General features: G+C 42.5%; 4 protein-coding genes across 10 annotated transcripts in view; 1 reads left to right on the top strand and 3 right to left on the bottom strand.

Annotated features, from left to right (window-relative positions):
* Positions 1-17126: 17126 nt before the first annotated feature.
* Positions 17127-37842, bottom strand: rxrba (retinoid x receptor, beta a). Of its 5 annotated transcripts, XM_069168882.1 has the most exons (13): positions 37770-37842; positions 36890-37037; positions 35278-35510; positions 34674-34827; positions 34385-34564; positions 31963-31983; positions 29990-30150; positions 29599-29728; positions 28904-29036; positions 26161-26196; positions 23750-23841; positions 23539-23644; positions 17127-23057 (listed from the first exon to the last, which is right to left on the bottom strand). In XM_069168882.1, exons 2-13 carry the CDS (start codon positions 36903-36905, stop codon positions 22910-22912), a joined length of 1410 nt encoding a protein of 469 aa, XP_069024983.1. In that variant the 5' UTR covers positions 36906-37037; positions 37770-37842; the 3' UTR covers positions 17127-22909. The 5 variants fall into 5 exon arrangements, with proteins under 5 accessions (XP_069024983.1, XP_069024986.1, XP_069024985.1 ...); XM_069168885.1 differs by lacking the exon at positions 26161-26196; XM_069168884.1 differs by lacking the exon at positions 31963-31983.
* Positions 37843-53063: 15221 nt separating this feature from the next.
* LOC138209932 (major histocompatibility complex class I-related gene protein-like) lies at positions 53064-56740 on the bottom strand. Its single transcript, XM_069168740.1, has 9 exons — positions 56634-56740; positions 56193-56462; positions 55800-56078; positions 55388-55696; positions 54887-55003; positions 54658-54690; positions 53922-54017; positions 53642-53665; positions 53064-53545 (listed from the first exon to the last, which is right to left on the bottom strand). Exons 1-9 carry the CDS (start codon positions 56725-56727, stop codon positions 53484-53486), a joined length of 1284 nt encoding a protein of 427 aa, XP_069024841.1. The 5' UTR covers positions 56728-56740; the 3' UTR covers positions 53064-53483.
* Positions 56741-59197: 2457 nt separating this feature from the next.
* slc39a7 (solute carrier family 39 member 7) lies at positions 59198-65080 on the top strand. 3 transcript variants are annotated; one of them, XR_011179209.1, is made up of 9 exons: positions 59198-59345; positions 59975-60432; positions 61606-61774; positions 62165-62245; positions 62384-62500; positions 62684-62788; positions 63132-63328; positions 63861-64191; positions 64853-65080. XR_011179209.1 is itself a non-coding variant. In XM_069168744.1 (8 exons), the coding sequence occupies exons 1-8, from the start codon at positions 59213-59215 to the stop codon at positions 64113-64115; spliced, it is 1491 nt and encodes a 496-aa protein (XP_069024845.1). In that variant the 5' UTR covers positions 59198-59212; the 3' UTR covers positions 64116-65080. The 3 variants fall into 3 exon arrangements, 2 of the variants coding, with proteins under 2 accessions (XP_069024845.1, XP_069024844.1); XM_069168744.1 differs by having other exon boundaries at positions 59198-59321; positions 63861-65080; XM_069168743.1 differs by having other exon boundaries at positions 63861-65080.
* A 946-nt stretch (positions 65081-66026) lies between these two features.
* Positions 66027-70994, bottom strand: part of LOC138209951 (fMet-Leu-Phe receptor-like) — a 5488-nt gene continuing 520 nt past the window's right edge. The window contains exons 2-3 of the mRNA XM_069168780.1: positions 69169-69355; positions 66027-68399 (exon numbers count right to left, since the gene is read on the bottom strand). Coding sequence (XP_069024881.1) covers positions 67503-68399; positions 69169-69348 — 1077 coding nt within the window. The 5' untranslated portion in view covers positions 69349-69355 and the 3' untranslated portion in view covers positions 66027-67502. The remainder of the gene's footprint in view (positions 68400-69168; positions 69356-70994) is intronic.

Below are 70994 nucleotides of genomic sequence, written 5' to 3'. Positions count from 1 at the left end.
AAGCCCCCTTGGTGCGTGAGCTGCAGCAACTGTCCCCACAAGCTGTCCAAAAGAGGAATAAAGACGCGCTGATCCCATCTGTCCACCAGAACGTCAAAAGAAAATACATTTACTAGAAGTGGGTAAAGTAAACCTGCTTTGGTGTTTCTGCGTAAAATGTGCAGGATGTGTCTCCTACTAGATGTCATTTGCACTTTTTTCCAAATAATACAATCTATTGTCATGGAACTAAAATAACAAGTTCATCATTTAAAGGGTTAATGGTTGTATAACTGTACTTTTTAATAAATCATTTAATCATTGGGTTTCTTTCTTTCCATGGCTTGTCGCGTGACATTGCGCATCAGACGTGTCCAGTTAGATCTGAACTGATCTGGATTCAGGTGAATCAATAGATTCTCTGTGTCAAAAATAACTTAAGACAACTAGCGGTCAGTCAGGGAACTGCAGCGCATACGGATCATTCCTTTACAGCCAACTAATCTCTAACTGTGGGGAGTGAGAGGTGGGAGGGGGTGGTGTGGGGGGGGGGGGGAGGGGAAGGGGGGGACTTAACAAAAACCCAAAGTTTTAGATTTTATCAAATCTATTTTCGAACCGAAGAATTGTCCAAAATCTTCTGGGCTGAAACTTGTCACCTCCTATCACCTAAACCGTTTAATATTGAGACAAACAGGTGTTGTTTTACACTGAGAAAAGCTTTAAATCAACTTTTCACAGGCTTATTGAAATCCCTCCTTCTTGGACCAGACGCAGTGATGGATGGACTGGTGCACAGGCTGAACTGGTAAACACCCAGCCTCCCAGCTGGCAGCCTGCATCCATCCACGGCCCAGTAAGCACAGACCAAAAAAAATGCAGGTGCAGTACAGAAACAATACTACAAAATCTCAAACGAGACGTTTACGCAAAAAACCCCTCCTGAGGCGACTGAGCAGGTCTTCGCACCGTCCTACCCCATGGCCCCCTGCGGATGAGGAGGGCGCACTGGTGCGTAAAATGAGCGCCATTCTGTTGAAACCAACTGGAAGTCTTAAGTAAAGTTGATAAGAAAATAAGTATGAAAAGTCAACCCCAACACAAACTGTGGAAAATAACAACAACAACAAAAAAACATCCGAATGCCTGAAATGTTTGAGCTTGGTGAGATGACACCTGTCAGCAGGCTGCACGCACACTCAGAGACAAACAGCCAAGGAAACGATGTCCCCCGAGACGACAAAATCTGTCCTTGGAAAAGTTTTTATTTTCCATCAGCAAAAAGGTCTCTTTAACCCCTCTTCTCTGTCACCTTTGGTTAATACGTAGCGTGCGTAATATCCATTGTCGGGCAGAGTATATTGAGGCTGAAGATATTACAGTTTCCCGATAAGAAAACAACTGTCAAAATAATCATAAATAGCAAACAGAAAGCAGCATTAGTCTATTTTTTTTTTTGCGTGTTTTAGGGGAAAGGATCAAACTACTGACGCAGCGCCAAAACCCTCCTACGTTTGCCTGGGTCCATTATCGGACACAGAGCTTTTCCCCGCATTACTTCTTCATATTTCTCAACTAACTCCTTTATAAACGACCAAGTGTTAGATGGCACGGCCCAGTCACATCTTAGGCTTTTATGGAGCAGGGAGAAATCCAAGTCACCCAGGGACGTTTTGGGGAAATGTGGCTGAAGTTCACAACTCATAATCCTCTAAATGTGCAAGCCTCTGTGCAAAAAAAAAAAAAAAAATACCAAACAAGTTTATATATTTGGATACTGTCTGGCCACCTGTTGATGGCGCCATGTTGGCCACTCTTTACTGGGGAAATGTGAAGAAGCATGTCAGGTGCACAAGTATCCGATAATGGATGAGGTGCACATATATTACGCAGAGTCAAACCAAATAATAATGCACACTTATACACACCAGGTGTAGCTAAACAACATGTATAAGTCTCGTTTATAAAGCACAATGAACATCACCAGTATTAATAAGATAATCTGTCTTACCTGCCCGAACCACGGTCGTTTGGCACACGGCGAGCGCGACGGTTACCAGGGCGAAGGATGAGAAGTCCACGCGCCACGGTCTCCGTTTCTTCCGGAACGGACAAGCTCCAATATCCATAGTGTTGCAGTAGTTTGCCGGCCTGGTTGGAGCTGAAAAGTTTAGGATATGGGGGGGGGAAGTTATCCTCTCACGAAAAGCCAGCCGATGGAGAGGAACCCGACTGAACCTTCTGTGAGGCGACAGACAAAAAGGCACGCCTCTGGAGACGTCTCTAACTCTCTCCCGGAGACTTCCCTCAGTGAGTTACCTATGTCTGTGGTAATGCACAAAACCTAAACACTAAAAAGGGCTTTTGGGGTGAATAAATATCTTTTATTTGAACGTGGAGCCCCTTGGTACTAAAGCCCCATTGAGTCGGATGGGGACGAGTACCCAAAGTGGAGAGAGCAGCAGAGAGAGACCTGGAATCACGCTCTCTCTCCCTTCTCTCTTTCCCCTCTCTCCTTCTTTACTTTCTCCCACGAAGAGTGAGAGCGCGTGTGTGTGTATGTGTGTGTGGAGAGAGAGAGTGAGCGAGAGAGAGTGTGACTGGCACAGGAGAGATAGGGAGGGACGGAGGGAGAGGGCGTGCGTAAAATGACCACTGTGCGCACGTTGATGTACGTGTACGGAGGAGAGTCTGAGAGACGTTTTTAATGACAGGCCTATGCAAATATTCCATCTGACACGCACAACAATGGCGTCTTTCTTTTCAACTGTGAACGCGACCCTTTTCTGTCCGTCTCTCTCAACAACCCTGATTTTCTGAGAAAGGGCTGCCAGATTATTTCTCCCTCCTGCTGTCTGTACCTGTAGAGTCTGACTTCATACACCGAGCAGAGCTGTCCAGGTGAGTTGCAGATGAGACGGCAGAACCGCGCTGTGCTGCAGAAATGAGTGAGCGTTGTGGCAGCCAATCAGAGTCCTGTCCGCACCACTCACCACGCCCCTTTCTTTCAAGCCTCGGAGCTGTCCTCTCGCTCTGATTGGTCAGTCCCACGTGGCCTTGTTTTGTCAGCATCAGCTCAGGTGTGGAGAGAGAGATGAAAGATTCTTAGATCAGACAAGAATATGATTTGTAAATCATTTTATAGTCAACTTTTATCCAGTTTGACATTCAGAAATACAATATTCATAGCTGAAAGAGCAATACAGTGAAGCATTTGTAATTATTAAGTTAAAAGAAAAAGTTTACACTGACACATGGTATTGTTTAAACAAATATTTTGTTCCATTGGCATTTTCTAACCTTAAAAACATGTTTAAAATGAAATGAAATACTGGCAGAATGTTTATTTTTGTTATACCTTCAGCAGACTCAGAGGGACTTGGGGAATCTATGCGAAAGACCTTTTTTTTCCAGTCAAATAATGCCAAAAAAAAAAGGTCTTGTGAATCCAAGCACCAGCATACCAAGTACCCACCTCCACCTGCTGCCCTCTACATCTTTCAAGTGATGGTACCTCAATGAAGGCCAGTTCTACAAGTCCAGGAAGCATTAAGTCTCCTGCGAGATCCTTGCTTCTTCTGTACCAGGTGAAGTTGCAAGAAGTAATGATATATTTCAAACCTAATAGCTGTAAATATATCAGATCATACAAGGTGTTCTGACCTTGATAAAGTATACGGCTGGTGTTACTTCATATTCATCTCGAGGTAAATAAATCAAGACCAAAACTAATAATGTCTTTTGGTCAGTCTCCCAGTGATTTCTCACCTGTCAGTCTGTGGCTCTTAACTACAGGCCAATTGTTCTTACTATAGACACAAATCCTTAAAAACAGCAAACAAATGGGCCTCTATTGTAGGAACGTCAATTAAGGCAAAAAAAAAAATTCCAAAAATGGCTGATGATTGCAGTTTTATTTTTACAAACAGGAGTAAACTGCACTATTTTCAGCCACAGATTAACTCTCATTACATTCACTAACCAGCAGCCAGACAGCCGATGCAGAATTGACTCAAAATAAGCTTTAATAGCCTGGTTGTACAAAGGTAGGCAATACTTATCAGTCAGACTAATTCAGTACTAGTTTTGGACATTTAGAGGGATTTAATGACAAATAATAAAATATAGAAAACAAGCAGGCATCCTAAGTGGCTATAGGAAATGCTACTTTACAACATAATGAACTCTTCTCCAACCGAGTATCTCTGAAATGACCACAGTCTACAACAACTAAGCATATAGCTTCATAGGAAAAAACAGTATCTACTGTATGTTTATGATACTCCTCATAGTGTGTGTGTGTACGAACTGTATGTGCACTCATCATATCTGGAGGTGACTATAAAGAATATATAGACACCACATATATATATATATATATATATATATATATATACATTTATTTTTTCAAAGAAAGCGTTTCAAGTCACTGATTGTATTTGTGAAGGAGGATAAACTGCTGGGACATAAACCAAGACATTAAAAAGAGACATTCCTTTCATAATTTCAAAGTGGTTTTCATATCCGTACCTGTCGTAAACAGCGTGTTGTGTGTACATTTCAAAGAACATCCCGTGTGCCCAGCCGTCTGCCTTGTAAGCGTCTCAGCCCGTGGGTAATACTCACTTTCTTTGAATGCAGACTCCACGTGCAGAAAGCAGTAATCAAGCGTAATTATCCCTCGATGCTCGATACCACTCACTCTTTGTCACCACCTTTCATTTCTTCTCACATTTTTGTGTGTGATTCTCTGAAGGGTTGAAAGGAGGCGTGTGTGTGAGTGTGTGTGTGTGTGTGTGTGTGTGTGTGTGTGTGTGTGTGTGTGTTTGAGATAACTCCTCATACCATCACTCCTTCGAAGGGCAAAAGACAAAAAAAAAAATAGTCAAATATAAAAAAAACAAATAAAAAGGAGTTACTTCAGCGAACAACACCAACATAACTCATGGAAATAGACTTTGTATTTCATGAGAAGTCTAATGGGAGTCTGGCATCAGAGCCCTTTTGGAGCCAACCCCTAGTGGCCGCCGGTGGTATTGCAGTTTATGGCATTTTTCAGAGTCAGAAGCCATGTCCACTTTTATATAGGTCTGTGGATGTGACGTTTTTTTTTAATTTTTTTTTTTACACTATGCACGTTTAAATGCACAACATATTCCAGGGGTTCCCCAATATTTATTACAGAGCTGCTAACTATAAAAGAGTTAAATTAGTTTACACTTTTTTACCCAGACTAGAAGGGAATTTTGGGACAAACTTTGGAAATGATCTTGCCCTCTGGATGTTTAAAAACAGTACTACATATAGCATAACCCTCCGCATGGATACTGTCTTGGCTTCTGCTTTTATTTTGATATATTGTGTGATTTTTTTTTGTGACTCAGGCTCCATCATCCGTCTCCGAGTTACTAAATGGCAGATGAAGAGAAAAGGGACACGCTTAAAGTACAATGGCCATGTTTAAGCTTCTTCTCTGCGGTACTGTCCCGTCTATAAGTCTGCGTACGACGATGCCAACAGAAGGAGCTGTACCGCCCTCTCATGAGGAACTGCAGGGCCGAGCTTTGATGTACACAGAATGAGAAGGAGCGGCCGTCGTGTGATCGTCCAGTCAAACCGTCGACTGACCTGCTGCGTCCATCAATTATCCGTCAGAATCATAAGGAAAGCGGGCGAGCGCAGTTCTATATATGGACCTATATATTACTGTATGGAGACCGAAAGGAACATGTAGGACTTTATGTTCTCCGACGTACAAGAAAAAAACATGAACGTTTTTTATTTTGGAGTTAAAAAAAAGAAAAGGAGGTCAGAGAATCACGACCGAACAGATGGAAAACTGGGAAATCAGAAATCATTTATTGTGTATTTAATGTAATAAAAAGGAGTATAACAAAAATATACATCCAGAATTTATCAGTTACCTGAATAACTGGGACATATTTTCATATTTGTACACAGTGTGTATTTCACTGAGTTGTTATTTTTCTCTGCAGGGACATTTGTACTAAATCAGAGCGTCCAGGAAACGCTCCCTCAGTGTGGCATCGCTGGCTTTTTATTTTGGCTGTCTGCATACAGTAGATCAAGTGTTGGGTTTTTTGTGTGTGGAGGGCCTGTTTGGTTCTGGCCTCCTCGAGCTCTGAAAGTAGATGCCACAGGCCGTAAAAAGAGACACCCCAAGAGACATCTGTGGTATGTGTTTGTACGAGACTTTGCACGTCAGAGTATGTATGATTTTTATCCACTTCACCTAAATAAGACAAGTGAAGGACTTTTGTTGTTTCCAGGGTTTAATTAAGGAAATTTCTTGCCTGAGTCAGGAATTAATATTCAGTGATTAGTCTTTTATCTATAACATAATCATTTATTGCTTTACATGTGGATGGGGAAGGGAGGGGGGGGAGGGAGTGTGTGTTTGTGGGGGGTATTGTTTTTAAGTTTGATTGATTAATTGATTGATGATCCCTCCTGTCAAGACAGTCACTGTCACTGAGTGTAACCATCTGTTTTGTAGATTATTTATTGGACTTTTATTAGGTATATTTTATTTCAATGGGGTATTTAAAAAAAAAAAATGAAAAAAATGAAAATCATATCACTTCAATTTGATTATTCAGCCAGTTCAGGTGTTTAGTCATTCTGGTTTAAAGTTAAAATAATTTATTTTGTCAATCATGACCCTGTATTAGATAAAGATGGTATAAATAATGGATGAATGGATGATATCTGAACTTTATTCTGTTTTATGTGTGGATGGTAACTGGCCCAGTCACTATAATATTGTAAAAGCAGTAAACACAGTCTCCTCCAAGTTTAAAGGTCACAAATTTTGACCCTAAAGATCCTCAAATCAGGTACTGACGCTAGACCATGACTCAGCAGCTTTTTCAACTACTCCATGTGTGTAAAACATAAAAGATTAATACCTGTATATCAGTGTTGCTTCTCATTTCCTCTTCATCCGAACCAAAGGTGGGAAGTAACAGTAAGTTGACGACAGGTGGTTGAGCAGGTGTCTTCATCGTGACCACCTCATCCGATGGCGTGTTTTAATTAGCTATGATGCGTCCCTGCAGTTGAAGTGTTTCGATGTGAAGTCCCGTCAGGAGCTCGTCGTTTGGATTCGAAGAGAAAAAACTAGAGGAAACATAAAAACACAAAAAGCAGGAACAAAAAATACAAACAGTGACGCTCTTATTGACTTATTATACTATTTTGCAGGAATCAATATGATTTGGTTATTTTTGCAACGATTACATTTTTGGTTTTTGTCCCAGTACAGTCTGAACTGTGGGGGAGGAAACGTGTCTGTCGACCACTTCAAACACGGGTTATCTCGACCACAGAGTTGAGTAGTATAAAATTGCCGAGTAGTGTCATGTGAACTACGGGGTGACGAAAGACCTGTCGCCTCAGACGTTCGCTCATCCAAGAGCGGCACTTCAGGAGAGTCATATGTTGCTTAAGTCTTGTTATTTTCCTCTTCTGGTGCAGGAGTTTGTTTCTTCATGTATCTGTGTATACGGTGGCCCTGAGGCTCAAACGCAAGAACATTTAACAGAAAACACAAACCTTTCAGAAAACGCAAAAACATTTTACAAAACACGACATTTCAGAAAACACAAAAACATTTCAGAAAACAAGAAAATGTAAGAATACAAAAACATTTCAGAAAACTCAAAAACATTTTACACTCAAAAACATTTTACAAAACGCAAAAACATTTCAGAAAACTCAAAAACATTTTACACTCAAAAACATTTTACAAAACGCAAAAACATTTCAAAAAACACGACAACATTTCACTAACATTTTGTATTCTGTCAAATGTTTTTGCGTTTGACCTTCAGGGCCACCGTACATGTAGCTGACAATTTGGTCAAATTAAAAGTAATTGTGTTGTGGAGCTAGAAAACCTGAAATTATTAACAATTAACAATACAGCCATATTCTTAAGCGGACCTTTGATTTGTCACTTTATTAGATTAAAAAAAATATTCACTGCCAAAGAGTGAGCACATTACATCATTTGGTTTAATGTGCTGACTCTATAACATCTCATTAATTTTCTGCTGCAGCATGTAAAAATGAAAGAATGTGGCTTTAAACTCCTGCCTGGTTCAGTTTGAGTATTCAGCGTTTGATCCTGAGTGCCAACACCCTTTTACCAAACGCAACAAAACCAACGCTGCCCTGGCAACGCCATAATCCACACAATCTGCCGAGCACCCACGTTCTGGAGGCACCGCGAATTCCAAGGAAGGAGGACAGCATGCATGATGACCTCATCATCTCCAAACAGACCGAGAGATGAGGCTGCCGAAACCTCCCGACAGGTGCTCCCACTTGTCTAGTCTGTGCAGCAGGTCGATGTCAACCCTTCAATTACACAATTCAGCCTCAATGTCATCTGAATCTGAATTAATAAAGCCTTATAATTTGCTGTAAAAAGCCAGTTAGAGGTTATATGAACCCAGAGACCACAAGGTTTCCCCTGAGACTCCCATCAGATGTGGCCACCCACCGAACTCATTCCTCGCAGCCCGTCCAAGAAGACGGACGGCACTGGAGTCTTAATGTGAAAGGCTGACGACGGCTCATACGGCCGCCTGATGTGGCAACATCTGGGTCAACAGAAGAAAAGGGAGACTTCAAGGATGAGACTGAAACAAGAGCAGAAGGATTGGAAGGAGATGGCATTAGCTCCTGGGAGATGGACTCTGCGAGTGGCTGCGGGCAGCCCTCTCTGAGCGCTATTTCCAAAAGGGGAACCTTGTAATTACAATAAAGCGGCCATATTATATTGCTGACTTCCTTGAAAAGTCTGTATTTTACTGGGCAGGGCCGCAAACGCACACACACCCTGCTAGCCACAACACACTGAAATAGATCAGAGCGGGGGCTCGCCCGGGGAGGAAACGGAGAAAGGGAGTGGACTGATACACTACGCGCTCACACTGGAGGTCAAAGAGTGTGTGTGTGTGTGTGTGTGTGTGTGTGTGTGTGTGTGTGTGTGTGTGTGTGTGTGTGTGTGTGTGCGTGTGTGTGAGGGGAACACACACTGTGCTCGATCTGGAGGACCGCTGCAGGAGGTGTGCTGCAAGTAAAAAAAAAAAAAGAAATTTAAAAAAAAATGGAGTTCAGACAGAGAATGGCTCAGTGATTCTGAATGTGGCCACCAAACACACCCAGCTAACCACATACCTCGAAATAGAGAGGAGGAGGAGGAGGAGGGAGGACGAAGGGTGACGACGGGGCACAGTGAGGGAGGAGGAGGTGCACACAAGTGGGTGTGTTTTTCTGTGTGGGGTGAGTGTTCATGAGCTCTGAAGTTTGCGTGCCAAGTGATGTATAACAGAGTGTGTGTGTGTGTGTGTGAGTGAGTGAGTGAGTGAGTGAGTGAGTGAGTGAGTGAGTGAGTGAGAGAGAGAGAGAGAGAGAGAGAGAGAGAGAGAGAGAGAGAGAGAGAGAGTTTATATTTTGCTAAAGCACACAAGTCCTTTGATGATATTTGATAAACTAAAGAAAAAATAAAATCAGAGCGTCTACGTCTGGCTTTCAACGCCTCGCAATTCTTTTTAGTGAGACTGAAGGCAGCTTCCTCAGATGTTCACGTTAAATATAGAAATAGGTGAACTCCAAGATTTGCTCAATTTAGCACAATTACTCACTGTGAGGAGGTAATTTGCCCAGATGGTGCATAATGGCTGTGCTAATAAAAGGCAATTAGAAGGACTGGTGATACAGCAGGGAAAAGAAAGAGGAAAGAATCTGCTGCACTGGGCCATAAGAGTGAAATATTTTAGCACGTACATATAATTCTTAATATCAATTTGTAATAAACGCCATTGGAAGACACCAAAAATGACGACTCGTGTAACTTGTCTCCTATTTTTCGGGGTCCAAGCAGCAGAGCTGAACCCTCTTGTCTTTTAATCTATTTTTGTCTTTTTCTGTAAAGCACTTTGAGCTGCATGCTATGTATGAAAGGTGCTGCACAAATAAAGTATCATTATTATTATAAATGCAAATTGACCACGCTAAAAGCTTGTAGTAGAATAAAAAAAAAAAAAAATCCATTTCACTAAACACAGAATTACCTCAACCTGACAACATTTTTTTTTTTTTTTCATAAATGCCAAAGAATATTGCTGAAGCTTTGGATAAGCACATCTAAATCTGCATCTAAATACCAAAATCCCTAAAATGAAACAGAGCCAAAGATTGGTGGTGATGGGGTGGGGTGGGGATAGCGGCGGGGTGGGAGGGTGGGGGGGGGCTCATATGAAGGTTTGAGGAAACTGCTGGTTGGGAGGGGGACGTTTGGGCCGTGGAAAGGTACAGGCAGGAAAAATCACAGGAATGAATAGAGAGAGGACGGGATGGCGGGTGGAGGGGGTTGGTGGTGGGGTTGGAGGAGGGGCAGGGGGGCACACAGGCATGCAGAGGGTGAGAGCGGATGAATGAGGGCCATTGATAAAGAAGGAGCGCTCGGACAGGAGCGAGGGGAGGGAGGAGGGATCAAAAGGTATTTACACATGCAGATTCCAGAATAAAGCCGAGGAGGTGCGGCGGGAGAGACGGTGGATGGAAGGATGGACGAGAAGCATCTCCAGCTGACCTACTGACTAAAACACAGGGTGGAAACCTCGGCGACTTCCACACAGCAACATGGTTGTGTCTGCAAAGTTACAGGTTTTTCCACAAAGTGATGTCACCTGAACAGCTGTCAGAGCAGCAGACTGAAGACTGCAGTCCAGTTTAGAGATTAAAGTTTCCCTAAAGAATCACTGAAGGTTCAGAGGTGGAAGCTTCCAGGAAATACAAAAAACAACTGGGTGCTGTTTGCTTTTATCTATATTTAGATTTGAGTGTGAATAAAATGTCATTTTTGATTATTTTTGGAGCATTTTCATCGTTTGTTAACAGCTGATAGTATTGAGAGACAAGAATCAAACTTTGGATATTTCCATTAGGTCGTATGCATTTGAACCGTCGGGCCACAAGATGCCTGAACTTTCCCCTTTGTGTCTTTTTTGACATGAAAAACATGGTGTCTTGCATTTTTTCTTTTCTTCTTCGTCGAGGATGAAAGAGGAGAAGCAGCAAGAATGTGAAGCATTCGGTTGGTTGAACGATGAAGGGACGGAGGGCGGCGGAGCCCCGGCCGTAACCCCAGACCGGTCAGCTGGACGCGGGGAGGTCGAGGTGAAGGTCAGGTGGGTCAGTTTGGCGTTGGAGTGACTCCTTGCTGTACCCGGAGGAGCAGTGGGGACATTAGAGGCCTTTTTCACACCAGCTGCTGAACTGGACTCGTCCAGGCTGAGATGAGCTGCGTCTGTCAGACAGTCGCACAACATTAGTTATATAACAAGATTATGGAGAAGGAAATGGAGTTTTATTCCAAAACTGCAAATGGCACAATTAGGAAAGAGTGTTAAGTTGAATAAAAAAAATTATTATAAGAAATGAATCAGAGCCTGCCGTGCGGGAGTTAGAGGTTCGAATCCAGGAGGCGACAGCATTGTTCTCGAAGAGTTTTTTGTTTCCTGTTGTAACACCAACCATGTTGTTTTTCCTAAACGTTTCATTTTCCTGTAAATCACATGGCCGTGTGCATGCAGCAGGTTGCACGACAGGAAAACGTGACGCTGTCCCGCCCAGACAGCCCAGAGCGTGTCTATTTCACGTTTTGCCGTGATACCAAGTTGGTATTTTAATATTGTTATCAGCATACTGTCTACCCTGTTGCAATATGAGCTCACTAATCCCAGTTCCCAGCAACTTGTGTTGTAAAATGGCAACATGGTTCAGTTAACTCACATTTAAAGGAACACTTTCTCCACCGACTCCAACAGAAAAACCTGAGCAGATCAGTGAGGGCTCAGTTCACCGCTCGCTGACAGAGGGACTCCTCAGCCGGCCGAGGTCAACGAGGAATGTGCCCGGGGGAGAGGGAGAGAATGTACCACAGGGGTGTTGAGGAAGGGGGTGGGGTGGCAGCGGAGGAAACATAGAGGGGGGGGGGAACAGAAGGGCCTTTTGTGAGACAGGAAGCTGCTGAGACCAGGGACCTCTCTCTGGGTACAGTAGTGGAGAGGAACCTGGGAAGCTGAGCGAGATGGTGGAGGGGAAAGATGCGACTGAGATGAAGCACACTGGAGGAGGAGGAGGAGGAGGAGCGCTTGGTGAGGGAAGGACAAGACAGAGTGTCAAAGACAACGGAAGACACCTGGGAGGAGGAGACAGGAGGGTTTCCAGAAGGAACAAGCTGGAGGACATTAAAGAATACAGTTCATAAGAGTTATAATTTACAGCCCAGAAACTAACATGCTATTTATTTCCCCCTTGGTGGGATTCATGATTGGGAATTATTTGAACATTCCCAACTAACTCTTCCAGCATATTCATTCATCAGTGTAGTAAAACCCAATCCCAGTTGACCACTTTGGCCCGACCACTTGGCCGTCCCCCTCCGTTCTGCGCTTGCCCAAGTAGGGAAGGATGTCCCGTTCCTCTCAGGGATTGAAGGGTGCTAGTCATCTAAATCCTCCAACTGGCCCTCCAAATGAGATGGTGAAGCAACGCAACATGAAAAACAATCTACAAAATATACTTTTTTTTCAAGTATATTTTTCCTCATCTGAAAGTGCAGCTTTGGGATAATAAAGCTATTTCTGGTTCGAGGGGATTGAACGAAGTCTTGTTTGTGAGCATTAATAGCAGATTCTTTGAGATTCACTATTTTGTCATCATACTGTACATTTCCAAAAAATTGAATAATCAAATTCCTGAGACTTACAAACGTATTAGTGAAATGTTAACTTAGGTGACTTCTGGATACTGTTGACTCAACGAGCGGTGTCCCATTTCCTTGGTTGAAGAATTTAAGCCCCTTTGAGCTCCGATCTTCAAGGGCCACTACCCAGCAGAGGGCCCTCCTAAACGGGGCTTCGGTTCCCCGGGACGGGAAATGAGATGGACTCAAGTGTGTTTAATAACTCTGGTGTCCTGAAAAATTCAACAACTGCCCTCATAGTTGATTGCAATAAAAAAATATCCAATCACCAGGTTTGAGCATCTCTTGGCAATGCTGTCAAAGGTGTTGGTGAGATTACAGTTTATTTCTGGTTGGTAAAGTCAGTTTTAGATTTTAAATTAAATTCAATACGATAGTATGGAAATCATAAGAATTTATGCCTTTTACTTGAAAAACAAATGTTCAACAGAAGTCATTTAAAATCCTGGACTGACACAGTAGACTTTTCCACTGAACTCTTTAATTTGTTTTAATTTAAGTAATGGTAGCCTACAGATTATAGAGGTCGGCACGTGACTGGAAAGTTTCCAGGTTAATGGCCGGACTCGGAGGAGCTGGACAAATCGGGGGTGGAGGAAAAAGTGCAAGATCAGTACCTGTCATTACAAACTCTACTGAGGAAGACTTCAACCCATAACTGAGCTCAGTGGCAAAACTGACTGCTGTGCCACTGGGACGCTGAAGCTTCTCCGAGTAACTCAGGCAAATAAAACAAATCTAAGAGATAAATATTTTAAGACAGAAAACAGCGGAAAACCACATTGAATATATTCTAAAAGGAAAACAGAAGAGAACAGGGCGATGGGGAGACTTGGCTCGAGGACTGAAGCGCAAAAGATCACAAAAAAAAAAAGAAAAAACAAATCAATAATTTCCAAAACAAGATGCTGAAAGACGGGCGTGTTGTATTCGTACCCAGACACAGAAGTCGGTTAATGAGGGAAAAGGGAAAAGCAGCAATAAAAACAAGATGGAGCTGTTTTGGTCGTAGGCTCGTTGCAGTCTGTCCCCTGAAGAGGCCATCAAAGAGCTTTTCATCTCCGCCTGATGTTGAGTCCCATCCGGGCCATTAGTGTACCAATACAACATGCACGAGAGCTGTGATGCTGCAGAATGAAAATACCACCCTCCCTCTTCCTCTTTCTACCCCCCCCTCCCTAATCAGTTTCCCCTCCCTGACACATTTAGTCTTTCTCATGTTCAGTCCAGACAAACGGACAAGAGCTGGCTAATCGTCCCAGTCTTTGTTGTCATGACGGTGAAATTAAAGAGGCGGAGCTCTGCGGTCTTTGCGTTACAAATATTTCACGCCGTCCGCGGTGAACTGCTCACCTAAAAAAAACAACATGCTTTTAATGGAGTTCTCTATTCACGACGATGCTGCAGACTTTTTGTCTTTGCTAAATTTGAGCTAACGAGTGCTTGGAAATACGACTTCCTCCACATTGACTGATGACAATCTGATGTAAAACGGAGCCGTTTTCATGTTATGTTTTGGCACCACATTCCTGAGTACATCCCCAGTTGCAAGTGGCACCGACACGAATGTCTCCCTTCACCGTTTTCTCTCAGTCCGACATATTTTCCTCTGCCGTGTTTCCTTAATTAGAAAGCAGCATGTAGAATTATATACTTTAAGTGGGACCCGTTCTCAGTTTCTCCCAGATTTAGCTGCGCTCAGGAGGCGCTTTCAGTCATCTAAGTGTACCCTGGCTCAGGTTTGGTCTGCGTACAGCCTAAACCCAGCATGTCATTACAGCTGAAGGAACACGACGGGGACAGTGGCTGACCAGTAATTTGTCAGCAGTCATTCCGAGGTTTCTTCCCGTCCCGACAGTCTGGACCTTCGAGATTCAACCAGTTGTAAAATGCAGCAAACAGTTTGAAAATGACAAGAACATTAAAACGCTAATAGCTGTTCCATGTACCGTTTACAGACACCTAACCGGCCGACACAAGTAAACAGGAAGCGTTTCCTTCCATTTAATCGCAATAAAGTTGCTTGGCGGGTAACATGGAACGGTTTTAGTCTCTTAAATTGTCTGACTGCAGATATAATGATTCACAGAAGATGCTAACCTGGAATTAGTTTGGACTTAAATAAATATCAGCTTAAAAACGTATTACAGTAAATTAAACTACTCTATTGTTTTCTATTCAGTTTTTTTAGAGACCTTTTTTTTTTACAGTGCAGTTTTCAGTAAGTGCAACAGTAAGTTTTCCTGTTTGGAGGTCATCACTGGGTGAATAAATAAACTTAAAACATCCATCTTTACGGGGAGAACTTTTAAAGCAACCCTGAAGTTCAGAAAGTGTTTATAGTGTTTATTTGAGAGCGTGGGTTTACCTGACAGAACAGAAAATAACCAGGTGTGTAAACCTGACATGTTGCCCTGCTGTTTGGTCTGTCTGGTGAGTACACAGGCTCAATAAAGCTCTGTCTCCTTCAGGTAGGTAGGTGTGTGTGTGTGTGTGTGTGTGTGTGTGTAAAGTGACTTCAAACACGGCTCGTTTATTCGGGGCGTAGAAATAACATTCACCTGGTGAAAATGGACTTTCGAGAAGCAAGAAATTAGAAGGAAAGTGTGTCTTTCTGCAGCCTCACAGTGAAAGGGAGGGAGAGTGGGTGAGAAACAGGAGGGAGGAAAGGACACAAGGAGGAAATGGATGGAAGGAGTCAGAAAAAAAGAAAAAGAAAAAAAAGAGAAGAATGAGAGAGAGGTGTGAGCAGGAAGTGAAAGTGAGGAGAATTAAAGAAGGAAGTGAGACAACATTGGGATGAGGAGAAGGAGAGAGGATGGTAAATGTGGAAGATGCTGAAGAAAAAAAGAAAAGCTTAACGACACTGAAACAGACCACAAGGTGTTTAAAACAAAAAGGTGACAGCTGTAATTATAACAGCTTTGATTTTAAATGACCGAGTGTGATGCAGTAAAATTTGCACCTTCAAAAGAAAAGTGGAAACAAATCTTTCGGGAAAATCTTGTAGTGAAATCCAACTGTTCATGTCAAGAACTAGTTTCCTGAATTATAAATGGGGTAACTTACTGTCTGTACCCCTGCAGGCTGAGAGGTTACAGGGTCTAGCTGCTGACTGGGCTGTTAAACGTGGTCCTGAACAGAGACCTCTTTGTGCCCGCTCCCTCTACTGGCAGCTGCCGGGACTACAGGGAAGGAGCAGCAGCTTCCACAGTGGCACACTTGGCTCAGACATCTGCAACATGGAAAAGTGATGCTTAGCCTTCTTCTCATTTGCAGTAGGTCGGGGTGACCGTGACACACTCACGATTAAGAGCTTATTTACCACGACTATGCACAGGAGCAACGGAGAGTGTGAACGATCTTAAAACTCTGTAAAACGAGAGGTCGAAGGACTCTGGTGGATTTGTAACAAGGGACAACCACACATCCACCAAACAAGGAAAAACTGTTATATTATGTTATGTTAAAACCTAATTAAGGAAAAACATACAGGAAACTTTTAGAGGGTGAAATATGGTGGAATAAAAAAGGTCAAGTCAATAAATCAGTAAACATTAGCATACAGAAAACTGTTATAATCCATCTTGTAGTTTAAATAATGTTGCTTCTTTCGTAACTTCAGTTCTCTGAATCACTTCGGGCCTCTAATAGAGAGCGAAGCTGAGCAACAGCTCTTCAGTCTGGCTGCTGTTAAATCAGAGGAAGAGGAGCCAGTCCGAATAGAGGGTCAGGTATGAGGGAGGAGACGGACACCGAGGTGGGAGGAGATGGAGAGTGGAAGAGCATCGCCTAACTATACAAACTCACACACATTCCTATCTTTACATTTAAATATGCGGTGGAGGGAATAGAGCCACCAGTGTATAGGAGGGGAGGGGGTGTATGTATGTCTGAACTCAAGTTCTGCTGCTTCCTGATTGGTCAGAGTGCGTAAAGTAGTCACAGGGAGGCGGGAAGGGGGAGGGGGGGGTACTGGGGACAGGACAAAAAGGTCAGTGCTCCCTCTGGAGGTCGGAAGGTGGAAGTGCGGCGCCAGCGGTCACCGGGGCCCTGGGGTCCTGCTGGACTGAGTAGCGGATCACTTCTCCAGGACGCAGTGGGAGCCGGGCTGGGACGGTCCAGTACATCTGCAGCCGGTGGGTGTTTTATGTGGAGCCTGAAGGAAATGGGTGCACCCTGGTCGTTTTCCACCTACACAGTGTATTTAAAGTGTAAAACTACTGTCCTTTTGAAGCTGTTTTTATTTACATCCTGCAATATTTAAACTATATTGGAGCAATTTTGACTGGCAATCGTTTTCTTCTTTTCCCCCCCTTAAATAATAAATGAAAAAGACTTCAAGTACAGTATTAAAACCTTTACTCGGACATGATACAACAAACAGAAACAAGATTCAGAATTAATGACTGAAAAAAATTATTCATATTTTTTTGTCTTCTTTCAATCCCCGAAACACAATTGTCAATCAGCTCCACATATGTATGATGGAGTCGGACACAAACAGGACGAAGAACAGACACCAGAGAAAGAGAAAATTTCAAAATAAGAGCGACAGATTTCGTTCTGATTTTTTTTTTACAGTTCTTGTATTTGTTTAATACTTTGTAATGAACAAAAGATGAATAGCATAGTTGGAGAAGAGGGAGACGGGGAAACGAGACAAAGAAAACTGTGAAAGGTGTTGTTTGTTTGTTTTTTTAAAGTGAAAGATAAACAATTAAGGAAGATTCTAGATCTACTGCAAAATAGTTTTTTTTTCTGTTTTTCTTCACGACTAAATCACCTGATCTGAGTTCTTTAAGTTCCTGCCCTTCTTTCTCTTCCTCACACCAACAACCACCTCCTCCCTTAAGGAGAGCAATCAGCTGATCCTTCCTGACAAGTTCATCCAAAGGAACCAGATCCTGCTCAGAGGTGTGCCCTCCCTGCGAACTAGACCTGTAAATTCTGGCGACCTTTGACCTGTGTCGCCACAGTCTCTCTCTATTTTTCTGAAGTATCCGGCCACAGCAACACGAGGACTCGGACACAGTTAAAACATCTAACCGAAGAAGAGCAGGTCGAGCACTCGGCTCGGCCCTGTTGAATCATTCCTTATTTGCGTCTCACTCATATGCATCTCCGTGTGTCTCAACAAACCAAAGCGGATGTTTTCCAGGCTGCGGGACCCAGATGAGGAGCACCAGTGCAGCTCGAGCACCCGGAGGGGGTCCACCCGCCGGTCCACTTCCCTCCCCTGGGACCATGTCCTCCCCCTCTCCACACGAGCTGTCACTCCATTCCTATTAGGGTCCCCTCTTCAGTACGCATCACACAGGCCAGGGTTAGTGCACACTCTTTAGTGTGCTACACAATAATCACAACATACATGATGGACAAGCATTTTGGGAGGGGGGAGGGGAGGGGGAGGTGGCTGGGTGGCGCTGCATTTCAAACCGCTTGGCAGTGATAAATAAACCAGTGAGGGTGGTGGTGGGTTCAAGGCTGCATAGCACACTGTGCCTCATTGACTGTAACAGGATGGGCCTTGGCTTCAGAGGGGGTAGGGGGGGTGTAGATAATTTATACACCATGATCAATTTTTCAGTCATATCCTGCGATTCATCTATAAAAAAAAAAAAAAAAAAAAAGCAAAGAAAAAAAAGCATATTCAATCAAGGTGGCATCTCTGCCGTCAAGTAAAGTAAGCGAAGAGTGAATCCCGTCGGCAACGCTCGTCCCAAAGACGAAGCTTCACATCCGTTTCAAACAGTCCAAGAAGCATCGGTTCAATCGGTTTCCACGTCCGCTCCAACACAAAGCCCGGTCCATTTTCTTTTCATCCCCACGTGGTGCGAGTGAAGCAGCGGTTAAGTTGTGAAGTAAAGCAGTGGACACGGGGTTGAAGTGAGTGAAGGAAAGAAAGAAGGAAGGAAGGAAGGAAGGCTGGGTCGGGTTGATAAAGCTTAAAGTTAACGAGTCGGTTAAATCGCCCCTCCAGCTCGGCTCCTTTAACGTTATTCTACCACGTTATCTAAACGGCGCTCAGCCGGAGCTACAGCGTCTGCCGGTTGAAAGGCTGCAGACCGATTCCATTCACGCGTGTGTAAAAACACACACACACACACACACACACACACACACACACACACACACACACACACTATATATATATATATATATATATATATATAAAAAAACTAGAAACTACAACACCCAACCAGCAGCTTTTTGCTAAAACAGTCTCGCCTGATGAGCAAAGCTTGAGGTGCCTTTAGCATCCAGAACCTGTTCAGCTTTTCCTGTTTTCTCATCTTCGAAATGCTAAAAGCTCGTAGCAAAATGTAGAGAAACATAGAAATGGCATCACAAAAACTTTGCTGTTATATGGAGGGATGGGAATCCTAAACAGCCAATTATATCAACTCATGTAACAGACTAAAGCTAAAAAATCTACAGAATGCCAGAAACACAATGCATATATTGCAAGTCAACCGTTTCACCACACGACCACAATATGAGTACACGAGTTGCATATTTTGACTTTTTTTTTTTTTTTGTGGAAGAATCGTCAACAAACATTGGCGTCTGCTCAGAGAGCTCTCTCTCTCTCTCTCTCTCTCTCTCTCTCTCTGTGTGTGTGTGTGTGTGTGTGTGTGTGTGTGTGTCCCATATTTAACGTCACCTTGTGGACCCTCCAGCGCTTGACTGATTGTATAATCGTTCCCATCCCTGGTTATAAACACGGTGCAGTAGCAGCAGGCTCAAACATTCAACAGAGGAAGCTCCTAAAAACTAAAAACCCTCCAGAGAGAGTTTCTGAGAAATCAACCAACACAAGCGCACATCGTTGAAGTTGGCTCCGACCCTCGGCTACCCTCCGAGGGACAGAGAGCTCGTTTTGGGGGTCGACTGTCTTAAGATGTGAAGGATTCTTCTCACTCAAGTCTGAAAACGCTTCAATCAGCTCATCTGAACCAACTCGAAGCGACAAGCACGGCACGAGAACGCCGGCAGACGTCAGTGCCTCCATCTTGCTTTCCTTTTTCTTTTTTTTTGCCAACACAGTGGGGCTGAAATGTGACGGACACCACGGAGACCGCTTCGCTGAGTCGACCGTACGTACGAGGATGGAGAGGAACTGAAACAACAACAAACTCTTTGAAAGGTTGGACCGACTTACTTTTAACGCGTTTAAAAACAAAAAACCCACCTGTCTTACAGGTGGACTGCCGGCCTCTAACGCCCACATCACATGGGGGAGGGGTGGATTGGGGTGGGGGGTCCTCTCTGAGAAGACGTATTTGGACTATCTGCAGGGCAGGAAGCTCATCACTTCAGCAGCTACTTTTCATTGCTTCTACTCGATTTAGAGAAAAGAAAAACTGGCTCTGCTTTAATCAGCGGCAGCCAAAATGCACAAGCACTTAACTGGTATTTCTTTCCATGGCTGGGAGTCTGCAAATTAAAGTAAGGGGGTCACAAAATAATAAAAGAGAAATATCCAATTTTCTTTTCTTTTTTTCAAGCAAAGAGTGGAGAGCGGCCGTCTCATTGGTCTCGGTACTTGCATACTGTGTTTGCATTGATGTGTAAGTCTTAAACTAGAAGACCACATAAGTTATTTAGCACCTGGTAGAGGACTGCTGTACCTCTTCCCTATAAGATTACACTGTAAAATGTGTTGATAACTTCTACTAAATGAAGGCTAAATACACCTCAGAATATCAGCACTCTTTTTTTTGTTATTTTACTAACAGTAACTGCAGTAAATCTTGACGTGTACCCCGGTACTGCTCACCTCCGAGCGGTGTGATTCATAGTTTGCTGTGTTTGTAGCTGCGTTTGACCTTTTTTTTTTTTTTTTTTTTTTTTCTTTTCCGTTGCAATGCTCAAGATTCAAAATAATTTCAATCACAGTAAATGTCAAGTGCCTTTGTCAGCAAAAAAAACAAACAAATCCAGCCAATCAATTATCAAGAGCCGGCAGGAGAACATTGGCAGACGTTGGTGCAAAAAGCAGCAATGTGAGGTGTGGTTTGGCCCTGGGCTAAAAAAAACAACATCACCGTGACGTCGGAGACGAGTCGAATGTTGATTCGACGGCAAAAAAAATGGAGCTTTTAAATTCACTTTCTCAGGTGTGAACAGGCCTTTTTGTTTCTGCATGACTCCTGTGTTGTTTTTTTTGTGTATTATTTACATCTATTGTACAAAAGTCGCAAGCACGGAGCCGATATGGACTGAATGAAGATACCACAGCTGTAGGTAGTAGGTGTAGGATTTCTCACAACGTAGGGCTAACTCATTTCATTATTGCATTACAGCATGACGACACATCAGAGGTCTTTTGTAATTCAAACACGGATGCAATGTTTGCCAATCCACGAACAGTGGAGGCTGCAAAAACACACCCAAGTTTGATACCGTTTCACGAGCAGGAAGAATTAAAGTTGCATTTCTGCCACTGTGGGATCATTTCAGCAGCTCTTTATATTTTCTAACTCTGCTGCTGTTTTTCATGTTGCACAAAGATGGAGCTTTCCAGATAGGACAGAGTGCAGAATGCCTCTCAAATCCATCACTGTACAAGGACACTACGATAAGTGCTGGGTAGAGGAGTCAACAGTCTCCCCTGTAGTAACAGTGACCCGGATACAGGATGGCCAATCAGAGGCAGTTTTCAACCTATCAAGATTAGGAGACTTTCAGAAGTACTGGGTGTTTAGAACAGACTGACGTTATGTGTTCAATCATTTTGACTGGTGGTTGGTGTTCAACCCCAAACGGGTTATTTTCTGCGCAGGAAGTGACTAATTCGATAAGAACATCCGATTAGACAATGATGCAATGAATGAGAAAAACCCTACACATAGTACCTTCGAGTTCATCTTAGGTGTTTGACAACGGATGGTCATTTCTAGGAAATGGGAACGTTTACAGTTACAACTCACAAAAGTGCATAAATGACCACCAGCGAAAGAAAAAGGGGGTGCGGGGGGATAAAAGTGAAACAAATACTTTTTTTTTTTTCTCACACAAAGCTGTAACTTCCTGTTAGCCTCAAGCTGTTTAAAATACCAACCATCTGCCAAAGTAGAGAAAAAAGGATAAAATCAAAATGTTTATATATATATATATGTGTATATATATATATACGTATATATATTTATATATACGTATATATATATACAAAAAATTCAAGTCATTCTTGTCTTACAAAGCCTGCTGTGCGCATCAGGGTGGGTGGGACTAAGTTTGTGTGTCCAACAAAGTGCTCCCAGCCCTCTTTTCCTGGATTTCAATGCCTTGGAAAAAATCTCTCATTTCATGAGTACAGTACTTCAAAATAGAAACTCAAACAAGTTTCAGCATGAATATTCAAAAAAAATAAAAATAAAAATAATATTTCAATGTTTATGAGCTTGGATGAACCCACTGGGAGTTCGCCTGTCCGTCAGAGGACACCTCCTGACAATAACAAGTGAATGTTGGACAGTTGATTGAAATGCTATGCACCTGATTTCAAGCTAAGAAAAAAAAAAAAAAAAAAAAATCATACATGAGTAACTAACCTGCTAGTGATGGATATAATATACAGAGGTGTAGCCAACTGTAACTGTAAGTAACCCACGTAAAAACCAGGGAAGCACGACAGTTACGCAGAAGCAAAAAACCCACTGCGAGATGAAGATGGGAAAACCGAAGGCTAACTTAAAGTTAAGACATTAACTGTATATGCGTGAGTAAAAGGGGATAAATTCCTTGAGCCATAACCCCTTCGCTTGAAAACTGAGAATGAGAATCGACCGCGTGTGTCTGTGGGAGTATTAGCACGCTGTTCATTCAGAGCAATATTATCCGTGTATTAGTTATGTTGTATGTCAATCCATGTATTTAATTCAAGGATCTGCGTGTGTGGGGGAAGATAATTAGCCAGGGTGACGGGGAGGGGGGGGGGATATGTGTGTTTTCGTGTGTATAAGTGTGACAGCCGGTACATTAAAACCAGCAGGTGCTGCAGTTAAGTGAGGCCCAACAAGCAGAGCCGACGGCCCCCCCCACACTGGGGCGGGGGTGGGGGGGAGGGGCCGTGTTGGTAATCCTGGTGTGCATTGGATCCTGACCGGACCGAACCTGGCTCCTCTAGGTGAGCTGGTGAGGCGCCTCGAGCATCTCCATCAAGAAGGTGTCGATGGGCGTGTCACCGATCAGCTTGAAGAAGAACAGGTGCTCCAGGCACTTCAGGCCGATGGAGCGCAGCGCCGGGAGCCGCAGGAGGAGCTTTGCAAACCTGGCCGACGGAGGGAAGGATGAGAAGGAGAGCGGTGGGAGGAGTGATTAGCAATCAATCATGTAAACTTCAGTTCAGAAAAGGCATCAAGAAAAATGATCTGAAAATGCCAACATGTGGCAAAAGATGTCAAACGGACGAATGATGTCACATATTGAACTGCATTTATTTTGTAATATAAAAAAATAGGATGACTAAATAAATATAATGTAAATTTTGTATCTGCGCAGGTTCGTTTGGCCAGATGGGTGTTTGTTTTTGTCCCCTTGACCTTGGGAGGGCGGAGCTGCTAACATTAGCATCCTTACTACTTTCACTAGATACAAGTCGGGTGTGTTTCTAAAATGCTGATATTCTGGTCTGATTTTCAGCAGTTTGAGGTCAAAGTTTATCCATTGGTAGCTTCCGTGTGTGTGTGTGTGTGTGTGTGTGTGTGTGTGTGTGTGTGTGTGTGTGTGTGTGTGTGTGTGTTCCAGCCTACCTGCCCTGCTGGTCAGGGTATTTCTGTTTACAGTAAGACTCTAGCGATGCGTACACCCGCTCTCTCAGGAGCTCCACCTCACTGGGGTTGGACAAACCCTTGGCATCTTCAGGTGAAAACAAACGTTTTAATTATCTCCATTCAAAGTTCCCTTCAGATTTCCAGACCATAATATGTCCACTTTATTTTGGTGACTCTACAGTGAGTGTACCTGGGTTGAAGAGGATGATTGCTCGAAGGCAGCCCAGTTCTGTCTTGTCCATTTGCATGTCTCTCATCTTGCTCACGAGCTCTGTCAAAACCCTGAGGAGAGGAGAGGAGACGAGAGGAGAGGAGAGGAGAGGAGAGGAGAGGAGGGAGGAGAGGCGGAGGAGAGGAGAGGAGAGGAGAGGAGAGGAGAGGAGAGGAGAGGAGAGGAGAGGAGAGGAGAGGAGAGGATAGGAGAGGAGAGGAGAGGAGGAGGGAGGAGAGGAGAGGATGAGGGATGAGGGATGAGAGGAGAGGAGAGGAGAGGAGAGGAGAGGAGAGGAGAGGAGAGGAGAGGAGAGGAGAGGAGAGGAGAGGAGAGGAGAGGAGAAGAAGCATGGGAATGAGCGGGAGAAGAAGATGAAGAAAAAAAGCGTAGGAAACATAAAAACATACATAAATATATAAATAAAATATACATAAATAAAGGAGGGAAGAAGAGAGTAAGAACAGAAAGAAACCAGACTCCATCACACATTTACAGTTACTTGAATGAAAAGACTTTATGCCCCAACTAGTTATGGCATGGCTGAACTGCTGGTTCTGCAGAAAGAAAAAAACAAAACAAAAAAAAACAGTTAAAACTGACCAGGTTGGCAAACTGCTGGTTCAGGCTGTGGCTGAATCTGTTTTTAGGTTTTTTTCCTACTTAATAATTCATCGTTTGCTTCTCTTTGTTGTGTTTATCATTAGCTCTGCGAGCAAATGCGTGAAAGTCGTGAAAATGGCTGCCAAATGTTGAAATCTACCACGGCTGGAGAAGAAAAGTGTTAAAGTGCCTTTTAACTGATGACTCCAACGATGTACGAGCATTTCAACAGGCAGGGTTCAGGTGCTAAATAATGATTTGGAGTTTTCAAAGGCCGGCGATGCACCGTAATATCGACACGTCAACTTTATCGGCCTGTCAAGGCTTTAAACAAACACCGGCCAACATAACGAGCTGATAAAATGATGCTTCATTTACGAGCAAAGATTGATGCTGGACTTGAAATAAATATGGCATTGAAGTACTTCTCCTATTTTGCCCAGTGATTGTGTACATTTTGAAAAGTATTGTATTTTATGTAGAGCAGGCATAATGTATTAATTCCACATCTTCATGTTCTCTGCAATTTCATTAAGTGAATACCGTCTCATTTTAAGATACGCAATGAGTTTGTTGAAAATGATCCCGTTTAACACTTTCACTGTATCCTCATGAACGTCTGTCTATCGAGTGTTTTTTATTTGAAACGTAAAGTGTCGATGAATGAAGAGAGAGACGTAACGAAGGCGAGCTTGTAGATTTGGTGCTCTGCTTTGTACTTTAAACGTCATCCATTCATCTTAAAAATGGCCTCAGAGATTCAGTTATTCAAGAAGAACGCATCCAACAGAAACAAACAGTAAACATGACAAAAATAAATAAGAATACTAAAGACTCATCTCACCAACTCACCCACGGTTTCAGTCAAAGGAGTTACCATGCGTGTTTATTTTATTAAGATGTGTTGTGCAATAGTACATGAAGAGGTTTGCTGTGAGCCGTTAAGCGCGTCCCTGCCAGGAATATGAAAGAGGAAAGAAACAGACGCCAGCGAGTGGGAGGAACGAAGCGGTGACCTTTAGGGACCGCTTATTTGCGACTCCGTCATCCGTGATCAGAAATCTCCATCTGTTTTTTAACGATGGGGATTTTTAACAGACACCACCCAAATCAGGCTGTTTTTACACACACTCACACTCACTCTCTCTCACTCTCAGTCGCAGTCTCACACACTCTCTCTCTCTCTCTCTCTCTCACACACACACACACACACACACACACACACACACACACACACACACACACACACACACACACACACGCACACACGCACGGACCGGATGAATGTTTTATTCAAATCCAGTGGAGGAAAGAGGGAGTGGGTTTAAGTTACACACATCGTTAATGTTATAAAATGGGTTTTTCCCATCACACAGGGAGTATATATTATTGTTATACAACACCTCCAAAACGCTACGTTAGGGGATCTAAAAACGAATCCAACACTGGAGTAACAGTGTCTCCTCACTGAACCGCAACCGACCATAAAAGCCCCGGTGAAGCTGGAGCTCCACAATATCAACATTTTGATTCGATAAGAAAAGGCATCGGATTCTGCCCGTCGACGCCACAAACAATATAACTGCACAACAATAGTTCCCCGAGTGGATCGAACAGCCGCCCGCGGATGTCGTTCAGACTTTTATCTCCTAACGAGAACGCTGCAGGAAAAATAAAAAGCCTAAACGCACGGAGCGCTCAGCGTCTGCTCTGTGGTGGTTTTCATGTTGTTGACTCAAAAGAGGAGGGGGGGTTCAAGAAAGGTGTTTGTGTAGTGGCGTAATTACCTGTCAAATATGGCCCCAACCTCGGCATTGTGCGCCCTGCGTATTCAATCACAATGTGTTATTACAATGTCATTACACAGTTTCATTGTTATTACAGTGGTGTGTGTGTGTGCACGCGTGTGTGTGTGTGTGTGTGTGTGCGCGTGTGTGTGTGTGTGTGTGTGTGTGTGTGTGTGTGAGAGTGTGTGTGTGTGTGTGTCGTCTGAGCCCTTCAGCTGAACAGATGTGATTTCACTCAGTGAAAATTTAAAAAGTAGTTTAAAAACTACTTTCAGATGTATTTTAAAACTGGGACTACATGTTTTTTTTATGTCATGTTATCGATATATTCTGTTACATGTTTCTAAATGTGCACCTCTGATTTATGACATCTGTGATCTCACATAAGGCACCACTACATTCATGTGTATTAAAATAAGCAGAAAGGAGGTTATCGTAAATCTTATGAGCCAAACGCAAAAAAACCAGCAGAAACCCATTAGTGCACATGAATCCGTTCACATGTGAAAAACTGAAAACCCTCAGCTTTTCATAGGAATCGCTCTTTACATGTTAATAAATTACAAAAAGGAACTTATTTATAGTGTCTTGAAGTACAAAGTACAACTTTTTTTTTTTAAAACAACAAATGAACAACGCACAAAACAAACCAATAACATTAAAAAAAAACATTTCAGGACAGAGAATATTCTCCACATATAGATAAATATTATCTATCTTTGTCGTCATTCCCATCACTGATTTGATGACAAGATTAGCAGGTACCTTTTTAGTTTGTTGAGCGTTGTGTTTGTTTTCTGAAAGGTTTCTTGTTTTGTGCTTTGTTCAGTTGTTTCGTTAAAGATTGTTGTGTTTTGCACTTCGTGGCCTATTAACGAAGAAATCTACCTCAAGTAAGGTTTTACAGAGAAATGCCTCTCTGGTGGTTAAGTAGCTTGAAACAGATGCCGATGCCAAGCTGAGACAGAAGCCTGCTGCTAGAAGAGAGCGGTGCCAGAGGAGAAAATGATCAGAGGGAAATAAATCACTGAGCCCAGCTAGTTCACTTTAACCCTGACTGAAACTAATCTTTTATATCGATATAATTACCGTCTAATTAACACGTTGTGATGCAGTTTGGGTTTTAGGTATAATTCATAGTGATAACGTCATGAACACGTTAAATCCTCCCTGGAGAAAGCAATAACACCCCATCATGACTTTAACTATTATTTATCACTGCGTGAGAAGTGTCGAGCAAAAAATAAAAAGGTTTTCTTTTGACGTGTCAAAAAATGTAACTTGTGAAGTTGATGCAATAATGCAGAAGACTGAAGAGGCCACAGCTGTAGTTATGTTTTGTTTTCAAATTTCTAATTATGCAATAAGCATTTTGAGATCTCAAAATAACACGCTTGTTTTAGACAAATCTATATACGACCCCGTTTCCAAAAAAAGTTGGGACGCTGTGTAAAATGTGAATAAAAATAAAGTGCGTCACGCAAAACATGTCCCAACTTTTTTGGCATCAAATTCAAAATAACCATGTGTTTTTCATAAAGCAATAAAAATGGCTCCCTTTCAATATGTGATATGTTGTCATTGGCCTGTTTGCAATTAAATATGGGTTTATGAGATTTGCAAATCATTGCATTTTGTTTTTATTTACAGGTTGTATGATCCTGGACTGACAGTGTACCCGTGGCCAGTAAACACACAGTACTCTACAGTAATATTTCTATAAAATTACTTACAGAGCCCGTGACCTTCGATTAGATATAAAGACTGGAAGTGATGGCATCAATCCTACGAATTACAGATTAATATCCAATCTCATTTAATAAACATAAAATAACAGACTGATATTATTTTATGATATGAAAGAAAATGTCCAATAAGTGCAGACGAGATAACAGAACAAGAAAATTCATCACCAAAATTATTACCCATGGCCTCGACAACGCTCTGCACAATAATGGAGTTTAAACTCGTACATGAAGGTCTTTTTAAGTATTTACTTTTTATTTCTATATTTTCCACGTTAGTATTGTACATTCGCCAGCCATTAACACATCAAATGCGACGAGAGGTACTTTGCCACAGAGTGTGTGTGTGTGTGTGCGCACATGCATGTCTATGGGTAAGCATTAGTCACCAGTCTCCCTGGCATGCGCCGTCATCCTACAGGCAGCACTAAAGAAGCAAAGTCTCTCAGCCAATTACAGCCAACGCAGAACACAGCAGCTGCAGCCAGCCGAAGATAAAAAACACTGGACCCGAAAACTTTACCCACTTCCCACTACTCCAGCTCAACGTGAACCGTGTGCGTGTTGACGATTATGAAAACACAGCGAGTGTGAAAAACGTCAGAGACATCCACGTGGATAAATAGAGGAGAGGAGTGATTTTTCATTCTTCGTGAAGCTTTCAGCACTAATGTGGATTCCCCTGTGGACTCTGAGAGGGGATTTTGTCTGGCTTTTCAGTATCAGTTTATTTTAGGCTAACAGCAGATGATCCTGGTGCTTGTGTAGAAGTGGAGCCTGAGCAATTTTGGATTTCAAAGTGAAGTAGAAAAATGCCTCTGAAAAGCACTTAACATAACATTATGTTAAGACCCTACCAGTTGACACACATGGTTTTTTTGTTTTCATGGTTGCAACGTTCCTCTGCAAGTGGATCACCCAGACAAACTCCTGAACGCTGGGGATGTTGTGTGTCTGTCTGTCTGTCTGTCAGAGTTATGCTGCCGTCTGTGTATTACCTGTCAAAGATGGCTCCGACACCTGCGCTGTGGGCACTGTTCCTGTGGACATGCAGGCCGGTGGCCAGCAGGATCCCGTCCTTCACGGAGATGGACCGATGGGAGAACGACGCAATCAGGAGTTCATTCCATCCTGTTGGAAAAGTTGGTGTCACTTTTTATCAACAACATGCCAGTCGCCAGTTTTCACATCCTGAAATCTTACCGTTACTGTTTGTGAACTGTGACGGCTGTTCACAGAGGCTCTCATTTTATTTTTGCTGTGGTATCGACATTGGTATCAAGAATTGTGGATTTTCTGCGGTATTGGTGTCGACTTATTACGACTAATTTTGGCATTGTGACGCCCCGAGTTACAGTAAAACAAAATGATGGGAAGGCAGAAAACCCTAAAAACTCCAGATTGTGTGAAAAACACATCCTGCCTTTGCGTTCACAGACTACAATCCCAACTTACTTTCCCTTTATTTTCATGCTGCGCAAGTTAAAACTCTGAAGCCAATGTCAAGAAGAAAGAGAATTTGTTTTCCTTTTCTTTTGCATTTTAAAAAACTCTTGAGCGTTCGGAGTTTATTCTTATGTTAACTGACATTTCACAACATGTGAAATATGAGACCAAGGTTGTGCTCGTTACTCGTAAAAATAAGCAATATCATTTCCTATTTAATAAACTTGGTCTAGTCTGACCGACTCACCTGCACGTAGCAAGATGACCTGGTCATCCAGGGGCAGCTCGGAGAAGTGAGGGATCCTCTTGGCCCACTCCACCAGGGTGAAGAGCTGCTTGTCTGCTGCCTGGCAGATGTTGGTGACAGGATCGTTGGGCTGGAAAAAGCAGATGTGTTGAGTATTATTGGTTATAATTTTATCACAACTTCAATGTATTATTGGTAAGAACGGCCGATGACGACTGTTAAAGCAAAGTGTCTGAATAAATAAACACAAGTTTTAAATACAAGTTATATGTCAGAATAAACTAAAAAAAATATGATAAAGTGGAAATCACCTGATTTGTTTCAACTTAATTTGATTTCATGTTAAACAAAGCAGCTCAAAGGAACACAGCCTGCTGTTAAGACGACTCACAGAGCTGCCGCCTGAACTTCCGTCGGCGTGAAGCTCCGTCTTCTGCTCCACCGCCATCTCCGCCTCCAAAATCTTCTCCACCGGCATCTCCTCGTTCACGGCGCTGGTTGACTCCACCTCGCCCTCTCGTTCCCTGTTCCTCTGTCGCTCCTCTTGGACAGCTGCAGGACGGGTGTGAAGGGGGGGGATTAAGAGTGGGGAGGAGAGAGGAACACAGGAGAAAAACAATAAAAGGACAAGAAAGAGATGGAAGGGAGAAGGTAGAGGAGAGGAGGTAGAGGAGAGGAGGAGAGGAGAGGATGAATGGAGATGCAAGATAAGTGCAAAGGAAGCAAGAGGTTTGGACAGTGATGGAGAACAGAAAGGATGAAGGGAGAGGAAGAAGGAGCGAAGAATATCAGAGATGAACATGTGAAAGACGAGAAAGATGAAGAGGAGAAAAACAAAAGAAGCAAAAAGAACAGGGAAAGAAGAGTAGGACCAAATTAATGTGAAAAGACGAGGGACACAGATGTGTGCATTTCATGATAAAAAAATTAAAAAAAAGTCTCTCATACTGTCTTTCATACTTCTTTCAGGCCCACAACAAATGCAGAAGTGGATCGTAAGATATATGCAATGTAAAAAATTACAAATTACATTTGTTTTTTCAAAGGTTTGACTTTCAAATTGCTGCAACAAGGAAACTGGGTTTCTTTAGATGCGACCGTGTGGGACTTTTTACACAGCAACCGCAAATACAACAAAAATAACTAGATAAAATAAACAAATATTAAGGCATCAAATTAATAGCTTGCTGCAAATCCCTCGCAGTAAAAAGTTATTAAAGTGTTTATGTGGGTTGTTTCGGTCGTAAAATTGGGAATATGAATATTGGAGGCCTGATCACCAACCAGCCAAACTGATAGTTCAGTCATATTTTAAATGCATCCTGATATGCATCCTTTAAAATGCATATTGCTATATTTTAACTATATTTATTTTATTAATGTTTTGTCTTGTGTTTAATTTTATGCATTTTATGTTCTTGTGCATTTCATTTTTTCCCTGTATTTTTAAATGTTCCTTTACATCTGTTTTTATGTAAAACACTGCATGTGATTTTTCTTGTTTGGAAGCACTTTGAGCTGCATTTCTTATACGAAAGGTGCTCTATAAATAAAGTTAATATTATCATTATTATTATTATAGAACAGAAAATGTTCAGATCAGTCCAGTCTCATTAAAGTTTGTGAATTGAATTGCTGTTTTTGACCGTCACTTGAATAGAAACAAGGAGAATCTCAGCATCAGCAGTAATGTTTGAGATGTTATTAATGTTTAATTCAAATATTTTGGGATTGCATCTGAAAAACCAGCATGTATCAATATTTTAAACAAAGCCTCTGGCGAGGAAAACAGCCATTTTTGAATGAATGAATTAGTACATTTTCAAATCCTAGTATGTGCACTTGTTTTTAATGGCCTCGATATCATCATTTGTTATCGTTGTGTGGATTTAACAGAGAAGAAGAAGGGATGTGCTCGTGGCCACGCCTTCCAAAAAGTGGGTTTATAACAGAAAGTAGATACTTCTGCTGCAGAGCCGGGCGTGAAATATGTTTGTGGGGGAATAAAAAAAAAAATCTACCCTTCCTCGCCTGACTGTCGTAACTGTGACCTTCGTGGGCAGCACCCGGCCAGAGGGGGGCGGGGGGGTGTTAACAGTAAGTTAACTTGTAAATAAAGTAGGGGGATGATTTGCATACTCAGCAAACTTTCCCCGTATCCATACAGCTTAAAAAAAAAACCACACACATGGGGAAGTAATTGAAAGGCTGGCACAGAGTCCACCTTTGAGTTCGGGCAAGAAAGGGTGGAGAAAGAAATATCTGAAAACTAGCTCCTTCTATTTACTGATAGGCAAATCTGCCTGCTCCTCGTTCACTCATACAGACACAGCCACACACCCCCTCCCTCCCTCTTCTCCTTACATCTGTCGTTCATCTTGGCCACTACAGAAGGAGGGAGGGGGAGAGAGAGAACGAGAGGAAACAAAAAAAGAGGAAGAGAGGGGGAAAGGGGTTAGTGTTTACAAGGCTTACCCACCCCCATCTCCCTCTCTACCACTCCTCACTCGCTCTTTCTGTCCTCTAATCGTACACATGTTAAGTCCTTTTTTTTTTTTTCAGAACCTCTGCTGCTTTGTTCAGGCTGCGCAAGTGACAAGCCCAAAAAAAAATAACATCATAGATATTGGAGGTTAAATTCTGCCATAACGACATTCTTAAAAATATATATATATCGGTAATTTCAAGAACATACGTTCTTTTTTTTTTTTATTGCTACCAGAGAGTTTGGCCTCAAATAGTCAGTAAAAACAAACATATTACTGCGGTTTGTTGTAGATCTGAGCTTTTATAACCAAACCACTTCCACATTGCTGAAGTCGCTTCCCTCTTTTGGAGGAAAGTCCTCCAGCGTGGAGCCACTTTATGTTCAAGTTGCATCAGATCGTTAAACTGGCGTTATGACATCTTCACGTCCACAAACCAGAATATTGCCATTATCACAATATAAAATATTTACAAAAAAAATCATACTAAAACTATACTTATTTTATCAGAAACAACACAATATAGCACATCCCTATAGTGAAGGCTTTGTTTCATTTAGACATGGATGACTTTATGGCTTTCTTCAGACATGCCAAGACTTATATACGCAATATTTGGCATTTAAGATGCACGACTAAAGTTAAACATAAGGTGAGTGACCCTTTGCGGTGCCGCTGAGCTGCAGCATTTTCTCATCGTGTGAGTGAAGTGAGGACAGATCTCTGACCTCGGTGTCAGACTCATTTTAAAATCAATTCCTCTTTGCCGTCTAACCTGCTGCTTCTGAATAATAACTGGGATTACATCGCAGCTTTTCATCAACCACTTCCTGGGCAATTGTAATTGGTTTGGAAAACGACATATAAACACATCCTGTGATATTTTTTGCGCATGCCAATGTGACTGCACTGACAAATTGTTTTTACAACTTTGGCTATATATGTAATATTTTGATATCTTGTTTGTTCCTGTGAAGTCTGTCTGCATATCCAGGGGGCTGTTCAGTTCATCTACAGTAGAGATAATAGCTTTTTCTTTGTGTTTTAATATTTCCTCTCACCTGCCACAAACAGCAGATGGAAATGATCTCTTTCCAATCATCTTTCCTCTTTTTGAGATTGATGTATTTTATACACACTCCCTGTTATAAATTAAACTAATTAATTCAGACTTGTGCCGTGTTGAAAATCCTACTAAGTCTGATCTGGTAAGATTGCTCTCATAACTTTGACTGTAAAATGATGTGAGTAATAGATCATGTAACGTGATGGGTGGCCCAGGATTTACAGATTGAGGGTTTTGCAGATTATGCTGAATGTACCTGCTACGGGAAGCAGCTGCCTCCAATGTTTCTTTCATCTGTATTAACTTAATGCTGCAGTGATCATAAAAATAATCAATTTATCAAACATACATCGAGTCATTAATAACCTGCAATATATTTTGCAGACACTTGAACAACGCGGGATACGGACCAGCAGAGGTTCCTAAAGCTTTGGACTATTTCCTTTTTTTTTAAAATTATTATTATTATTAAAGCATTTTAAGCTCTGTCAGCTTATTGCCACTGTCCCTAAAAAATAGTAATCAGGTACTACAGACAGGAGTTTCACATTTCATTTTTAGAAATGATGGGAATTAATGTAGCTGTTAACAAGGCCAGACAGCGGTGTTAATATTCTTGGTTGCTGCTTTTCATTGGTCCAAATCATCGTGGGCTCTGAAAACTGATTGAGTCACCTGATTATTATGACATGGTTGTGTGATCCTTTCAGACAAAGACAAGACAACAACAGCCACAACACATTATTAGGCCAATTGAAAGTAGCTTCAAGGACTTTTTGTCTTGGTTTATTGTATTGCAACACTAAATTACAATACTAGTAGTTAAGACTTTTGGTATTGATCAACAAAAATAATGTATGACAGTGAATACCTCTTTAGTAGTATGAAAATGACTGGTGGGTGTACAGTGGATTTTAGGATACTGCCAGGTGTCAAGGATACACAAATTGTGTCCTCTCATTTTGGGGTAAATACTGTTTTTTCTCGACTGGATGTGAAGGGGAAACATATGATGAGCGTAAATGACACTTTGAAATGTTGACTTTAAATGAAGCAGCCAGTGATCTTGGACACAGACGGCGTGTTTGTGGGCGTACAGTGAAGTTGTTGAAAATTAGCTAAATAGTCATTTACTTTTGACATTTAAGGTGAACATTGTGTGGATGAAAAGGTGGCACAGGTGGCTTCGTTTTTAGAGGTCAAGCACAGAAGTGGTTGTTTCCTGCTTGCTCACCTTCTCTCTTCATGCCCATGGCCAGGCACTTCTGGTAGCGACAGTACTGGCAGCGGTTCCTCTGTCTCTTATCCACCATGCAGTCTTTGTTGTCCCGACAGGTGTAGGTGAGGTCTTTGCGCACTGTTCGCTTGAAGAAGCCTTTGCAGCCCTCACAGCTGTAGACACCATAGTGCTTACCTGGAGGGAGGGAGAGAGGGAAGAGGAGAGCCCAAAAAGTTAGGGACAAAAAAAAAAGGAGGACGAAGGCTGAAAACATAAAGCAGTTGCATTTAAGACGTCCACTCACCGGAGGATCTGTCTCCGCAGATGGCACAAAGGCGTTTCTGGGAAAGCATCGGCCCTGGGCTGTGGGGGGACATCTGCTTCAAGCCCAGTGGAGGTTTCACATCGTCGGAGCTGCTCACTGCATGGAGCCCTGACATGGACACTGTTGAGTTGATCTGAAAGAACAACAGAAAACAGGGTTAACACAGTGACAACAGGGATGACTACTTTCCATGGATTTCCTAATTACGTTTCTTTTATAATATGTCAAAGTGAAGGGATGACGTCATCACCTTGATCACACAATAAACATAAAGTCGCAGTGGGAGTAACTTTGTGGACCCTGAACACCATCTGTCCTCTTATTTCTCTCAGATCTCAGAACAGTTAAACAAAAAAAAGGGTTTAAAACACAATTCATGGCACGTAAATATCAGGACAAACACTGGGCGCAAAACTAAAGTAAGAAAGAGCTAGAAAAAAAAATAAAAGTGACTCCATGGCAAAGAAAGACAAAGAATGACATCGTGTCAACATTTCTGGGACAAAAAACAGAATGAAATCCGTAACAGTGGCTGGTATTTAAAACGTTACTAAAACATACAAAGCAAGGCGTTAAACTTTACCTGGGGGCTGCTGATCGGGCCGTAACCCACCGACGGTGTGCCGGGTAGGCAGGGCGAGCCCAGCGAGGAGCTGATAACGGAAAAGGGGGAGCCGATGCTACTGATGGGACTGTTGACCCCGGCGGTGGTGATGGGAGGCAGGGAGGTCATGGAAGCGGCCGAGGGAACCAGCGGAGGCGAGCGCTGGCCCGACGGCGGGGAGGACACAGACGAGCTGTCTGGGCTGCGAGAATCTTGACGAGAGACAATCCAGAGGGAGAATATCATAGTAGCACGATGTAATAATAAAATGATGCGGAAATAAAAGAAAAGCTTGGTAATAGATGGGTTTCTGAGTGACGTCTGAGCTGCTTTGCAGGTGTAAAAAATATATTAAAAAAATATCTTAAGAAGAGAAAAGATTTGTCCTCATCAGGGTCATGTGTTTGATGTCACGGTGGGGTCAACATTATTTTTAATTCATTTTCGATGCATTTCGATGCAGTGCTGTCTTCTAACCTCTAATGAGGCAAATAAGAATAATTTACTTAATGCCAAATAAATCTGTTAAACATCCTCAATGCACAAAGAAAATTTTTGCTCTTAGTAAAATTCGCTTTGTTTTTAACATGGCAGACATAAGTGCCAATTACACAAGATAACTTACAGCACGATTTGATGTCCCTACGTATCTCAAAGTTTATTTCACTTTGCTATAAGCCATTTTTAGCTCTGTGATCTGAATCGAGTATAATTCTGTCCTTTTTGGTTCCGATTTATTGGCACCAGAAATAAAAATGTGAATAGTAAAATGTTTCATCATCCTGCCTAAGAGCTGACCCTTTCTTCTGCAGCTGCCTGTACTGCGTTCTCTCTGCTTCAGGCTGTGTGCTTGGTTGTCGTCTGATCTGATCTGCTTTTCTCAGAGAGAAGAAACAAACCAGTGTTGCTCACCAATCATCTACTGCAGTGGTACTTCACACCACAAATCAAATCAACAAACATCAATTTAATTACTGAGAACACTTCTTTTCACCTAATTTATAATTCAAGGTATGTCCTCATCAAAGGTCTCCATCTATTTCTGACCAGGCACTCAGAGCATAAGTGAATAGAGTGCTGATGCTGATTTAAAGGTTAACAAATACCAGGAACAAAGATTTAACTTTATACTGTCCTTCCAACACAGCAGTCGTATGACAGTTGGAGGCAATAATTGCTCATCTTTGTATAATGTTTTGAAACTTGGAGATGTTTTTTATACATCACCATCTAATTCTATTAAATCACATGCTGTCATGCTGAGAAGACACAATGTTCAGACAAATGGGAAGCCTAATTTAAAATAATCTAAATTATTTAAAAACAACTACACTGCTTCAGAGTGGCGGGACCATTGCAAATGATTGCATGACCTGGAAGAACCCCAGTGTGTTTTACAAGCTTTAATATTCTGTTATTTAACCACATCTTTGGGTAGGTTCGTGTCATCATACCCCAGATATGTACAAGCCTGATCTTTTTATGCATAATTTATAAAATCACCGACATTAGTTCACAGATGCCATGACGGCCGGACAAACATGTTGCTGCATTGCTGACAAATAACATCTGTGCCGTTTGTTTTGCTCACCTCTACTGTCTCCCATGATGGTGGTTGGGCTACAGGGGCTGTCTGGCGGCTGTGAGCCGACGTGCTTGCGTCTTCCAACGGCCCGCTATCGAACTCTAGACCGCGGACTGAGGCCCGGGCCGGAGTTTTGGGAAAGCCAAAAACGGGTCTGAAATTCCAGAACAAGAAAAGTGGACCGTTTAAAGGACGAAATGCTGTGACAGCCCCCATCGCTCCGATATCAACAGCGTTGTGACAAAATAAAAAAAGTCTATTTCATGCATTTTCTTCTTTTTTAATTTTTTTTTTTTTGGGGGGGGCATTTTACAAAACGTTTACAGCAGGACGCTGCAAAGCGACCAGCTCGATGCCGAGACGTGTCTTTGTCCTGTTTACAGGACAGGACGAAGACAGGACAACTAAAAACAGACGGTGTATTCACACCAAGACCACGTCTCGACTCAACGCAGCGACACAGATGGAGCCGACACGGACAGCTAGCGACCGTTAGCCGTCACACAGCTCGTAAACTAACCTAATTTAGGACTGGATATCTAAAATAATAATAATAATTAAATAGTGAATTCATCGTAACGGTGCTTAAAGCTAACGAGGGTCTGCTGTACCTGTTTCTAAGTTACTAAAAATATACTTTAAAAAAACAACAAAAAAAAACCGTTATCGCTAACCACGCTTAGCCACCTAGCGCAGCTAGCACGCCAGTTAGCACCGAGGTCCTCGGTAGGAGACCCGATAACAAACCCAGTCTGTCGCTGCTCCGTTCCTCCTCCTCCACCTCCTCCTCCTCCACCTCCTCCTCCACCACCTCCTCCTCCAGCTCACACACCGGCCAAATGCCGTAAATGTGTATCTGGTGCAAACGAAATAAAGAATTACTGACGGTTTAGCGGCGCAGCTTCTCCTCATGAAAAAGATGTGGCGACCAGGCCGCTGTGTCTCCCCCCCTCCTCCTCCTCCTCTCCTCCTCCTCCTCCTCCTCTCCCCCCTACACCCCCCTCCTCCCCCCGCAAGGATGAAAACATGATGATGGAGGATTTTGACTCAGTGCTCTCTTACAGTCCCCCCCCCCCTCCTCCCCCCTCCCTCCCCCAGGGCACGAGGGGTGAGTGAGGTCATGTTGTGTCTGCGCGTGTCACCGAGCGAGGGAGACGCACCCAGCGCGCGCGAGGTCACGAGGTCAAGACGAGTTCAGCTCGAGCGCGTCTTCGCAGGTTATTTTCGGAGCAGATCAATACGAACAATCACGTGACCTCTTCCGCTCCTTATCTTCGCTGCCCCGTTTCTGCTCACGCAGACTGTTTTCTACCTATATTTTTTATTCTATATTGATTACGTGCGAATTTCTGATCTTATTCCTAATTTATTTATTCTTTGAAATATATTAAATTAATTTAATGTAAAAATATAAGGGTAGTAAAGAAACTTGAATCTTATTCACTGTGAACATAAAAGCACAATCGTTTACATTCTCATTACTACTGTGGCACCACACACATCAATTTAATCAGAGATTTTCTATTGTCATCAGAGATTTTTTTTTTCCCAGTTTTCAGTGTCGAGCAATCAATCAATTTATTTATGTTCACTCTGAAAAGTATCTGTACTTTTTACACACAAAAAAAACCATGCAAAATATATTTGCATAATTAAACTGAGATGTACTGATTGAAAATCAACAACAACAAAATATGCAATAATATTATTATTATTATTACAAGTACTTCTAGTTTATATGAACTGTGTTTTTGTTGTTTCTCGCATTTGACAGAAAGGTTTAGACAGAGAGACTGTGTAGGTGTTGCAAATATGAATTTTACATCACAAAAATTAATAATAATTGAATATAAGAATGTAATGAATGAATGAATGAACCCTTTAGGGCTTCCAGGGGAATTTGCTTTGCACAAAGAGCATCCACAACAACAACAACAACAACAATAAATGACAACACAATCTGAAAAACAAAGAACAACATCATAATATATCATAAAAACACAATAAATAGCATCATTTGGGAAATACATAACAGACATAAACTGCTTTTCAGGACTTAAAGTTTTAATGGCTTAACAGATATTTAAAAAAAATTATCAGTTCATTTTGATAATGACTTCACCATTAAAAAATTTCAGATAAAAATGCAGCTCTTGTTGAGTACAATATAAAAAAACACTCCCTATTTACTTTTCTCACTGGATTTCAGTTTCCTTTTATCTGTAAATAACAACACTGTTGTATTAGAAAATGGTTCTGCAGTTAAAAAAAATGCTTTAGTTTAAAAATGGCTTGTATGAACATATGAAAAGGGAAAAGTCTTTAAACCATAACATTGTTGTTCTTGTCATCTCCTGAGGTTGAATGCTGGGAGTTACCAGGAGGATTTTGTTTTTTTAATACTTTATCTCCTCCAAGAGGACAAAGACGGTATTACAAAAAAAAAAAACACACCTCCCTGAATACTTCCCAACTATACAGGTATTTTTTTTTTTAAATTAAAGACATGTAACTACTTTCCAAATTAAATGTATACTCTTTTATTGCAGTCCAGGCAGTCATTGTGGTCCATTTATTTCACTTCAGAGGGGAAAAATCTAAACATTTGTGACCCCTACTTATTGGTTATTATATTTAATGATGCAAGTTTGTCCTCAAAACTTTTGAAGATTTTTTTTCTGTTTGCCAGAAAAAAAAAAACCTGCAGACGTAATTGTTTCATTAAAATACAGCAAACTTCAATTATTTTTTTTTATTTTTTTTGCCTGAGTGGAAGAAACACAACAAAACACCAAGACTGATTTAAAAAAGTGGGGTTTTATTTTTTGTATTCTGCATCCATTTTACCGACATGAAAACAATATCACATATTACAAAACAGGATAACATGAAAAAAAAAACACATAAAAGACACAAAGACATAAAAGCAACACTTGTGAAACCCTGAACTCCTACATTAGATTGAGTTTAGTGACTGAGGATCTTTTTCATTTTAATTTGATATTTATTAAATACATGATGAAACAGGCCTATTTCCAACATGTCACAGCATGACCTTAAATGAAGTCATCCCACTTACTGTTGCAGTTCCAAATCTTTTTGCTGCCTGAAGTGTCCACAGTCCTCTTTTGTGGACTGATTTTTTTTTTTCCTACATTCAATCTGATCTGCAAAAAGAGAAACAATTTGACTTAAACAATCGAGACAATTCAACCCTGAAAGAAAAAGAAAAATGCTCATTTGCATGTCTGGTTGGGATCAATATCCTTCTACTTGCTTAAACGTTGAAGTCTTAAATTAAAAGGGATTTCATCGCCTCATTATGGTCATAAAAACCTTGAAATTAAACCTCAAAGTCTGAACTTCCACCTCAGCGTTGCATTTCAAACCTCAACGACTCATCAGTGCAGAAATATGTCACTGTCCAAATATTTCAACATGCATGTGTGTGAGTGCTGCATGAGGGATTAGCCTCAGTGTGTGTCCACTAGTGATTAGCCTGGTCAGTGGGCCTGTTGTGCATTCACCCAGGCCATTAGCATATTAATGCAGCCCCGCTCTTGATCTCCCTCCCACCGTCTCTCTCCCCCGCTCTCCCTCGGCCTCGCTCTTTCTCTTTCTCTATACATATTTCCCAGACCGAGTTGTCGCTTCCTGCAGCTTCAATCTATAAATCTCACCAATTTACGCCACTCGTGCTGTGAAGCAGCGGCACAATCTCACCACACACATTTTTTTTTTTTTTTTAAGGTGCCTTCTTCTTTTCCCTCCAAAAATGCCCTCTTGTGCTCCTCTCTCTCTCTCTCTCTCTCTCTCTCTATACATCAGATCTCTCTCTCTCTCTCTCTCTCTCGCTCTCTCTCTCCGCCTCATTCAAATCCTCGACTTTCTCTCATTTTCCCTTTTCTTTCTCCAAGTCTGGCCCCCTGAACTTTGTCAAACACAGGAAAACACACAGAATCAAATTCACAGGGGCAAACACTGAGAGAAAGACACACACACACACACACACACACACACACACACACACACACACACACACACACACACACACACACACACACACACACACAGACTCCCTCTCCTCCTCATTCATTCTCCCTTTCTGTCACTCTCACCCCTTCCAGTGAAAATCTGGCGAGACCCTCTCTAGCCTCCGATGCTGAAGTGCGAACCGGACACATTCAACTGTACTTAACACGGTGAGAGCTATTCAGGCCTTTTCTGCTCCACAGACAGACTCTAACCCGGCTTTCCAAAAACGGGACACGCCTGCTTCTGCAGACCAGGCGTGTACAAGCGTTTAGACTTTGCACCTGTGTGGGGAAAGAAAATGAACAAAGTAAAGAATAAATTCCATCGGAAGTTAACAGACATTTCAGCATTTATATTGATTTCAACACTGTTGATTGAAACCTGCTGAAACTAAAATTTTCACAAGAGGAAGTTGACGATCTTCTTGAGATTTAGGAAAATTTTTGATTTTGAGATTTTTGCACAAACTAAATTTGTACTTCCTGTTTGGCTGCTTGCCGCCTGCCATCTCTGTTTGGTGCCATCACTTGTCAGCTGTGATGTTAATAACTCACCAGCTCGTCCGGTAAACCGTGGCCTCGCTAAAGTAAAAAAAACTATTTTTTTTCTTAAGCTTCACTTTAAACACCTGGATCGACTGAAATATTAGTTCTCAACTTGCCACTCTGTTACAAATAAAACCCAAAAGCTTTAATAGATCGAGTGGTTCTGAAAACCTGATCTGGAGCTGACCTCCAAAAATGTGGAGAGACGTTCCTACAGGCTTTACATTTACATAAACACACACTCTCCCTTATTGAATATCCCTCTCGCTGTTTGTCTTTCGCTGTCTCTCGCTCGTCCGCCCACAAAGCCATGGAGTTTTATCCCGTCCGTGGTGGTCCGTCCATCGCTGATATGTAGAGGTCAGGGGCGTGATGTCCATCCACAACTCCTGGTTTCACAAAGGCAGACGCAAGAATTGCGTTTGGACAATCAGCTCCGGACCTCCGTCCTCCGCGTCACCGGGAGGTTCACAAACACTCGGACGAACAGATTTAGGCCCGATGAAGGGAATCCAGCTTCGACTAACCGACCTCGGTCGGTGAATGCTGTGATTCCCTCCCGATGTCACTTCTGCTACTGAGCCCGAGCTCATTTCCATCGTGGTATTTGACCGCAAAGATTTCAGGTCAGCACGTATGGATGGAAAAAAAAAAAAAAAAATGAAAGGATGAGAACAGGGGAATGAGCGGGAAGGAGAGGCGAGAGAAAGAGGAGAAAAGGGAGAGAGAGCTCTAACTCATGCTTGTCCTCTGTGCCTGGTGACACCATGATGAACGAAGGGGTCACCACCCGGGGGCCGGCCCGTCCAAAGGGAGCCAGCGATGTGACCTTGTACAAAAGAAGAAGTGGGTCCCCCAACGGTCACACGGATCAAAGAAGACAAAAGCCTGAGATGATAACTCAGCACAGCAGTGGAGCGCATTATTATCAGACACATGAGCAGCAGCGGTAGTAAATTTCACTTAGAGTTGGAGGCAGGAGGGTGGAGGAAGGAGAAGGAGGAGGAGGAGGAAAAGGAGGAGGAGGAGGAGGAGGGGAAGGGGCCTGAAAACGAAAAAAGTAAAGCTGTGACTCGCCCTAATCTGATTTGCCGTACGCAACATTTTCTCTTTATCTGATTCGCTCCGTGAGGCGTTTTTCTCTTTCTGTGGGACCCCGTCTTTATCCAAATGATGTGGTCTTTGGTGGAGGCCTGGCCTATTCATGGGAACCCCATGTGCTGTGTGCCCACCATTGAGGTGCAGAGTAGCATGGCCACAAAGGATGGCAGCGTTTCAGAGGGGGTCCTTTTCCTTACAGTCAGAGTCTCTGTGCAGAAGGAAAGTTTACAGTTGAATCACAGAGACGGAAAATCCAACCCAAAGTTTGAAAAGTGAAACGCCTTTAAATATTATCTAAGTTCCTGAAATACAGAGATTGGTATGCACTTATATTGTAACAGTCAGTATACGAGAAAACATTTGACTTTGCTCTTCTTCATATATTCTAAGGAACATAGAAGATCTAAAGGTTGAAACCTTTTCCACTTGTAGTTTGCAATAAAAGTTTGCAGGCCCTGACTAATACCTGCTTTAAAACATGTTTATTCTATATTAAATGAAAAACCTACTATGCTGTATTTTCTTGACATAAAGCCCACAACAGATCTCTCTTCATTTCCACGGCAGGCTGAGATCATGCCGGCTCTAAAAGAGGCCCTGAAGGCCCAAACTTTTCCCGGTCTACGCTCCTCAGTTCCTGCCACCACTCAGGCTCCTGGACTGTCATTTAAAAAAAACACTTGAGCTGTTCAAAAGTGGAAAAAAAAAGAGGACGTCACAACTAAATTTACATCAGTTAAATCAACTCAAAGCAGGAAAAAACATGAAGAGTATTTGGACCCTTTGGGGCCTAAAATCTGGATCAAGAATTATTGCACAAAAAAAAAAAGAAGCATGTGATAAAAGTCCCTCTCAGCCACAGAGCGTTCATCCTTACATGTGCGACGGACATCCTCTCAATCCTTCCTCCCCCTTCAAGTTCTGGGTCGAGTTTTTTTTTTTTTTTTTTTTTTTTTCTAGCTGCATCGTTCTTCGACATCTGACCGCACTTGTCCCACTTCTCCATCGTTCCCTCTCTCCGGCTCTGCCTCCTCTGATGCTGCATCCCTTCTCCCTCTCCTTCTTCAACCCTCTCTCTGGTCCGGCCCTCCCCTCCCCTCCGCCTTTTTACATTTCCTTCGCCCTCTCTCTATCAGTTTCCCCGCCCTCTCTCTCTCTCTCTCTCTCTCTCTCTCTCTCTCTCTCTGTTTCTCTCTCTCTCTCTCTCTCTCCCTCTCCTCATTTCATGCAGTGCTGGGGTTACCTAAGAGACTGGGCCTCAATGGAGAAAATCTCCTTTGGTACAATGAACTGGGCGAGAGAGGCAGAGGGGAGGGAGTGTGTTGGGGGTTTGTGTGTGTGTGTGTGGGGGGGGGGGGGGGTGCAGGGTAGAAATGAGGGGAGGGAGAGGTTGGTTGGAGGGTGGGGGGGTGTTAGTGGAGGGAAAAGATAGTGGGATGCAGATGCATGCAAGGGATGGAAAGGGGGGAGGGGTGGTGGTGGGGGTTACGAAATCCCCCCCCAAAAATGGAATAAGTGGCTTCGCTTGTGTGATTTCACCTCAATGGTCAGTCCTTTGGCGGTTGCCTGTGCCCCCCCTCCCCCTCCAACACACACACACACACACATACACACAACCCCCACATACACCTGTCGGCCCAGTTCGAAATTCGAAAATGACCTTAATAACCTATTTATTTTAAAGTATTTTTTTTGTTGTTGTTTACTTTCAATGTATAAAAGACAAAGTTGAAGCCCGTCTTGATGGGAAATCTCAGTTTGAGTGGCTGCCATTTTGTTTGTTTACTTGTTTGTTTGCTCGGGGCGGGGAGTGCGAGATGAGACCCGGAGGACCAGAGCTCCCTTTTCTAAAGACAAAAAAAAAAAAAACTCCTCTCTCTCTGTCTTCTCCTGCAGACCCCATTCAGCACCAGTAATTACACTATTCCCCTTAAATCCATTCACTGTCTCTGCCCGCCCCCCTCCCCGACCTACCCCCCCCCCAACAAAAAAAAAAAAAGGGAGACAAAACACACACAACCTTGTTTAGAGGTTAGTTACTGATTAGCACCAAAACTGTTGCAGTTCATTTTCCTGCTGCACCTTATTGAGCTCCTCAGCCGTTCCATTCAGTTTGTCGTTTGTCTCCGAGTTGGCAAACAGATCTCCTGCTGCTCAGCTCTATGTGTATACAAGTCCCCCCCCCCCACCACCACCACCACCACCACCGACCCCCCCCCCTTACCCCTTCCCCCCCTTTTCTCATCAGAGGAAGTGAGAAAACAATAGAGCTAATAAAAGAAGCAGAGAGATAATTACAGTGCAGCAGAGAAGTTAGTTCCTACACCCCGAACCTCAGACACCAGCATTGGAAGACGTGGGTGAGTTGTTTGTTGTTGTTTTTTTTTTGGGGGGGGGGGGGGGTAAGGAGGCTGGGGGGGAAGACGGGGTCGTTTTAATGTGCCAACAACTTATTCTTATTCCCGTGTGCGTCCTGTGTAAACGCCAGGGTGAATCTGGGATCTCTGTGGTAATGACTCTATCAGGCCCCTGATAGCCGGAGGCCCCCGCTGAGGGCCTGGATCCGAGGGGGTGTTCGAATGTGGCCCAGGAGGTGTCAAAGTTTGTTTGGGGGGGCGGGGGAGGGAATGGGGGGGTGGAGGCGCTGTGTGTGTGTGTGTGTATGTCCAAGTATGTGTTTGAGACAGAGGAGGGAAGGAGGAGGAGGAGGAGGAGGAAGAGGGGGGGGGGTCAGGGCAGATTGTCCATGGTGCTCGCTGAATGAAGTTATTTCCAGGCGCCCCCTGTCCATCTGTTACCGTGGCAGCAGCGGTGACCAAGGTGTTGCTATGGCGGGGTGGACACAAAAAGGCGTGGCGTGGGAACGGGTCCAAAGGTCAGGAGTGAGGGTCACGGGGTCACGGGGTCACAGCCAGCTGGACAGCACACAACAAGAGGAGGCCGGGGTGAGAAAAGAAGGAGGGGAAGGTTCGGTTTTCTTTCTCTCGTTTTCAGCCTTTCTTCTCCGGGTTTAAAAAAAAAAAAAAAAATGTTCACCTCTTCGTCCGAAGAGTGGACACCACTGGACATTAACATTGAACTGCGGCGGTGAGATGAAAAAGGGATGTGGGGGGTTGGGGTTCACAGAGTGGGGGTCCTTCCCCCTCTCCCCCCCTCCCCCCTCTCCCTTGCATTAGGCCTGATACCTACTGGTGTCCAATCGTGCACAGCATTTGACAGGCAATTGAGTTCAGTCAATGTACAACGCAAATGCGACTATTGAGAGGACGTGGACGGCTGCGTGTGCGTCGGTCTGTGTGGCCACGGTCTCTTTACCCAGATAAGTGATACCCGGAGAAAACAAAAGGCTCTTCCACCGCGCCTCATTCACAACCGCTCGCAGACAAAACCACAAACTTGAAGGAGGGCGGTGAATCAAAACCTTTGTTAAAAATGGGGAAAACATTTTATAAATCATTTTTCATCTTTATCTAAAAGCTCTGTTGTACATATATGATGTATGTATATGTATGTATATGATACGTTTTCATCCAGACACTGATGTGGCTCTGATTCTTTTATCGTTGATGTCTCACCATGCTTTCAATTTGAGACGTTAAACGCACCCTCAGCAACTTTACAAGTTTGAAAAAATGGATTAAAGTTGATCAAAATCACATTAATTAATTAATTAATTAACACCGAAACACTGACTGACTGTTTGTACAGCGAAGATGAGCCGAAGAAATCCTGTTAGATCGGACAAATTTGTGCTTCATGGAAAACTGTAAAAAAACAAACCAGCACAGACATAATAAGTTACGAACATTTAACCGCACAGTTTTATGATACGATACAATACGATACGATACGATACGATACGATACGATACGATACGATACGATACGATACGATACGATACGATACGATACGATACGATACGATACGATACGATACGATACGATACGATATAATTTAGGGTCCTCATGGGGCAATTTTTCTTGGGCAAGTGTTGCTAAAAATGCACTCAGTATGGGAGGTATTGGTCCTCTTGCGTGATCATACTGCACCATTTAGGACTCCACTTATGACAACAACATTTAAAAAATAACTTTAGTTACTTTTAACAGTGATTAAACTGTTATGTAGTGAGTTTAATTATTATTCCTAGTTATTGGAGAGTGTTGAGTATTCGACCTTCAGTTACTCAGACTGACTACACAGGTTTTAGTTTGGCTGGTACAGGTTATTATAACTTTATTATGTAACTGAATTTAATAAGAGAGGTGTTAAAAGTTTTTACAGTTTTGAGAAATAAGAGGCAAAGATACATGACAATGTGCCCTACATTTCTATTTTCAGTGTCTTTTACCATTTATCATTCAAATCCCACGATATTTAATCTTAGAACATTGCGTCAAAAAGGAAAATGTTTATTTGACTTGTTCGGTCAGTAAAATTGGTTTCCAAAGTGTGTTGTGATATTCACCTCGAATGATATGATGCAATATGATACTTGATTGAATCCAAGAAATCTGACTTTAACTCCTCAGATGTCAACAATTTAAAATAAATGATCAAATTGATTCCTGTAAAACATTTCCGTACATAAAAACTCTTATTGCCATCAAATGCCGTCTAAATTGAAAGATCCGAGGTGAAGCTTCACTACCGATGAATAAATGATGTTGAACCACCGATTGAAACGTCCACCTGCCCCGTAGCGAACCCAGAAAGACGGCAAACCTCCAGCCGCATCAGTGGATAACACATTATGACAACGTGGATAAGAAGACGCTTACAATGCAATTACACACACAAGAACACACACACACACACACACACACACACACACACACACACACACACACACACACAAGAGTAAACACGTCGGGCCCCCTCGGACTCTAATGGTCGTAGGATCCTGCTCCTCCGCGGCCCACATTAATAGGATTAGGGAGCAGCCTCGGGAGGACGTGGCAGGCCAAGTCCAACGCTGCGTTTGACACCTTTTGTCCACGAGCCCCGAGACGCACATCACAGCAATGGGATGAGGGACAAAGGCTTTTGAAAGCTGCGTTGTAGCTACAAATATATCCCGATGGGAGAACGCATGAGTTCCACAGCAGCTAAACTGGTCAGACACAGATTTGGACAACTCAATCCCTTTTTCTTTTTTTTTTTTTTCAAATGCATCAAGTGTTAATAAATTGCAGTTTTTCTGCTCGTAAGTCATTAAAGTTCCTTCATAGACTCAATTCTGTTTAGTTTTTTTTGCATGTTATTGAATATAAGCTTGTTGGATCTGCGCTCTTTACTTAAAGTAAGAGTCCAACTGATCATTAGTCATAAAACCTTTTATAATTTACTTTAAAGATTTACAGATTTGACACCTTGTGTATTAAATATATTGACATCATATTAGAAGTATTACTTCGGAAAGTAGTTTCTTGTCGCTTTTGATTTATCCTTCATGATTATTGCAACAAACAGTTTCATTGGTTTTGTTCCAGAAAGACAGAGCTGCCTTTTTTTTTTAACTGTTTGAATTTTCTGAAAGTTTCTTTCAGGTTTCTTTCTTTGTTTAGTTTGTCTGGTGTCTCTTACTCTTCATACTATTATTCACCACTATTCATTCATTTATTCTAAACAAACCAAAAAACACACAAAAAGCATCACTTCCTGTGTGGCAGAGAAAAGATCCAAAACATATCGCATGACAACATACGTCATAACTAGATGTAGGTTCTAGGACAGGTGGGAACAAAACAAATTATAATCCGTTTTTTTTTCTTCTCCATTCAACTTGCACGATACTAATTTGAATTTAAAACATAAATGCTGGTTGCAGATGGTTTCGAATGTAAAATAATTGTGTGCCAAGGGTTTGTAAATATCAATCTAGGGTGTAGATCCTGTATGGGGATGACAAGAGCTGTGATTGGTTGGACAGGACTGCTCATATTTCATCCCTCAAGTTGCAGAAGAGGTTGAGAGCGAAAAGACAACAGTAAGAAAGTTGTAGAAAAAGTGTTATCTTGTCAGAATCTAGCAGCTTTCTCCACAGTCAGCGTTACTGTGATCAAAGCTTCAGATCATCATCGATACGGAGTATTTAGTGAAGGAAGAGTAAAAGGTTACCTGGGTGTAACTCCAGCTCTGTATACATGTGCATTTTGGAGATAAAAGATCGCTCACGAGGTGTCGATTTCACTTAAAAAGTCACAAGTTGTTGGGCTAACATTCAGGTGGTTGGGTTGCACTGAGATCAGGCAGCAGCTCCATTATTGACATTCCCGGCGATCTCCTCACATCCCGTGCCACGACGAGGTGACACAGAGATTCTCTGTCCTCTCTCCTCCACCGCTGCACTCTGGGAGAGAGACCAAAAGCAGTTTCACGACCGAGAGCTGCTGACGCTCACTTCCTGCCAAGAATCAGAGAGAGAGAGAGAGATGGAGGTTCAAAGTCATCGGAGGCGCCACACACCACGGACGGAGCAACGAGGGCCACATACAAAAAACCCTGAACACGTGCTTCAGGATTTAGTTTCTGGTGAGTTCACACGATCAGTTTGTGCTCCGACCTGAACTTTCTTGTCTTTTCGTGAACCCAGTTCATACAACGGGACTTCCTGGGAGGAAGAGGCAGGTCGGTGGGAAACCTTCAAACAGAACCTCGTCAATAAATAACTTATAATAACCCTAACCAAAAGCAAAATGACTTCTAGTCATTAACATGGAAATTCATGTTTGTGCAGTTAAAACCAGAAATAGAGAAGAAACTTGAATCCCAAATGAACATTAAATCTTAGTTGAATCAACAATTCAATAAAGTCTTGTACATTTCAAAGGCAGGCTGAGGTTGGGCTGTTGTAGCAAACAATGTATGTGTGTGTCCGTTTTAAATGCAATGTGCACATCAGGCTAAATGCATCGTGTTTCAGTCCTTGGTGCCACATCGGAAATATCCTTCAGCCTCCTGAAGCAATGTGCTCCTTTTAAACGATATCCACCGACTCAAATCAAATAAATCAAAGACCGTCGGTACTTTTAAAGGGAACGTCTGAGTCAAGAAAGAGGAACAGCAGCTACAAAAGACTTCAAAATGCTTGTTAAATCTCATCGAAGTGGATCTTAATGTGACCAAATGTGGTGATAGCTGGCTGTAATGAGGCGGGTGATGGGTGTAAGGGATCGTTTTTGGACGAGAAACACGGAGCAGATTTTTAGATAAATAAACTGTAAAGTTTCAAACTGCACAGGCACATGATGTCACGTCATGCAGACAGTTATATGTAGGAAAAATAAATACGATTATGTAAAGATTTCAGATTGGGTTAAAAGAAAGTCGAGTAGATTTTATGGTTTGCGTAACACATCTCAACTTTGCATTGTGTGCGTTAAGGCTCAACACATGTTGCTCGCTGTGCGTTCCCATCACTGAAAGAGGGTCCAATGAATCAATAAGAGCTTTTAAAAAAAAAGGAGGGAAATGGTGGCTGAATAAGAGCCGGCGGTCCGACCTGATCACAATGGAAACGCTGCAGAGAAAGGAAAGCCGTCGTTTTCAAGGCATGTCATCGACTCATGTCTTCTCAAAGACATGAGTGTCTGTCTGTGTGTGTGAGAAAGTGTAGACAAAAAAAAGAGCGGTGCATGTGATTATTGGACAGGGGTCTGGTTGGGCCGGGTCGGGCCGGGTCGGGGCCGGGGCAGGGCGGCCCGCAGACGGACGCAGAGAAAGGGCCGTTTACCTTGAACTCCAATCGGCCCGTCTCTGGGGCGGGGTCAGGTATTGTAGCCGGGCCTGACAGGGTCAGGAGGGGACGGGAGGGAGAGACGGGGGGGTGGGGGAGGGTGGTTGGGGGATGGGTGGGGGGGGAGTGGGTTGGGGAGCAGGGACATAGGCTGCCCCCGGGGTCGTGGGGCGCTACCCCCGTGGTGGGCCAGCGGGGGGGGGAGGCGAAGGGGGATGGTGGGTAGGTATTGGCAGATTTTCGTGGGGTGCAGATGCTCAATATGCAGATGTCTAATCGAATTGTGCGACGATGAATTGGTTCCCCCTCCTCATTTGCATCGGGACAATCCCGAGCGGTGGCTCAGGGGTCAGCGGAGTTCCCCCGGACAAAATGAGCAGCCGGCTGCAGACGCCCCGGAGAACGTGTGAACTTGAAGTAGACTTTACTCAATGACAAGGATATTGATTGATTCAAATGTCTGTCTGTCTGGGAGTGCGTCTGACATCTGTCTTTCCTGTGAAGAAGTTGTTGCTCAAAGCATGAAACAGAAAAAAAACGAATTGTCTTGGGCTGCGTTTCGCTTTAGACTGAAGAACTACTATTAAATAAAATAGTTCAGCGTGCAGTTAAGCAGCTCAGTGAACTGAACGAGGCTGAGACTCAACCAAAAGCTAAAATATCGAGTGTAAAGCTTCGGATTTTTGTGCCGAATCAGACACATTTGCATTAATTCATTGCAAAAGCATGCTGGGTTCAACAGTAACTGCAACAATCATTGATAGTACCCAACCTAGAAAGCCACATGTACGTTGTACGAGGGAGAAGAACCCAGTTCCTCATCAGCTCAGCAGACTCAAGCAGCGGTTGCAACATGGTGACACACTCGAGGCGTAAAGTACGTCCAGTCTGCAGCAGCACGCATCCATTTTGATTTCTTTAACTTCCCGTCTCACATCAGGAAGAAGTTTCTGAAGGAGGCCTCGGACACAGTCGGGACTTCAAGGTCGGCATCACTTCTCTAAAAATGGGATTTCCCAAAGATCCAGCTTCACTGTTCCCATTTTTTGTCAACGCAAAACCTAAAAGGGGACATTGAGGCATTTATTTTTCAAATTTGGCACAAACATTCATTTTCACACAATAATGAGCCGATTAGGTTTTGGTGGTCAAGGGTCAATGTAACCTCACTTTTCTGTCCATTATTCAGCACCATAACTGAGGAACAGAAGGGAAGATTGGGACCACGTTTCACATTTGATTGGATCCTGAATCTGTGACACTAATTTTGGGTGTCCATCTTTAAACTGTGATGATTGGAAAGATCTTTGGATCGTCTCAATTCCTCCAAAGTCTTCACGATATGAGTCTGGTTAAACACTGATGTCAACTTGACTGGTTGGTAATTCTAGTTTTCTGACGTGATCAATACTGTGATAAGATTTTGTCTTTACATTTCTGCTCCTCCACTGAAAAACCTTCAGTATGTGTTTGGTGTAGCTTGTCTGGTTGAGACAGGTTCCCATTTCATATATCAAAAAAATTCAGCTTTCAAATTTAAATCATTAACTTTTTCCCCAATTTAACAAATTCTGTTCCAAGAATCAAATGTTCTGTACTTGTATGATAAACTACATATCATTGATGTGAGTGTGGGAACTTGAAGAGGAAGTGGTAAAGCCATCAACTGCCTACAATTAAAAATGGATTAAGGATTTATCTGATCAGCTGCAGAAAACAGGCTTTTAAACAAATCTTTGAAACCCCTTTGAAAAGTTGGAGGTGTGGAAATATTCTTGTCTGTGGGGAATTCTCTCAGCTGACAAATGTCTGACTTCTGTTGCTCTCTAGTGGAAACATAGAAAAAGACACTCTGAGCCTCCGTGTGCAGGACATGTGTGAAATATCTCAAATGTAACCAACCTGGAGTTGCAGCTCCAAAAATACATCTTCAGGTTCCAGTAAAAAATATTTAAAATTACATTAAAAAAAAATACAAACACAAAAATTAAAAACTGTGATTTATGCAGAGTAATCATCACATTGCTGTTTAATTCTGGAGAGAAACCACGCCACGCCGTGGAGGAGAAACCACGCCACTGTAAACTGTGTGGGGGAAATTTGAAAAGTCCTCAGCGTGTCCACTCGGGAGAAACCAAAACAAAAGCATCACGTCTGTGACCAGTGTGGGAAAAGTTTCTGGCACTAAGAGATTTTGGAATTTCATCCGTTTGTCCAACGTTGGACAACAGCCTGAAGTGTATTTTAAAAAATGAAATATTTTGCAAAATGGGCCATGAAACTGTCTCATTTCTTTCATTAACATTACTATTGTCATATATTCAATATCTGCAACATGTTTGGAACCAGACATTTTTTTTCTTCCAAGGTTTAATTTCAGGTTGTGTTACCCAGCGTTGCCGTTCATGTTAGTTCAGTTTCCCTCAGAAATAAATTCAACTGGTGAATATATAAATCACCCAGATAAACATGAAAACAATCATTTACATAAAAGCGTTCTAAAAAAAAAAAGGAATGCTTTTACATAAATCTGGCCACTTAAGGCTTCTCTTGATTGAACATGGATCTGAATGGCTCGGTGCCTTTTTTGTTGTTGTTGTTGTTGTTGTCCTCCAGCAGGAAAGCCAGGTACAAAACACACACTGTTGAAATTCAGGAAGTGTGTGTGTGACCCAGAACACGTTTCTCTGCACAGGTTCACAGACACGTTTATGTTTATCTCCTCATATTGAAAAACTTACAGAAACAGAATATCCAAATGTCTCCTTCATAATATAAAAACTTTTATTTACACGTTATGATCAACACTCAATCACACCAGATTGACGTTCTCTGCTGCTATTTCTATTTCTTTTCTGAAAGATTTCCATTACTGCTTAAATCCACGTTTGAAGGAATTGCTCCAATAAATCTGTTGTTGCCATGACGGCAGACTTGTGCTTCAGTTGATGCAAAGAAGCTAAAAAAAAAAAAAAAAAAAAACTTCAAATGTGGATGCTTCACACAGACAGCAGATCATCTCATTTTTGATCTTACTAGACGTTGGTATGAACCCAAACTCTAAACAGTTAATCATTGAGTCCAACTGAATATTTGTGCCAAATTGGAAGTCTTACAATTGATGCCGCCGAGGCATAAAAATGCCGATCTTTGAATCTTCCGGCGTCTTTTTTTTCTTGGTCTATATTTTGTAGGAAGGTCTCCACGGTGTTCCTTGTGACAGCTCTATCCATTTCTGCATATCTGCAGAGAGGAATGAAACGATTACTTCACACAAACAGACACAAAACCAACATGTAGGAAGCCTTTGGTCGTCTTTAAGTAGGATCAGTTACCTACCAGTTGGAATGCTGATGTCAAACTCTATCAAAACAAACGAGAGAAAAAATATTAAGTGTCACAGTTGTAAATGTGTCACCCACTCTTTTGTTTTATTTGCTTTTCCCATCACTATCAGCATTATACTGTGTACTGGTTGCCATCAGATTTTGCCATAAAAAAAATATTCAGCGACACCTTTCAAGATGATGATTGTTTGATACGCAAAATATTTTCAGTGAAGTATATTCCTTAAAAAAAAAAAAGCAAATGAGTGAAATCTTTAATTGTGGTCTCTCACCATTGTTCCTGTTGTTAAGGAAGGTTAAGTAAAGGGATATGTTGAAAGCGAGGAGGACGGGAACAACAACCCATACACCGATGAGGATCAGGCGGTCTGTACAAACAAAGCAGGTTAAAACACAATCAGATCTATAAATCCATTCATCCATTCAGAAACACATTCATCTTGTTGTTAACTATATGTTTATAAAGGTCCGACATGTTATGTCCCTGCCCAGCTTCATATCATGCTCTTTTAAAGATATACTGGCTGCACATGTAATTCCTTCTTCACAGGTCGGTGTTCCTGCATCCTTAATGAGAAAACTGAGTTCAGGCTTTTTAAAATGCCAGTTGTGATCAAAGTATTCGAGCCAAGCTTATTCAGCATTTATTTCCTTTTTTTTATATTTTGCATTATTACAGACCTGGCATGAGCACAAAGCCAGATTATTTGTTACTGCAGTATTTTTTGTGAACAAATAACTAAGAAATATAAATATGTCAATTAGTTCAATATTCTTATTTACTCACTTAAGTATGTCATCAAGTTATTCACATTTTCCTGTTGTTTATTCAAAGTTCATTTTATAATCTATTTCCTCACTATGTATTAATTATTTTGAAACCTTTTTTTTATTATTTAAAACAAAAATCCTTCACATGGTTTTTCTTAACTTTACATAGTATGTGGAGGACTGACATGTTCACAACAAAGAACAACCAGTAAATTGTTTCCGATGAAAGTAACTTACTGTGTCTCCGTTGACTGTTCGTGTCGTTTGGATCTATTAAAATAGAAACATCATGTTAATCCTTACGATTAAAAAAAAAACAAAAAAAACGATAACACTGCGCAATGGAGCAAAACATGGTTTGACTTCAGAGAGTGAAATGCACGGCGCTCCGTGAGGCACACCACGAACAAAAGCTCGTTTAGCTGAATTTTAAAACTGAAAACGTCCAATCAGGACGCCTCCTCACCTTTATGGGTTTTGCGCATGGTGAATGCGAGAAAAATGAGCGCCACAGCGCTATGACAAATCACTAAAGCGATGAAGCAGTGGTTGGTCACGTCCAGACGGGTGCAGACGAGGTGATCTGGAATGACAGCACATCCGTCAATCTTCAAGGTATATATATACATATATAAATACAATATAAAGTATAATAGTATAGAATATGTAAATACAATCCCGTTTCCCAAAAAGTTGGGAAGCTGTCGAAACAACAATGTACACGCACACGTACAAACATGTGATGATTTGCAAATCATGTTTAAATCATGTCCTGGTGTTTTGTTTTTTTGTGGAACCGGGGCTGTATATATCAAAATAACTCCACATCATCTAAATATCTGTTTACAGATAAACAATCAATAAAAAGTCTATATCAAGCTAAACTGTGTGTTCGATCCAGCACATAGAAAACCACTGGCGGCCCGTTAGAGTGAAATAACTCCATCGCTTCCAGCTCCACTCTCACCTGCGTTGGTCTTGATCTTGGATTTGTCCAATCTGGTGACGACGTCGTCGTTGACGCCAGAGAGACGAAACACACAATCGTACCTCGTCCAGCCTTCTGACGTGTCCGACGAGGGTTTTAGGACAACACGCATCTGGAAGGTCCCGTTTCCGTTGGGGAGGATCTGTCGGGGTTTCACGTCCTCCTCACGAAGCTGCTTTCCGTCTTTCCTCCAGAACATCACGGCTCTGCTGCCGGGGTAGAAACCTGTAGCGTGGCAGGTGACTGGAGAGAGGGAAGTCTTCTGGAGGAGAAACAGTGCGGGGAGCTCTGCAGAGATACAAAATAATATCTCTGTACAGAAAGTGTATATTCATTGTATTGTTACTGGACCTCCTTTATCATAAAACTACATCAGGTCTTGTAGTTCTACCTCTTCTCTGCAGTAAGCTCCTCCCATAGTCCAGGTACTTCTGGAGCCAGTCAACACACACTTGGCTTAAGTGATGCCTCGAGAAATGTGTTCTGGATTTGTCACGGTTCCACTCTCGTGCGGCGGCTTCCCTCTGCGGCGTCGAGAAGGACCACGTCTCTGCCGTTTGGTTGAATGCTACGAAATCTTCTCCGTTATAACCAACCTCATCAAAAGCATTGGTCTCTTGGGTCTCATCGTCCCATTCGCAGCCGTAAATCCTCTGAAAAATGTGGATACCTGAGAAAGAAGAGTAGAAATAGATTTGATAATCAGATTCACAATATTCACGAATATCAAATAATGCTCAAAGCCAAAAAAAAAAAAATGTGAGTGATGAAAACATGAATACACCTTCAGTTTGGCTTTGACCCGCCGTCAAATCATATAACTTTCTGAAGAAGGTCAGACCATCACGACACTGTCGAGTGTAACTTTGCATGTGCTCAGGGTTTTCTTCCAAGAACTCCTTCATCAAGGTGGGTTCTGGTTCTGGTTCGGCCGTCTTGAGGCTGCTGTTGCATTTCACGATCTCCGTCCCATCCGCCGTCAGGACGCCAACAAACTCAGGAAGATCTGCAACTCCAGACGATCCGGTGCAGAAGAACTTCAGGGAGTGTTTCACTGCAGAAAAAAAAACAAAAACCAAACACGTTATTTAGTGTAGGCTACAAAATGAATGATAATGCAATATTTATTCCATTTCAACACATAAAACCCCTTTTTTTTGTTTTTTTTGTTCAAAAACACCGTTTAACACCGTTTCGAAGGAAGAAATTAAAAAACGGGTCTTACCCGGAGACACGACGTGATAAACGGAAACGAACACGACGATAAGTAACTTAAATCGAGTTTGTTTTGCAAGCAGCGACAACATGCAAACGGCCATCTCTGACTCTCGGTCTCACCCCTCTCTGAGCAGGGTACATGGTACATTCCAGGATATGACGGAATCTCTTCTATTTAGTCCCAAAACAATCATAAATTAACGTGAGGTGTACTAAAATGACCAAATACTATAAGGTAACACTTTTGTGTTCCAGTACAATATGTATTTGTTTAATATGATGTTTAAATGTTTACTGAAAGTTGACTGAATGACTAAAAAAATATACCGAAGCGTACAGACTCCCCCCCCAGGCATCGTACATGGTACATTCCAGGATATGACGGAATCTCTTCTACTTAGTCCCAAAGACCCAAAACAATCATAAATTAACGTGAGTTAATTTGTAAATTATTATTTTTAAATTAAAAAAAAAAAAAAAAATTAAAAGAATTTTTTTTAAAAAGAATTTTAAATTAAAAAAATATTTTTTTTTAAACTTTTTTTTAAAAAATTTAAAAAAAAATATTTTTTTTAATAAAAAAAGTATGAAATAAATAAATGTATGATTAAATAATTAAATAACATTCCGACAGTGCGTCATTACCGCCAGCTGGCATCTGGACACTTTGTTTTACGGAGCTGACAAGTGTGAAGTGTTATGAATAAGGTCACCTTTCATGTCTTTGCGTCATCTCACATGGACGTGGTTTGGCGGAGTTACATTCAAGTAGGAGTGTTTGTGCTTGAGAGGAAATTCAGTTACTGTAATACAGAGCATGAATCACAGCAAAGACTGTGACATCACCGAGTCTGGGAGGGAGAACACCGGGTGTGTGTCTGTTTTTATTTTTGGGGGGTTTTTGTGTGTCTGCCAGTTACCGTTGCCAACAGCTGTCCGGTTCACAGGAAGCCTCTGGCTTTTGTTTCAGGTTAATACACCTGTGAGTAGCCCTGGTAGACAAACAACAGAAGTCCAGACACACTAGACACTGTACACACACTGTACACACTGTACACACAATACTACAGAAGTACATGAATGTTGACAGCGAAATCTATTTGACAGCTTTCACTTTTTCAGATGAAGATTTGACATAACGGATATTTTAACGAACTTTAAAAATACAACACGAAGATCAAACCCGTGATTTCCAACCTGCTCGTCTTCTGACATCTTACAAGAAGCAGACTGTAGTCGGGGTCACATTTCAGAAATCACATTTTACAGACTGATTATTTAACCTAGTGATCAAACGTCCTTTGTTCTTCCGGATGGATCAAGCACCTGACAACAACAGTGACGTCATACCCAGTCCTAATATATATAGATATATACTGTACTGTATATACTGTGCATTTTATATTTTATATTTATATTTTTTACTGCTATTTTATTGCTTTTCTATTATTCTATTATTATCTTATTGCTTCTGTATGCTGCTGTAGCGAAAAAAATTCCCCTCGGGGATTAATAAAGTAACTACCTAACCTAACCCCAACCTAACCTAACCCCAACCTAACCTAACCTAACCCCAACCTAACCTAACCTAACCTAACCCCAACCTAACCTAACCCCAACCTAACCTAACCTAACCTAACCTAACCTAACCTAACCTAACCCCAACCTAACCTAACCCCAACCTAACCTAACCTAACCTAACCCCAACCTAACCTAACCTAACCTAACCTAACCCTAACCTAACCCCAACCTAACCTAACCTAACCCCAACCTAACCTAACCCCAACCTAACCTAACCTAACCTAACCCCAACCTAACCTAACCTAACCTAACCTAACCCTAACCTAACCCCAACCTAACCTAACCTAACCCCAACCTAACCTAACCTAACCTAACCCCAACCTAACCTAACCTAACCTAACCTAACCCCAACCTAACCTAACCCCAACCTAACCTAACCTAACCTAACCTAACCTAACCTAACCTAACCTAACCTAACCCACCTGCATACCTGAGCCCTAGATGTTACCACAGCGACACCCAGAGTACAAACAGTGAATTACAATTTAATTCTAGTTATTCCAGGAAGGTGTAAACCACATGGAGACACCAGACATCGGACCAATTCACTCAATTTAATTTAGCTGAATATGTCATGTCTCTAATAAATTGACAAATAGGCTATACAGAGTATAGTTTTGTGTGAAGCTGTTGTTCAAATATAGTTTTGTGTGTACCCCCCCCCCCCTCTGAAGATGTAAACCAGGCTGCATGTACACGTTTATGTGTGTATTTCCTACTTTACAGCTTCACGCACCGGGACAGGCGGATCTGCATCCTGTTCTCCAGATTCCTCCCGTCAGCAAAGGCAGCGTTCACATTCTCGCGATAATTCCTGTTGAGACCTCGACATCTCCCTTCGGTCTTTTTCACATCATTAAAAAAATAAAAAATCGTATTTTGCATCAGTTCATCAGCTCTAAAATACACTCAAATACGACTAAAACCACCCAATGCATTTGTTTTACGTCTCTTTCCCATCTCGGTGGAGACGACGAGGGAACACGGAAGGAGGCAGACTCCGGAATGGGACGCGGCCTCGCGAGACTTCGACGAGTTGACTTGAGCAAGCGCCACGTCTCCGCCACAGCTAGCAGCAGCACCCGGGACGGAGAGGTATCCAGTGGCCCAACAGGTGGGGGTAGACAAACACTATCTGGTGAGAATGAACCAACATTTATTTAATTTCGTTTTATTTTATTTTTACTGACGTTGTTTCTGCTGCAGCTTCGCGCGAGCCGGTTGTTTACTAGCCAGCTAGCTAGCCGGCGAGCACGCTCTCTAAACCGATCGGTGGTTGTTTGTTTGTTTGTTTGTCTGTCTGTTTGTTTGTCCCGCTTTCACTGTTTACTGTGAGATTAGAGCCTTTCTGAGAGAACCATAGAGACCATAAGCTTTTAACATCCGCAGCCGATGTTGTGAAGCCGCCGTCGGTAAACAAAGAGGTGAAAGACAGCTCACTTAAAGTCGGATGGAAAAAGAGATCCATCGTTATCAATGCTGCGTGCGCACATCACCAGCCTACTGCAGCTCCAACAGCTGGAGGACACGAAACAGACACGTCACGTGTCTGTGCCTTTATTACAAAGTTTAAGGTTTGACTGGTTCTCTCTTAATGACCCCAAAATGTGACATTTATGTTCGTTTCATCCAGATTTGTTTTTTTTTTTTAAAACAATTGTGCAAAAGGATCTCCGTCAGCTCAATTGTAATATTTTGGTATCGATGCAAAAAAACAACAACAGACCACAGAGTTTAATCAAAGTGAGTCTTGATGTTTTTATTCAGGTGATAATATGGGCTGCCTACGTCTGCTGGCACTGACACTGGCCACCTCCGCTGCACTGCTGTTCGCCTCTCATTCGGCCTCCGCTCACAGCCATTCCCACGGCGACCATGGACACGGCCACCATCACCACGGCCACCATCACCACGGCCACGCCCACGGAGAAGACGATCACCGCGCTCACGCCGAGCAGGTGAAGATGTTCCACGGAGCGAGCAAGTGGAGCGCCGAGGCCAACGTCGGTCAGCACGAAGAGGAGCATCACGGACACGCTCACGGACACGATCACGGACACGCTCACGATCACGGACACGATCACGGACACGCTCACGATCACGGACACGATCACGGACACGCTCATCATGAGGATGTTGTTCGAGTCCACAAAGAGGAGAGCGGACATGGACACGCACACGGAGAGGAGAGAGTGAAGAGGGACACGGTGGAGCTCTGGACACAGGTGAGGTCATGGGAGGAGGAGGAGGAGAGGAGGAGGAGGGGAGGAGGAGGGCATAGTTTGAAATGTAAGGTGTTTATCTTCTCATATCAATCGTGGCAAGAGTTCGGTAAGGAGTTCACATGGGCATCAGCACATGTTCGTGTTGTTTTTGTCCTCGTGAACAGTGGAGCACAGTTTGGTGTAATAGTACCTGACTGCATCGTAGATTCAGTCTGTATTATCAGAGTTGTATAGAAATACAACTAAACTAGGAGTGCTTCTCCTGATCAGTGCAAATTGTAAACAAAAAAAACCAAAGTAATTCAAAATGGCACCAGAGTTGAGTTTTGATGGCAGCGTTCAGGAGATGAACTCAAACTGGGCGTCATGCAAAAAAAAAAAAAATCAATGCCAGTTTAGGAAGAAAGGGAAAGTATCACTTCTGTGTTTTAAGTGCTGAAGTGGGCAAAAAATAAGCAAGAAGAAAGTTGTGTACATCCTGTAACTGACCGGGAAACTTTCAGGGAGTTTCACTTGTTCTTATTTAAAGTTGTCTGCGACTCGAGCGGCTCACAGACCGACCACATACGACACCACCGAACACGTCCAGCTGGAGTTGGTCCTCGGTCACTCGGTCGTACTGTATTACCAAGATTTGGACCCTCTGAAGCAGTTTGGCTGTTTTCCAGCAGGTTGAGCTCTATAACTGATGCATGCTGTTCTTCTTTACTTTTCCTTCCTCCACTTTATACGTGTAATTTCATGATCAAGCGTCGTTCCAGAAGGTTTCCGAAAGGCTTTTGTGTGCCGCAGTACTTTGGTCTGAACAGATGCACTGTAGATCTTGATGAAGATAGATGCTGATGTCCTTCATGTAGCCGGTGAAGACGAGGCGTGGAGCAACACTACATGTGGCTCATTATTTGCTTGTAAGGATTATTAAGTGATCTTTAGTTTCCTTTGTCAACACCATATCTAGCAATTTATCCTCTTATTTTCTCATGAGTGGGCTTCATATAACAGTTAATTCTATTAATTAATGTCAGATCTGAGTTTACAAATCAAAGCACCTTTTTCCCCCAAAATGAGCCTCCACAGAGATTTGCATGTCCTTCTCCCGTTAGAACATTTTCTCCCTGCAGGAGTACAAAGCATATAAAAAAAACCCAACTTTCCCTCCGTCGCTGTCTGCAGGCGATCGGCGCCACCTTGCTGATCAGCGCCGCTCCTTTCCTCATCCTGTTTCTGATCCCGGTTCAGTCCAACAGCGACCAGCACAAGAACCTGCTCAAGGTGCTGCTGAGCTTCGCCTCCGGCGGGCTGCTGGGCGACGCCTTCCTCCACCTCATACCGCACGCTCTGGGTAGGTCGTTAAGATCAGAGCCGTCTCTTTTTCACTGTTTTCTTGACTCTAAACTTCTGGATATCCTGAGCAGCCAATAGTAATATTGAGGTGCTGCATTTTTATTTCACTCACGGGGTGAAAGGAAATCTAAGAAGCATAAAGTTGTTTTCTTGTAGCTTGCTTTCACTGTGTGGAGACTCACCAACAGAGTTTGTTCGCCCTTCTCGACCAGACTTCTGAGTTTAACACTCAATACATTCATTCAAACCTGTTTTGACTTTGCAGCAGCTCAGCTTCTCTGTACTTTTGAACGTTCAGGTTTCTAAAATCAACTGAAACATGAGCAGCAAGCAGGAGCTTCAGTTTATCTTCTCAATGTTTAATATCCAACGTATTTCTCCTGCACAGAGCCACACTCCCATCATGGAGATGAAGATCATGGACACGCACATGAAAGCGAGGAGTCCAATGAGCACGGTCACTCCCACGGTAAACGGCAGTTACCTTCTTTCTCTGGTTCCCTTTCTCCGCCAAAGAAATTGACGAAAGCCAACATCTACTTCCATAGGGTAACCTTTTTACAACATAGCTGAATCCTATCCGCCTCTCTGTTCTCTACCTGCACAGGAGCTGCCCACGGTCACATGATGTCGGTGGGGCTGTGGGTTCTCGGCGGGATCATCGCCTTCCTGGTTGTAGAAAAGTTTGTGCGTCTGGTGAAGGGAGGACACGGACACTCGCATGGTACGCTGGAGGAGAAACTCCCTCTGACAGTCCTGACAGAAGATGGAAACAATCATCTGCAGCAAATGTTTATTTATATTTTTTTTGAATTAATGACCAAAATTATTGTTAAACATTTTTTTTTTTTTTTTTATACAATCTGTAATCTACTTGTAATCTCTTTATTCTGTGTAACATTTTCAGCTGCTCCCAAAGAAAAGGACAGTGACGGAGAGGAAGAAAAGGACACGAAGAAGAAAAAAAGCAAAGATGGGAAGGCGCCAAAGAAAGAGGAGAAAAAGAGCACAGGTGAAGAGAGTACTTTTATTACAGACCTCTGACTGCTCACATTATAAACTTAGCAGCTCCATCTAGTGGTCAGTTATTGAGCTGCAGTGGTGACAGAGCAAAAAAAAAAAAAAAAGGTTTCTGCCCCAAAAAACAAACAAAAGATCAGTCGCACTGACCAAACTGAAGACTTAATTAATTCATTAATAATTAACTAGCAGAAACTGATTCATCTAAAATATACACCTACATGTTTTAGATGTGTACAGAAACCGTGTATCCTCGATGAAGGCTGTCACAAAACTGTGTTTACAGTTTATTTAAGGTCTTAACTATTTATTGTATATTTGCTCGACCGACCCAGACATCAAGGTGTCCGGTTACCTGAATCTGGCCGCTGACTTCACGCACAACTTCACCGACGGCCTGGCGATCGGAGCGTCCTTCCTGGTCGGTCCAGCAGTGGGCGCCGTCACCACCGTCACCATCCTGCTGCACGAGGTCCCGCACGAGATCGGAGACTTTGCCATCCTTGTTCAGTCTGGCTGCACCAAGAAGAAGGTAGATGACTACTCGGACTGCGAGTACAAAGAGTAAAGCATCCATATATATCACAAGGAGGAACTTTAAGAAGAGCTAAATGTGACGGCTTTACATTCAGCGCACAGAATAAACCTATTGAAGTGAAACCGACATGTAAAAATACAGCTTAACAGAGCATTACATAACAGAAAGTCCAGCAACTAAACAGAAATTAAAACGGTCATTGCTGAATTGCAGTGTCCAGTCTGTCAAAATAGTAAAATCCCAACACATCTTCTCGTGGTGAGTTTGGTCGTTAGACGACGACCTAAAGCAGAGTTGCCCAAATACATTTCATTAGAGGGTAATATATTCTGCACAAAGTTAACTTTCTAAATCTAAAATAAAACTTCTGAATAATTCAAACACTATTCTTTCATCTCTGTTATAGTAATTGTATCATTTATAAAAATCCTTCAAACGGTTCACTTTTTCCACGTTACAGATTTGTTTACATGAATATAAATATTGACAGGACTATTTTACTGACCCTCTTCCTCTTTGCCTTCAGGCCATGTGTCTACAGCTGCTGACGGCCCTGGGAGCGCTGGCCGGAACAGCTTGCTCCCTATTGGCCGAGGGCGTGGGCGCCACGGCGACCGCCTGGATCTTGCCCTTCACCGCTGGTGGTTTCGTTTACATCGCCACGGTAACGGTGCTCCCAGAACTGCTGGCGGGCCGCTCCAGTTTCAGTCAGTCTCTGATGGAGATCCTGGCCCTGCTGTTCGGAGTCGGCATGATGGTGCTGATCGCAGAGTACGAGTGAGACGCTGCAGGCCGGCCGGGAAACTTCCTACAGCGTGAGACGGGGGAGACCGGAGAGCAGAGGTCAAAGGTTAAAGGTTAAAAAAAAAAAAGGCAATTTTTAAGTAGAGTACAAATGGATTATTTTTGCCAGCGGTGTTGTTTTTTTTTGTTTTTTATTGCGGTGTATTTCCGGACAAACACCACCAATTGATGGAGAACATGATTTTTGTTGATTTGTGTTTTTTTTTTTGTTGTTTTTTTAACAATTCACGGGCACATCAATGATTTTTGTTTTTTTTACTTTTTTTTTTTGTGGAAAAGTGTCAACTTCTTTAAAAACACAACAACAACTGTTCAGCAATAGAGACTGAAAGAAAGAAAAAAAGAAATGAATGGAGAAGTTGGGAGGCCTCCGTCAGGGTCAGGAGGTGGAGTCCCTCTGTGCACCGGCCACAAACTTCCCACGCCGCATTCACTTCATGGACCATCCAGCTGCGGCTCCAACTGACAACAAGTTCCCTCCAAAAGTGGCTTAAATTAAATAACATTTCCAGCCATAACACCAATTTTTATTTTTTATTTTTATCATTTAACAAATGGCTGCTTCTACGTTTGAGGTCGGAGAAAAGCGACGGTCTGGATGCGTTGTTTTCAACGTGTCGAACTTCTTTTTAGTTTTGAAACTGAATGCTGATATTTTACATTCCACACAGTTGAAAATAAATGTTGTTGCTTTTTTTTTTTTTTTTTTTGCAGATGTGATCAAAGTGGTATCCGGCTTACGCTCACATTGCACTCTGTTAAGTGCTTGACGTGTCTGGAAGGCCGTTAACGGGTCCTGGGAAAGATTAACGGCAGACGGGTCGCACGGGAAAAAAACAAACATGTCATGTCGATACGTATCATTCAGACATTAACGTGTTATGCGTTAACTAGTAATGTAATGAATTACTTTTCCAAATAATTAAAATCACTGAAATGTAAGTGGGCTTCTTTACTCGTTACTTTTGCCTTGTGTTTTAATGGATAACGGAGACCTGGAGGCAGACGGAGGGCGCGTTTCAAAACACGTTATCCCTGACGACTTACTGCGCTCTTATCTCTGAGGGTACACGGGTGTCATTTTGAGGAAATATCAACCCGACCTGAAATGTAGAAACGAAGAGGCAGGAAACTCGCGCGCGGCTCGACCGCGCGGTTTGTTTTAGCAGCGCGTGTCACGTGCCTCCGGAGAGCTATGCGCCATCTAGTGACGTCTCTGGGTATTACACCAAGACATCAAGACCACAATGGATTCAGATTTTAACTGCTTTTTAAAGATACAGAAAAATACAAAAAATACAGGGGTGTGTACTTACTTCTATTTACTTACTATTTTTTTTTTTTAACTTATTATCGAAGCAATTACTGTTTTCTTTTTACATAGATAGCTAGATAGATAAATAGATAGATAGCTAGATATTTTCTGTTGTTATCTAAAGTCGCTCCTAATTATTAGTTTTCTGGAGGTCTATCTGAAAATAATCCCTCATTAATTAGAAAGTTGATCAAATTCAACCTATAACACAAACAAAAAGGACGAAGGACGATATCGCTCTCCACCCCAAAGAAAAAGACTAAATATGTGTGCAACACAAAGCAAAACATGTCGAATTACTTGCAGAGTCTAAATTTAATTTTCCAAAATGGTTAATTTGATCCTGAACAATCCAGGCTGGACAAAACAGACCTCAGATCAGCTGTAGATCAACTTTAAAATCCCCCTGTGCTCATTAAATAAAACCAGACAAGGTGGAAGCCTCGCAGTGGAGCAGGTGAGCTGAATCTCCATGACGACCAGACTCCTGCAGGCTCGAGGTCTGATCATGTCGTGGCGTTGTCATGATCCCTGCTAAATGTGTTGCAGCATTGCGTCGACACCAGAAACGGTTTGAAAGTCTTTATTGTCACGTTACACTTTGGTCTTAAAAGCGTAGTATTTACAAAATATTTTTTATGTAACAGGAATTTACAACCAAGAACAAAGGAACCGAACAAAGCTTATTACCTCTCATCACAGGACGCTGCAAGTCAAGGCGTCGCTGCTGCAGCACAACGGAAATGTCATAAACCCTGAAGGACACTGAGTTCATATGAACTCGTTGTATAAACAGGTATCCGCTGGTGTGTGAGGAATCTGCAGAGCAAACAAAAACAGCTGTGTTTTATGGGGATCAATTATAGTTCACCAGCTTTGCTAAATTTCATTTTCCATCAGCATGTTTAGTCTGAGTCCAGTTACACACACACACAGCAGACAAAACCTTTTCAAGCATTTCTGATGGTGCAAAAGCAAAAACACTCAAACGAGCCGAGTGTTTAAAAAGAACTGGATGCTTTCAATTCATCCACAGTCAGGGTGACCTCTGCACACACAACACCACTTGAGTCACCATTTGGAAGTTATTTGTGGCTTTCCTTGTTGTAATCTCACTTCCTCTGTTTTTTTTTATTTGTTTTTGTTCCGATTCCTCCAGACTCGCCACACTTCCACTTCTTATTCTGACTTTAATCACATGCGCAAAAACACACATACACACACAGGAAAATCTGAATCTCAACTCAGTTTATCATCATGTCGGTGTTGAGAACGTTTATCCAGTCAGTCCCTTCAGTGTACGATCAGCCGTTTGGACAAACATTATGTAAAAGTATTGAAGACACGTTGAGCAAAAGGCACATTGAATACATATTTCCAAAAAGCATTTAAAGACCCAGCTTTGGTTTTTTTAACGCACTTATACAAATTTATTGCAGTCGAGGAAAGAAATAACTGACAGCCGGTGCTTTAAACAACTAAAACGAGGATCATATTAGTTCTTAAAGGATCACATTAGTGGATTTTTATGTCTTTAACCCATCATATACAAATGATTGATAGAGATTATCTATTGCGCACAAGTCATCATCTTATTTTATGTTCTTTGCAGGAATGCAACGGAATTTTTTTTCTGCATTAAGGAGCTCAGTTTTGTGGATAAATCTTATTTAAAAGACAAACAATGAGCAGACAGTTATGATGATGACTGTATGTTCTTTATTTGCATCAAAAGTTCCTGCTCACAACTGCAACGCTGTTTGATCCGAACACAACTAAATATAAAAACAAAAATAATTGTTACTAGTGAAATGATCGTGATAGAAAATGCATCTGGAGCAGGTTACAACCTTCACATCGTTCTGACATAAATGTAGAAGGAAATAACCTTTTCCCATATTTATTGTCTGTGGCCTGTTTTCTAATAGTGACCTCCAGTAACACGTCGAGTACAAGCATAACGTTCACGACGCAAACGGCCGTCAACGCAACGCGTCGCTCAAAAGCGAGTAGCTCTCCGGCCTCGACCCGAGGATCGCTTGGAGAGACTTAAACTGTCGCCACATCCACTGCTGTCTGACTCCGTCCCGCCGCCGCCGCCACGTTGCTGTGTTTGGACCCGATGCTGTCGTCCAGAGAGCGCTCGTTGGACTGAGTCGTCTGTCCGTCCACGTCGTCCGCCAGAGCTCTCTGGTACACGCCCATCAGACTCTGCCTGAAGCGGCCCCTCACGTCCAGCCCCATGCAGAAGTACAGCAGCGGGTTCACGCAGCTGTTGAAGTAGGCGAAGCCCGACGCTATAGGGTGCCAGATTTTCACCACCGGGTTCTTGCTGTCCACCATCTTCACCAGCAGGAGGCAGTGGTAAGGCGCCCAGCACAGGAAGAACGCCACGACCAGCGAGGCCAGAATACGCAGCGGGCGGGACTTCCCCGACAGGCGGGTCCGTCGGATCCCGAGCCCGGCCAGGATGTAGCAGACGAGGATGACCATGAAGGGCAGCATGAAGCCGCACAGGAAGCGGATGGAGTAGAGCGCAGATTTGGCGCTGTTGTCCCCCGTGGCCGCCTCCTTCACGTCCAGAGAACACTTGCTCAGGTTGTTCTTGCCCAGGTAGACCTGGCGGTAGACGAAGTAGGGGGTGCTGAAGAGGACCGCCAAGGTCCAGACGCAGACCGCCACCACCGTCGCGGCCCGCAGGGTGCGTCGCCGCTTCGTGAAGACGGGCCGCCACACGCAGAGCACCCGGTCCAGGCTGATCACGGCCAGCAGGAACACGGAGCAGAACATGTTGGCGTACTTGAAGAAGCCGTTGAACTTGCAGAGGAAGACGCCGAAGGGCCAGTGGTCGAAAAAGAGCTTCTTGGTGAGGGAGAAGACTCGCGTGAAGCAGAAGATCAGGTCGGCTATCGCCAGGTTCACCAGCCACACGTTGGTGACCTTCGGCTGAGGAGGAAGACGAAGGAAAAGAAAAGAAAGGAAGGGATAATAAAGGAGCGCGGGACGAAAGGAAAGGAAGAGAAATGTGAGACATTTACATGAAGGTCTGAAAGTTAGCCGGTCGTGCAAACAGAATTTATCTTGGACATCATTGATTGACCATTTGTCAATCCCCAGTTCCAAACAGCTGCCGTCCAATCATCCCTTACCAAAGATACCACATGTCAAACATGCTTCAACAAGTGACATCACACATTGGTTTGTAAACTGCCGTTATAAAGCCTCCAGTTTGGATTTCGGACGTAGCCATCTTTTGCTTTTGGATCCACAAGTGAATCTCACCAATCTGATTGGAAACCTGAGGACACTATGCCCCGCCCACCGAAAGCAGAAACCTGTTTGCGCCACAGGCCTGTCAATCAAATAGACACGCCTCCCACCCGTAGAACACCATAATGACTCTTAGAAAAAATGTATTGACTTTGTATTTCATGAGAAGTTCAATGGGAGTCTATGGAGGTTTTTTGGAGCCGACCTCTAGTGGCACTCGGTGGTATTGTAGCTTAAGGCACTTCTGGATCTGCCTCATTTTTCAGATCCGGAAGCTCCGAACACTTTTATATCCAGTCTGTAGGTTACTGGGGCAACGGAGGGTCGAGGGCAAATGTTCCAGCTCCTAAAAGCTGCTTTGCTGTAGTTTATAATAATTGTGACACACTTTTCTCGGCTCCTCTCAGACAGTGTTAGAAACACTTCGCACACGCCACGTATCCACCTTGAGCTTGAATCCAGCCACCCAGATCACCATCGAGTTCCCCGTGATGCCGAGCACCACAGTTATCGTGTAGAGGACGATGCTGACGTTGTCCATGATGGCGTCGACGTCCACCGTCGTCGCCTGGTCGTTCTTGGAAGACTTGAGTGCGAGGGCGGGCATAGAGGCATTAAGAGACATCGTGTGGCTGGAAAAGAAAGAATACAAAACTAATCTAAATGTAAGTTTCTAACAGACAGTGAGTAGGAAAACACAACAAGATGACCTGATATATGGGGTTCAAAGTGGGTTAAGTTAAAGCTATTTTAAAATACAGTTTAACAGTTTCATTTATTTTTGTAGAACCTGAAGAACCAAATATTTTTGTTTTAGTTCAGTCACATCTGTTGGAAATTTTGCTTCATTTAAACTCAAAGGTGAATGCTTAGTTTCTCTTTTACTATCAGACAGAATATCAACACTGTCATAAAACATCCCATTTGTTTGTTAACATATGACCTATTTCACTTCTTCATTATTCATGTGCAGGCTGTGGATCACCGATAAAGTTTGTATTTCCTTCCTGTTTTCTTTAGTTTTGTAGGTCAGCAGAGAGGATGCTGCATGTTGGTCAACCAAAGACTCTCTGTGTTAGAGGCTGGTTAATAAGTGCATTATTGCAGTGCAGGTTTGGGTAACTTCCTGTTTTACTTTCATCTTATTAAAAAAAATTCCAACCTCTTCTTTTAAAATACTTTACAGCATGCAAGAAAAAAAAAAAAAAAATTTTGATCACAAGCCTTAATAAGTAATAAAGAAATATGCGTTGTTTCTCAATAAACTGTGACGTGCATTATGTCGACGAGTCAGCTGTATTCAACTGAGTCAGTGACTGAGAATATGTGAAGGCTGAGGTGGTTGTTTTTAGGCAAACAAAACTATGTGGTTACCCGATGAGGGTTTAGAAAAAAATGTGTTAAAAGAAAACCATATTGTTTTCTTGTGAACCTGGACCTTCGTCTCCTGGGTAAAAAAAAAAAATCGGCTCTTTGACGTGTGTTATGTCGCATTTCACGCTTTTCACGCTGAGGCGAGGCCAACTGTCACACCGCCACGTTATCCTCTAGTGGACGAGCAGGTGTATTACATGCTTTGGCATCACACCGGGCTTCCCAACCATGCCCTAAAAAAGAATTCCACTAAGAAAATGAATGAAATACTGTAAGTCCAGCCCAGGTCTAAACTATGAAGACATAAAAAGCTCATAAAAGTCTGAGATGGAAGATGTGAGAGGAAATAAATGTTTACAAGCAACTGCTGCTCAAAAATGATCACAAATGGTTTCAGCTCTTAAAAACTTGAAAACGCTGTGAGATGCATCTCATCTTCACTGCTGTGGCAACCAATCTGATTCAACATGACAAAAACTAGCTTTAACCCTCCTGTTGTCCTCGGGTCAAAATGACCCGCAGCTGTGTTCAACCAAGTTCTATTTTATTTTCATATTTTTTGGGATCATTGGTGACGAGGAAGCTGTGAGGGTTTCTTTAAAGAATGATGACCAATGATCCCAAAAAATATAGAAATATAGAAATAAAATAGAACACAGCTGCGGGTCATTTTGACCCGAGGACAACACGAGGGTTAAAGATATTAAACTTTCCCACTCTTAGCCAGTTCGACCAATGCAAATATACAATAACTGTTTAAGTCAAAGAATTAGCAAACGAAAAAGTAAAAATCTGCATAATGACCAATTCACCAAAAATAACTGAGCAGTGTTTGTAGGTGTGGAGATGGAAAATAACCTGAACCCCACAAAGATATCCTGCAATGAAACTATCTGA

The sequence above is a fragment of the Embiotoca jacksoni genome, unplaced genomic scaffold (assembly GCF_022577435.1).
Source record: "Embiotoca jacksoni isolate LCO1_2020_lvr unplaced genomic scaffold, fEmbJac1.0.p SCAF_41, whole genome shotgun sequence".
Classification (NCBI taxonomy): domain Eukaryota; kingdom Metazoa; phylum Chordata; class Actinopteri; family Embiotocidae; genus Embiotoca; species Embiotoca jacksoni.
Note: the sequence above shows the minus strand (reverse complement) of the source record. Positions and strands in the feature narration are given on the sequence as shown.

Bases quoted from the DNA above. Each gene is read 5' to 3' on its own strand.
- slc39a7 (XM_069168743.1), top strand. From the start codon at position 59,213: ATGGGACGCGGCCTCGCGAGACTTCGACGAGTTGACTTGAGCAAGCGC. The intron at 61,775-62,164 runs GTAGGTCGTTAA...TCTCCTGCACAG, and splicing joins CCTCATACCGCACGCTCTGG to AGCCACACTCCCATCATGGA. The intron at 62,789-63,131 runs GTGAAGAGAGTA...CGACCGACCCAG, and splicing joins AGAGGAGAAAAAGAGCACAG to ACATCAAGGTGTCCGGTTAC.
- rxrba (XM_069168882.1), bottom strand. The intron at 31,984-34,384 runs GTGAGCAAGCAG...CTCCTTCTGTAG, and splicing joins CATGGGCATGAAGAGAGAAG to TGGCCAAGATGAACGACAGA. The intron at 29,729-29,989 runs GTGAGTCGTCTT...TGCTTTTTCCAG, and splicing joins GAAGTTCAGGCGGCAGCTCT to CCCAACGATCCTGTCACCAA.
- LOC138209932 (XM_069168740.1), bottom strand. From the start codon at position 56,727: ATGGCCGTTTGCATGTTGTCGCTGCTTGCAAAACAAACTCGATTTAAG. The intron at 55,697-55,799 runs GTAGAACTACAA...GTATCTCTGCAG, and splicing joins GAGCTTACTGCAGAGAAGAG to AGCTCCCCGCACTGTTTCTC. The intron at 54,691-54,886 runs GTGAGGAGGCGT...CTATTTTAATAG, and splicing joins CATGCGCAAAACCCATAAAG to ATCCAAACGACACGAACAGT.